The sequence below is a fragment of the Adiantum capillus-veneris genome, chromosome 29, assembly GCF_014529385.1.
Source record: "Adiantum capillus-veneris isolate H3 chromosome 29, ASM1452938v2, whole genome shotgun sequence".
Classification (NCBI taxonomy): domain Eukaryota; kingdom Viridiplantae; phylum Streptophyta; class Polypodiopsida; order Polypodiales; family Pteridaceae; genus Adiantum; species Adiantum capillus-veneris.
Genome location: NC_140959.1, coordinates 97895198 through 97967286, shown reverse-complemented (window position 1 = coordinate 97967286; position 72089 = coordinate 97895198).

The following is a 72089-nucleotide window of genomic DNA, read 5'->3' as shown; positions in this document are numbered from 1 at the left end:
GGGTTTTCATAGATGATTTTTGCATCTATAGCTCACGAGCCCTTCATCTAAGCAAAGTCTATGATGGCTTAACCAAGCTACAAACCCTAGGTGGCCAACTCAACGTGGACAAGTGTCACATTGGTGAGAGCAAGGTCACTCTCCTTGGTCATGTAATTTCAACAAAAGGAATCGAGGCTGACCCTAGCAAAATTCAGGCTCTGGTATCTTTATCATCTCCCACCACCTCCAAGCAGTTGGTTTCTTTCCTTCAGAAGGTAAGATATTTAAGCAGGTTCATTCACCTGCTATCTCAAGTAGTCCTTCCCCTACAACAACTCACCCAAAGGGATGTTTTCTCATGGAGTGAAGAGAATGAGCAGCAGTTCACTGAGGTAAAGCAAGTCCTATCTAAGCTTCCCACTATTTCACCCCCCAAGTGGGACGAGCCATTCTATGTGAACCCTAGTGTGGGAAATGATACTCTGGGAGCAGTACTAATGCAAAAGGATCCCAAAACTTCTTTCATGCATCCTATTTACTTCTCTAGTCAAGTCATGACCCCATCAGAGAAGGGATTCACCGAAGTAGAACACATGGTTCTGGCACTAATGTTTGCTACTACGAAATTCCGCTCCTATCTCTTGCCTAGACCATTTGTAATCCTGACAATGGAAGAAGTTTTCCCTTATGTAATTTGAGTATTTTTAAATGAGTTTCGACAACCAAGAGGTTTCTAAACGAATTACCATGTTTCAGACTCTCTCAAGAACTCCCTAGTTTTAAAAGAATAAAGAAATACCTAAAGGGGCGCCAGTCTTTGGGGCCTATAGGGTGTCACTATCTGCTTGTTGGTAGCACTCTAGCTTCCGAGCCGTGGTTTGTGTGAAGTGTTATTTTAGTTACACGTTCATTTGCGAAGTTTCTCTGTGTCTTGAAGCTCAAGTAAAGTTTATCAAGTGAAGAATCAAGTGAAAGCTAAAGTCTACCGCCCTACGGAGTGGTTTCTTTTTCAATTTTCAGCTCGTCATCGCCGATGTGGTGTGAGATCTACGAGCATTAGTCCACGATAGATGCGGTCTAGTTCTTCATCAACCCTCACCTCGGCCATTACCTCGCCGTCATTGAGTGCTCCATTCTTGTCCATCATCGACATCGCCGAGATATGTTTTTCAGCCCTTCATTCCTCTCATATCAAGAGTGAAAATCAGCGCGTGGTGGCCATCCCCAATCCCACATCGAGAAGGATCCAAGGTGCATCAAATCAGCCCTGGACGTGCCTCTTCTTGAAGAGTTACCACAGTGATTGTCGTCAATTGAGTCAGTAGAGTCTGCATTGAGGTATTGCGTTGTGTGTACATCATAGGTAATAGGGTGTCCGTGAGCCGTGAGGGTTAATATGCCCCCCTTCCTGATGTAGATTCCGTCCTCAGAAGCTATTGAGTTGAAGCACGTTCGTCGAGGTGGAAGAGCTTTTTAGATGAATGTCCTTAGCCTCTTTCAGTCACTGCAAAATCAAACAACATTGGCACAGTAATTGCATTTTCATAAGCAATTAAAAAGAATATGCAGTTGTAGGCAGATAATTTGATTGGTAACAGAATTTTAAACCATTTGTCAGCAATAAACATTAAATTGCAATATTGTCAAATGCATAAACAGCTGAAGGTAAAAAATTAAACAAGTCTAGGGTCGCTAATTTAATGGTCGAAAGGCACTAAAGATCAACTATTAATACCATGGGTAAGCTTCTTAATTTTCTCTGGTCAATTAAGTTGTTTAATCGCGAGAGCCAAGTATTTCATGTTCGAGGGCTAACTAGAGGCTATACGTAGAAGACCTTGTAGTTAAGCTACGATAAAATGAATTTCTCATGAAATCATCACCACACTAATTACCTTTTCTTTGACCCCCCAAAGTCTTTTCACAGTGATTCAATTTTGATGTGTGTGCTTGTTTTGTATGCCTTGGGTTTTTTGCTTTTCAAGGAAAAGCGACCACATTGGGAACCTCTAGGAATCTAGTACCATAGGCGATACATGTGAGTGGAGTACCAAATCAAGCCGAGGTTTCTCTTCCAGCTTAAGATTTTACATTGTGGCACTTTGATTTTTTGTTTGTTCGTTTTCAGCATTTTAATTTTGTAACTTTGGGGGGTCATATAACCTCCCCAGGCTCATCACACTAGTAAACTCCCTTTATAATACTTAAGCTAAAGGTCAATAGGGACTAAGCCCACTAGAAAGCCCTAGTACATTTCACACAATGCTGCCTAAATCGGATTAAGAACCTAAGTAACCATTGATTATTAGGAAGGCATTCCCCATGGTATTAAGAGAAGATCTCTAACACCTAACTTGGTCAAACCAGCTTAGTTAGACTGCTTGGTTTTTAAACCTAGACAAGTGATTATGACAAAAAATTGCATTGAATTTAATGTTTGATGCTAAACAAAGGCACTGAATATTATGCTACCGATCACAATCAAAGCAGACAAACATGGATTCAAAAAAGATAAGGGGCAATGCTAATGGACAAGAAACACCTGTTTGTGTTGATGGTCGCGCTTGATTTGAAGTGTGAACGAGAGAAAGATCCCATGAAGATCCAAATCCTAACCACAGCAACACGATCCTGTACACACTAGGAAACACAAAGAATACCTCTAGGAGGCATATCAGTGGGAAAAGGTACCAACACTTATTGAACACAACAAAAAAACATAAGGAACCCTAACCTAATTATTTGCACTCCCCCTAGAGAGTCAAGGGAATAGGATATTCTAGAGATTGGGGGGAAACCCTAAGGCTAAACCCCTATCCTCGTCGTCCATGAGACCATATGTGCCATCCATGTAGTCATGTAAATCTTCTTCTTCATCATAGGTATCCATGTTTACTAAGAAGGTCGCTAGATGCCTATAGTCATCTTGGTCAAAAGGGTAGGCTTGTGCAATGGGAGAAATGCTCTCTACTAAGTATGGATCAGTCATGGTCAAGAGACGTATCAGCCACTCTAACTCCTCAAAATTCCTCTCACATGCTAGCGTACCTACCAAATCCCATTCACATGCAAGCACCAGAAAGACCATGTGAAACATTTGTGAAAAGTAACGAGGGTACCTCTCACCCAAGGCAGGAATGGATGACTCTAGACTACTAGCCATATCTGTACACGCAAATAGATGATGGTTAGAGTGCAAATATTACAAGGGTTATGTTCTTGTGCATAATTTGTTTTTATGATTTTGTGTTATGGCTCTTGCTCTTTTAATTTTTTATCTTGTTTTTGTGAGTATAAGGATTTATATATACATTCCCTAAGATTGGAGATTGAGAGGTCAGGGAGAAAGGTTGAGAGGGAAGCAAGTGAATGATGGATGTCAGCAAACACTCCCCCCTTCCTTGGGTAGATCATACCTTTTGGAATGATGTCGTCACCCTTTGAAACCAGTTTTTCCAAGTTGTTATAGGTGAAGGCTTTAACCAATAGTTTTCGACCACCCTATGCGTTTCATCTAGTTGCAAGGGTGGTAAGGTACTCTCCCATGATTTTATTTGCAACATTGTTGTAGGTGGTGAACTTACAATGGGAGATGCAAACTCTTTCTTGCTTGTATGGATATGTACAATGGTAGGTGGACGTTGTGTTGAATCTTCTCTTTCCGTATAGGAACTAATTGAAGAGCAAGAAGCTTCATTTCCGGGGGGTTCACTATGTGTAAAACTACCATATCACGTACGTTCAAGACATGTTTGTAGAACCCCTTATATGTGAATTTTGTTAAGAATATAATGTACCCTTTTATTTCAAAGTCTGTAAGTTTTTTTCAAATTTGAAAAATTAATGCCCTTCTGTATATATATTTTTGTAAGTTTCAAGAACTTTAAATACCCTTCTGTTGAACTCACCTGATAGGTTACATTTTTATTAGGTGACCTCCCCGGGCTTCATTTGATTTCCCTGTTCCTGAGCTAGGTGGAACACATCGTTCTTTCTTTGGTACCCAAACTAGCTCTGGAGCAAATGTGTAGCATTCCGTTATTTTTTTCTTTCCACGATCTTGAATTTGTTTTGGAGCGACAGGATTGAACTCACATGGGCCCGATGACAAGTAAGAGCACAATTTACGTTTTGGCACCCAGATTTGATCATTTCCTTTATAGTAGCCTTGGGCTTCCAATATTTTTTAAGGAATCCAATGCAACGTTTCTTTACATTTCTTGGGGTGAATGGGACGTCTCTTACCAGGCTCCTATCTTTTAGCACTGGCTATGGTCGCTAAAGAAGCTTTAGGGACCCACTTGTATGTTTTCTTTGTTATATTGGGATGGGTCTTGTGTGTCTCAAGCTTTATTTCAACTACATCAGTTAAAACTCTAGAGAGTTGGCCTATGGAGAGATAGGGTTCAACCTCTTGGACATGCAATGTTTTGGGTTTTATTTCCTTAAAAGGAAATATCTCAGGGACTATGGCTTGAGTGGCAAGGCTAAGAGTTGGTTTCTATGTTATGACACCCCCTGTTCCCCAATCAATAGTGCATTGGTGGCTATCATCCACGTGCGACCTAGATTTATATTACCCTCCATAGTTCCAACAGGCATGACCAAAAAGTCTTGAGCTACAACCCCATTGTCATAACTGACAAAAGTGTGCCAAATTCCAAAACCCGAAGTTTTTTTCTTGTTGACACCCTTGACTTGGATAATACTCTCAGATGGAGGTGGCTTCCCTAACTGACACCACACCCCATATGATAGCAGATTATATTTAGCACTCGTGTCCAATAAGGCGTTATATAGCACTTTTTCATAGGTGCTGTTTAGCTCAATAGGGTATCATAGAGGTGTGTCAGAGTCCAACCAATCCTCGTCGGTTTCAACGTGGAATGCATGTGTGACTCCAAGGTTAGCCTCTCGTTTTCGTCTTATGAGTTGTTGTCGCTCCTTAGCCTCATCTTGAGCTTGTATCTTTTTCAATTCTATTTGTGCCTTGGCTGCCTTTTTTGTATGGAGGCACGTAGCTCCTATTGGCTTAAAGGATCATAGTATCTTTTAAATTTGCTCCCATTGAGGAATCCAATGGTTTCAACTCCATCAAGAGTCTCCACACAAATGGTTCCTTGTGGGGTGATCTCACATACTCTATATGGTCCTTTTCCCGCATATTTCAACTTTTTCTTTTCGTTACACACTCCATATATAAGGACTTTATCACCAACATTGATATCTTTGTTCTTTAGATGACGGTCAAACCATTTCTTCCTCCTATCTTTCTCCACAAGTGCATTTTGCACAGCTAATTGCCTCTCTTCATCTAGCCTTTCAATGATATATAATCGCTCAACTAAGGGGTTACCATCCCAACCTTCTTGAGAAGCTACTCGAAGACTAGGAACGAAAAACTCCCATGGCATAACCGCTTCTTGGCTATACACCATCTTGAATGGTGTGCAGTTAATGGCAACTTTGTATGCAGTACAATAAGCCCATAGAGCTGATGTAAGCTTTAAATCCCAATCTTTGCGATGAGCTTCCACCGTTTTGGTTAAGATAGAGATTAAGGTCTTATTGGTGCTCTCAGCTTGGCCATTTGCTTGTGGATAATAAGGTGTAGACTTATGGTGAGCTATCATAAAGTTGGTAGTGAGTTCTTTTATTACTCCATTTATAAAATGAGTACCATTGTCATTCACAATCTGAAAGGGACAACCAAATCTTGTAATAATGTTCTCAAAGAGAAACTTGGTAGTTGACCTCGCATCAGCCTTATGTGTCCCCCGGCTTCCGCCCACTTTTTCACATAGTCAGCGGCAATGATAATATATCGAGATTGAGTTCTACGAGCTACCGGACTCATTGGGCCTACAAAGTCCAAATCCCATTTTTCAAATGGTTGAGTCACTTTAACAGGGTGTAAGGGCATCATATCCTTTTGTTGTGTGATCTTGTAACGTTGGCATTCATCACATCCTTTTGCAAAAAGTGATGCATCCTTAAATAAGGTTGGCCACCAATAACCTGATTGCAACACCTTTCTAGTTGTTAGTTCCCCTGAGAAATGTCCTCCGGCTATACCCATGTGGGCTTCTTGCAGTATGTGTAAATACTCATCCTCACGGGCACAACCTCTAAGATTATCATCCTTCCCTAGCCCGTAGAGAGTTCCTGCAATGAGAGAGTAAGGTTCACATTCTTTTAACAGTTTTTGAGCTATGTCTTTACGAGGCTCTTGGGTGGAAAACCATTAACTAGAAAGTTCACAATATTCTCACTCCATTCAGGTATGGTTTCGACTAGGAATAGAGAAGTATTGGGCAACTCATCATCGACTCCAGTAGGGGCTTCACCATTGGGTATGCGAGACAAATATTCCTCCATGACATGTCTTTTACCAGGTCTCACCACAACGGTAAAATCAAACTCAAGGAGAATTAACAACCATCGTGTAATTCTTTCCGTGGAACAAGGTTTGTTTACTAGATACAACAAGGCTTGATGATCAACATAGAAAAAAAACTTGTTTGGCCAGAAGTAGTAGCGAAATTTCTTCACTGTGTAAATCATACCTAAACCTTCTCGCTATGTAGTGGTGTAGTTTCTCTCGACATCATTCAATTGACGACTTGCAAAACTAATGGAATAGTCTAGTTTATGTTCTCCTGGTTGAGCTAGAACACACCCAATAGCAAAGTTTGATGCATCAATATGCACATGAAAAATTACATTCCAATCGGGCACTCATAGAATAGGAGCGCTAGTCAAGGTCTTTTTCAATGACTCATAAGCATGGTCACACTCCGAAGTCCATTGGAACTCAATAAGAAGCTTGTACAAAGGACGAGCTATCTCGGCAAAGTTTAAAATAAACCGTCGGTAAATTTAACCAACATGGCCCATGAACCTTTGAACTCCTTTATAGTTTGTAGGTGGTGGCAATTCAGCAATGGCTTTAATTTTGCTCTCATCTGTGGAAATCCCATTTTTGGACACTATATGCCCTAAAATGACTCCATGTTTAACCCAAAATTGGCCGCTTTGAAAGGGTTTAAGGAGATGCGATACAATCTACACGTCTCAAACACTTTTCGTAAGCATGGTAGATGTTCTTTTCAAGAGGAATAAACACAAAGGTCATCTAAGAAAGCTTCACAAAACTCCCTCAGATATTCGCTAAAGGCAGTGTTTATTAATCTTTGAAAGGTAGCAATGGCATTGGTTAAACCAAAAGCCATAACACGAAATGCGAACACTCCAAATTCGGTTATAAAGGCTGTTTTAGCTTGGTCCTCCAGCGCAATTGTGATTTGATTGTAGCTAGAGTACCCATCTTAAAAGCTATAAGCTTCCTTCCCTGCAACTCTTTCAAGCACATGTTTTGAATATGGCAAGAGGTAATGATCCCTCATAGTGGCGGCATTGAACTTCTTGAGATCCACGCACACTCTGAGTTTCCCATTCTTTTTTGGCACAATCACTATTGGAGACACCAATTCTGAGTGCTCATAGGGTATATGAATCCGCATTCCACAAGCTTTTCAATCTCTTCTTGAACAATTTTTGCATATTTAGGATTCATTGGGTAGGGTCGTTGTTGAACTGGTTTAGCCATGCTATTCATGGGGATTGTATGTTGCACCACGGAAGGTGGAACACCTTTCATATCATGATAAGTCCATACAAATATATCCCTGAATTCCTTGAGAAGTTCTTTAAGTACACACTCCTCAGTCTCTATCAGATTTTGGGAAATGAAAACATGTTTGGACTCTTCTCCTAGGTCTGCTAACTTTATTTCCTTAACTATCGTTGGACCGTCATAGACTCCATTGCTCCCATCGATAGGTTTTCTTTGAGCCTTTGTATACACAACGTTACGTTCCTCTGTGGTATAGGATTTGAAATGTTCAGATCGCATTGGTGGTGAATGCTTCCCAAGTGGTGATACCTCTAATGACTAGGCCATTGTAGATATCCTCATGTTGTAATCCCTTAATGAATCTATCAAGCATTTGATTATTATTGAAGCGCTCATTTGGATTACAACGAGAATTCAAATGCTTGAAGTGACTAATAAAGTCTCTCACCGACTCTCCTTCCTCTCGTTGGGCTTTCTGGAACTGAGAGGCTACACCCCAAAGCACTCCCTCTTGTATGTATTCTTTCAAGAATAGTCTCCTAAGAGTAGGGTAAATAATTTTTTCTTCCACCCTTAGGGTTCTATACCAATCCCCTGCCTTCCCACTTAAGGTTAGGCTTAAAGCATTACTCTTATGTAGATCATTGTGTTCTCCTAGAGAATCGCATATTTGTTCAAACACTTCGATATGCTTTCTCACATCCCCGTCTCCACTAAATTTTTGTGTGAGCTTGGCTATTTGTATTGCCTTACTTCTAGGCTCTCTATCAGGCGTGTTATGCATATCTCAACAATAGATCGACAAATAGCTTGAGCAAATGTTGCCAAGTCACCTAAGTGAGCAGGCACCATGGGTGGAGGTGCTCCAGAGACTACATGTGGAGTAGGTATTGGCATTGGGCTTGGCGCATAGGAAGCCCTTGGGTTCCACGTTGGGTACGATGTTGTGCCATGTGGTGGCCCAAAGTTCATATGTGTGGCCCTAGGAATAGCAGACGTCGGATGTGACATGCTAATGCTAGCCGGTATAGTCCCATGGAAATAAGAACTTGGGTGTTGTGGTTGTGGAGGATAGGTAGTTGAAACAATGGGAGGAGTAGGGACTACATGAGTACGAGGACCCATAGGTGTATACGATTGGTACACACTTGTAGGTACTGTTGCATGCATTGAGCTACCATGTAACAGTGCTTTACTAACAAATGAGGTCCATGGCATGTTTCTTGGCATGCCCATCATTGGGGTAGGCATGGTAGCCGTGGTGTCATCAAGGGAAAGATGAGCTAGACTTGGAAAGGTGAAGCTATCACTTGTGGGCTCAGATTGCACTGAGACCCCTGGAGAAACAACATAAGGACCCATCAGACTTACCGAGGGAGTCTCCATTTGCGATAAGGTCGGTTGTTTAGCCTTTCCTATATCCAAGAATCTCATGAGACAAGTTGAAGGCATGTTGATCCCCTTGTTCTATCTCTCAACTCTTTTTTGTTGATCCTCCACACTAGTAGCACCCATTGTGGATTGTAGGACATCTAACCAACCCACATGATAGGTGTGACCTGTGTATAGGTCGGTTAGAGTTTTCGTTTGTAGCTCTTACTCCCAGTTTTCATTTAAGAACGCTCCATCTAGGATTGAGGTGCTAGGGGTGTCCTTTGAACTAGATGCAATGTTGCTTTCTAGGGGTTGGCCCTTAGCGGTTGCTAAGTCAGAAGCACTCGATTGCTCTCTTAGCAAGGATATTGACATAAGGGCTTTTGCTTTTAACTCTCTTCGTTGCTCCGCCTTGCTTAAGCTCTCGACTTCCTTTTCCCTAGCCGCAATGATATATTGCTCAACCTTTTGTACTTCGGCAAGGCTTCTACCATCGGGTAATATGACCTCGGAGGGGAATAACTCTGAAGAATCAGGAGGTGCAGTGAATGAAGTATTCACATACACATTCTCTAAGGGCATAGGGTCTATGTTGGTCATGAATGGAGAATTTACTTCCCCAACCCCCCTCATTTACATTGATAGCTGTTTTTCAGCTCTCCATAATTGCCATAGTAAGTTACTCCACCCTACCAAATTCACCCAAACGCTATGGCTATCCCTACCATTTCACTGTACATAGGCGTGTGTGAGTAGGGGACTTTTCCCATATCTCCTTACTGAAATAAAAAACCCTCAATTAGCTAGTCATTGGGCTAGTTGAGCCAAAAAAATAAAAAAATAAAATAAAAAATATAAGTGTATTATGGCCCATGCGTATGTAAATATTTCTTTGTATATAGGGCCTAAATAAAATATTTTTTCATAATTATTTTGGTATTTATTTAAATATTTCTACCTAGGTGTGTGTTATTTATGCTCTGTACATTGCCTCACCATTACCACAATTTTTCTTACCATTTTTCATACTTTTTATTCCATATAGAAATATTTTCATGTAAGCTTCTCTTATATTTGGTGTAACTCCACCCCAACAAAAATCCAAAAAAACTAGTTTTATTTATGTGTATATTTTTTCACTATTGTGATTTTTTCCTTCCTACATCTATTTTGTTTTTTTTCTAAAAAATTAGAACACCAAAAATATTTATCTTTTTATGATAGCCTCATAATGAGAGAGATTTCTTTTGACCCCTTTATATTTTTTCCACTTATATTATTTATATTTGACATGTACATATTTTTTAGACCCCTCAATATTTGATTTTCTTAGTTGTACTATTCACTTATATCATGATCTCAACAATATCTTTAATTATAGACCTACCAAATAAGGTCAAGGGTAGGTGGCATGCATACATGTACTATGGAGGGCTCACTCTTGGAGGTATTCAAAAGAATCATCCAAAGAAGGACCCCACAAGGACCTTGTGCAGTGGAAAAAAACGGTCGGTTTTGTTGAATTTTTAAAGTTCACTTGCTCTCCAAATTTGAAAAGGTGATAGAAACAAAAGTTGTAGCTCGTGGGCTGAACTTTTGCCTCAAATTTTTTCATATTTTTTTGAGCTACGAGATGTGAGCTATGATTTTATTAGTGGACCCCCAGTTTTCCCATGCTATGCAGCCACACTCTCTCTTCCACTTTATCATTTTCCTCTTTCACACACACTTCTCCACTCATCATCCCCACCTCTCTCACCACTCCTCTCTGCACCCTACTCACCTTCTCCTCAACCTTGAAGAATAAGAGAAACCATGGTGAACTCATACCTCCCACACACAATTCCATTCCAAAATTGACCACTTAGTCTCATTTTTCCTCCTCCCAATTACCCATATCTATAAAAAAAACCACAAAATTCAGCCTCTTCTCTTAAAAGACAGCATCATGGTGGTTGATTACTCAGCTTCAATTACCTTGTCTCTCAAGGAAGGTCAAGAGTGGAGAAAAAATGTACCGTCAAAGCTAGTGGACCGTCAACAAGCATCAAAATTGGCCCTACTCAAGACACTTGGAGCATCAACCTTGTAAGAAATCCACCTTTTCTTACCTCTTAAGAGTTTTTCTTCCTTATTTGTATCCTACATGGATACTCCCATTGTAAATATCCAATTCCATTTGTAAATTAATACTAACTCTACTAACACTAACCCACTATGAAAAGTCCTATCACCTCCATTTCTCTCCTCTCTCTTTCCCCACCAACTTCTTGATAATTCCAAGCAAAAGAAATTAGATAAATTGCTGAAAATCTAACCCAACCATGGTTAGAGGAGTAACCCTAGCCTTCAAAATTGCTATAAAAGGAGGGTGTAGCTAGCACAAAAAGTGGGGGAGAAGAAAGAGCACTATGCTATAGCTTGAGAAGCCAAGCTCAACCTCTTGAGAAGGAGCTCTTGAGTGGAATCTCATTGGCATTAGGCATATGTATGTGTTGTATTAGGGGTGATTAGCAAGGGAACTCTATGCCATTGTAAGAGAGAGTGATCATTAAGTTGAGAGTAGGAAATCTAAAATTTCTCCTACTAGAGTAAGCCCAACATTTGCTGAATCAAGGAGGGTGAATTTGGACTAAGCATGGATACCTTGTCTCCCTTCCAACGTGAAGTCATGGACAATAATGATGTGTAAGTGTCTTGGTGTTTTATTTAAGTTCTTGATAGCTTGTCTCCGGGTATTGTTATCAATTTAGCCATAAATCCCACATGCTGTAAGAGGGCGACAGGGTGGAGAGGACTCCCCTAGCCTTAAGAAAGTGATTGGGGTGGCTTTTTTCTTGTGATGTGTTGTGGTGTAATTTACTCAGGCTATGTTGAACAAATACTAATCTCACTTTGATTGGTCGTGACAGATTTGTAAGGAGGCATTAGTGCAACAAGCACCCCCTTCCCCCTTCTCTCTCTGTCTTACATATATATATTTATGTTTGCTTGATCATTAACGATACACTTCAAAGCAGCCCGAGCACCATCTCTCTCTCTCTCTCTCTCTCTCTCGCGTTTTAGTGTGTGAGAGTGTTCCATTGGTGTTAGGGTTAGTGTAAATTCCTTGCTTGTTTGTGGGTTGCTCTAACGATTCTCCTCTTTTGCGTCCTAGTTTGCTCTTAAACTAGGTGGTGCCCCTTGTGTAGTTGGGATTTGGCTGGGGGTTTGTTGTTTTGGTTTGTGTTGTGTTGTGCCCCAGCCCCATTGAGCAGCACGGGAGCCTTGAAGGGTGTCTAGAGGTTGCTCTTCTTGTTGCCCGCCCCGGACCGCTTCAAATTGGTGCCCCCACTGAGGAAAACAACTCGTGTATGTTTTCGTGTAGGATCAACTTTTAGCATATTCAAGTAGTTTGCATGAATCACGAGAGTTTGTATGATCCTTTCATTCCCATTGCAAGGCAAAAGATACACATAATTGTTAGTACTAAGTTGCAATTTCAACGGGTAATTCGTAGGATTTTAGGTCCTCTTAGGTTAGCCGAGATAAACACTTCGGTAAATCCTTTTATTTTGCCTCTCATTAGGTACGATATTAGCTTGGATGTCTATATTTTTGTGTTATTTTAAGCATTAGGACATGCATAGGCCATGTATAATGGCCCAGGAATCGAGGTTTTTCCCTTTCATTTTACTCCATACATTAGAATAAACGTTGCAATTAGTAGAAAGATCCATTTTCAACAACGAATGGTGTTCATGTTTGGTGCCCAAAGAGTAGGAGAAATTCTTGCATCACCAAACCCTGTCATTCTACCTCTCATCAACTACCACACTTCTTTTGATGTACATGTGTTCATTTTATTTTAAAATGAAGTGTAGCCCGGAAAAATAGTGTGTATGTTTGTTTTTTCTTTGTCCAAGTTGTTACAAGAAACAAAAAAAGATCATTTGTTCTAATAGGGAATGTGTGTGCAGTGAAAGTTCAATCCTTAGAGATCTAACTCTATTACCAATTGAGTTGCAGGAGCAAGTAGTAAGGCGTCTCCCTCATAACAAGAGGGTGGTGAAGTTAAGACGAAAGGTCCTACGCGTGGATTCCATTTTCCTCTTGTTGTTGGGCACTAAGGAAGACCGCGCATTCATCCAACTAGTGTGTGCCCTAAGATTGGTAAATAGAGTGAAATTTGGCGTTTGGCGAGTGCATTTCACCATTGAGGAAGACTCTTCAGGAAACTTGCGGCCAGAGTTCATGCTTCATAGACTCATATTTGGTGAATTTTTCCCTCATTTGCGTCTTATTAATAGTCTTCCTTTCGCTTTCAACAAAGGCAATAGGGAGCTATTCAGAGCTTGTCTTAATAAAGAGAGCATAGAGAAGATTGCAAATTTGTATAAATTCTCATCCTTCTCTACTTTCTATGACACTTTGTTCATAGAGACATTGTAAATCTCTTTATGCTTTTGAATGATTTAACCATAATCCTAAGGAGTTTTTGTCCAGGAATTTTGTAGCACAAGTGGAGTATTTAAATCTTGCAAACTTGATTGGACTTGATGAGGATGTTCTTTATGAAATTGTGAGAAGGTTGCCTCACTCCGACTGTGTGGAACTCGAAGGAAAGGAGCTCCTAGTCAATTGCTACTTTCTCACGGGCTTCGACGAGCATGAAGATCTAGTTTTTATACAAACCGCTTGTGCGTTGGGAATTGTAGAGCAAGTGCAATTTATCACTTGGGACGTGGTTGCTCTTTTGGATCCAGAAAATGAAGTTCTAGAGATTTCTGTTTATCGCCTTAGCTTTGAAGAATTTCAACCCTTCTTGGAGCTCATCAATAGTCTACCTTTTTGTTTTGATCAAACAAATCGAGACCTCATTGAAGCTTGGATAGCTGAAGAAGAAAATCTAGAGTGGTATTTTCTTACTTCTTCATTTGCAGGCGAGTGGTTCTAAATCTCTATTGTATCCCTTATTGTAACTCATGTTGTAATCTTTCATAATAATGGAGAGCCAACGCCAAATGTCTGGATATCCTCTTTTCTTTGGAGAGCCTGGAGAGGATGCAGAATTATTTTTAGCAAATTTCAAGATGTCTTGCCGTATCAAGAGGATAGTAACCGATCAAGAACGTGTAGAAATGTTTGAGGTGGTCCTTAGGAAAGATGCTAGTACTTGGTTTGACTCTTTGCCTGAGGAAGTTAAGGGGAATTACACAGAAGTTTTGAATCGTTTTAAGAGATATTTCTTTGATCCCCAAAACACTCAAAAACTATGGCAAGACATTGTTTCTCATAAGCAAAAAGACTTAGATGACTACTACTTGTACAAGCAAGAGTTTCTACGTCTTTGGGCTCTATGGATACGAAATGTTGCTAACCCTGGTGATGGTGCAGAATTTTTAAAGAAGGAGAGGTTCATAGCCGGACTCTTTCCTGACCTTAAGGTAAAAGTTGAGGCGGGTGCACCTGCTACTTTTGATGCAGCTGAAACTAGGGCTGCTGAGAAGTATAGGAAACTCAAGTGCTTAAGGGGAGAGGTTCCAATAGAAGGTCTTAGATCCAAAGGTAAGTCATAAGCATCAACATCTAGGGAGCTTCCTGAGGTAACGGCTGAAGTGATTGAGAAGTTAAATGAATATTTAAGCAGCCTGTCAATTCACCTTGCACAAGCTGTAGGTCCAAAGGGACAAGCAAAGAAGTCAGAAGAGAGAGAGCCACGAACTAGGAGAGTCTTGCAATGTTGGAATTGCGGAGAGTCTGGACATGGGATGTATAATTGTCCTTGGCCCCGTGGAGAGCCAGGGAGACCTAACTTGAATTACCCAGTGATGAATGCAGGAGAAGGAGCTGGTCAACAACCAAGGCTTCTACAAAGGCCAAATGGACCAAGACCACCTCCACAAGGGGTAGAAGGAGTTCCACCTTTGCTAGATCCAAATGTGCATGTGGTACAGGTGACAAATTCAAATGAGGTTGACATGTTAGCCAATGGCATTAAGCGTGGCCGAGGAAAAGGTAAAGAGAAAGAAGGAGTCACATTTCAGAGTGACCATGGACAAGGAAAGAAGGCAAAGGAAACCAAGGAAACCAAGAGGACTCGACGTCGGATCAACCTCCAAGACTTCCCTCTTGGACATGGTATGGCTCCGTACAACTTGTTGGAAGACATTAGAGGTAAGGGTCCTGATATTTCATGGCCTCAATTTCTTGCATTCTGTCCACAAGTTAGGAAGGATTTAACAAGGGCAGTTAGCACTAGGAGAAAGGTAAAAGAGAGTGTGCCTGTTGTAAAAATTGCACAAGCTGAAATGAATGAGGACATTACACCGGTGCTACATTGTTACATCAAAGGAAGATTGGTTAGGAAAGGTCTAGTGGATGGGGGTGCACAAATTTGCATCATGACAGAGGGACTCATGTGAAAACTAGGCATGCACATCCATGAGACACCTGAAATTAAGGTCAATATGGCAAACAATAGCAAGGCTAGGTGCGTAGGCATTTGTAAAAATGTTTTTGTGGAGGCCTTTGGCATTAAGAAGGCAGTGGATTTCTATGCATGTCTACCAAAGGAAATGGTTACCCATTTATCCTACGGAGACCATGGCTAATGAAAATGCGAGCTTTGCAGGATTGGGAGAGTGGAAAGCTAATTTGCAGAAACGACAATCATAAGAAGATTGTCTTTGACATGAAGGAGCAACGCCAGGAGGAGCTCCATGAAGAATCATCTCAAAGTGAGACGGAAGAAGGTTGGACCGATAACACTTCAGAAGAAGAAAGTAGCGGCAGCATTACTGAAGAGGAGTCTTCCATCGAAGTCATGGGGGTAAGGTTTAAGCCAACCAACCAAGAGACCTCTTGTCAAGGTTTGGAGGAGGTAGGTTCCCAAGAGAACCAAAAAGTGGAATATGAAAGAATGCTAGAAGGTATGCTATCTACAACACTTACAAAGGATGAAATAGAGGAGTTCAAATGTGTGCTAAGGAAATTTCCTAGGCTTTTTGCTAAAGACTACACCGATGTGCGTGGAGTAGATGCTGTTCAACACAAAATTGAGTTGAAGCCAGAGGCCACACCTAAGGCTCAGAAGCTACGAAGGCTAGGAGTCATCAAGGAGCAGGCTTTACTCAAGGAGGTAAGAAAGCTTCTAGCAGCAGGTTTCATTTATCCAGTGGAGAATTCAGAGTGGGTCTCTCCCGTTGTTGTCACTCCTAAGAAAAACGGAAAGTGGAGGGTGTGTGTGGATTACCGTCCACTCAATGAGGCAACAAAAAGAGATCACGTTCCCCTCCCATTTGAGGATGAGATACTAAATGAGGTAGCTGGTCATCAGAAGTACACTGTGTGTGATGGCTACTCGGGCTACTTTCAAATAGGTATCGCATTGGAAGATCAATTGAAAACAACCTTTATCACTCCTTGGGGTTGTTATGCTTTTAGAGTCATGCCATTTGGTCTGACAAATGCTCCTGCAACATTCCAACGTTTCATGAACATGGTGTTTCAAGCATTCTTTGGAAAGTCAATCAGGGTGTTCATTGATGATTTCTGCATTTATAGCTCAAAATCATTGCATCTACAAAGGGTAGAAGAAGGTTTAAAGAAGCTCTACGACATGGGAGGTCAACTCAACCCCGAAAAGTGCCACATAGGTGAGGATGAAGTGATCTTGCTCGGTCACAAGGTTTCCTATAAAGGCATTGAGGTGGATCCTTCAAAGGCAAAGGCTCTTATTGAGCTCCCATCACCGAATAGTCTTAAGGAGGTCATCTCTTTCATTCAGAAGGTGAAGTATATGTCACGCTTCATTCACTTAGCCTCGGAGTTGCTTCATCCTTTGCAAAAGTTGACACAACAATTAGAATTTTCATGGTCTGATGAGTTTGAAGAGTATTTTTGTAACATTAAAGTCATTTTGTCAGAGCTACCAACACTCATGCCTCCTTGTTGGGAGTACACATTCTTTGTTAGCTCTAGTGTTGGAAGGGAAACAATTGGTGCTGTGTTGCTACAACAAGATCCCCATAGTACAAGGATGCGACCCATCTACTTTGCTAGTAGGGTCATGAATGCTTTGGAGAGAGACTACACAGAAGCAGAACTCATGATGCTTTCTCTCATGTTTGCGGTGAGAAAGTTTAGATCCTACCTGCTACCAAAACCTTTTGTAATCCTCACTACAGAAAATTTGTTCCCTTGGGTGTCATCTCAAATGAATCTTAGTACTAGGATCTCAAAGTGGATTATGGAGTTGCAAGAGTTCCAATACTCTTTCAAGGTAGAAGATAGTGTGCGTGCACAATTGGCAGGGATTCTCACTTATAGGGTACATGAGAAGGAAATTAAGGTGCCTCAAGTAAAGACCTTACCATTGCCACCACCAAAAAGTATTCCCAATGCTTTTACCTTGTTCTTTGATGGAGCTTTTCGACGAGCCACAGGGAAAGCACGGGGAGGGCTAGTGTTGCTCAACCCAAGTGGAGAGGTGGTCATGAAAGAGAAGGTCAATCTACCAAGTTCAACTAGCAACAATGAAGCAGAATACGACACACTACTTCATGGTTTGAAGATGTGCATTGGCCAAGGGATAAAACGTCTCATGGTAAAGGGAGATGCACTTCTCATTGTTAAACAGATTTTAGGCATTTGGGCATGCAAGAATGAAAGCTTAAGGACAAAAGTTCATGCCATTCGTAGGATGTTTAATCAGTTTGAAGTAGTGCAACTATATCATATTCCGAGGAAACAAAATGAAGATGCCGATTTACTCTCACAACAAGCAGTTACATGTGTTGAGAGAGAAGTGCAGGTCATCATGGTGGCAGAAGCTGTCAAGCAACCGAGATACCAGGGATTGGAGTCATTGGCTCCCATTATTGGCTACATTTTGGAGGGTGAGTTTCCACAAGACTTCACGAAGGCTCAGAAGAGGAGACTCATGAAGAAGGCAAGTTTCTATCTCTTCCTAGAAGGCTCCCTCTATCAAAGAGGGAAGGATCAAGTGTGCAGAAGAGTACCAACTATCGAGGAAATTCCAGCCATTCTAAAAGGTTTGCATGAAGAGGCATGTGGTGGTCATTTTGCCCAAGAATCAACTGTGAAGAAGATTTTGCTTGCGGGGTATGTTTGGCCAAGCTTGCATGTGGATGTTCAACATTGGTGTAAAAGCTGTCACAATTGTCAGATAAATGGAAATCGAAGGTTGGTGCATGGCCCGAGGCAAATAGTGCTTGCAAATGGACCCTTTGAAAAGTGGGGCATTGATGCTATGGGTCCTCTGCCTAGGACAAAAAATGGTAAACTCTATGTTCTAGTGGCTGTAGACTATATGACTAGGTGGGTGGAAGCTCAAAGTGTGGCAAGAGTGAATGAGAGGACAGTTAGCAAGTTTGTGTACAATCACATTTGTTGCAGATTTGGCACACCTTTGGAGATTGTTTCTGATAATGGTCCAGGGTTTAGAAAGGGCTTGCTCACAGAAGTTTGTGAAGAGCTTCACATTCTACATCGTCATAACACACCATACTACCCACAGTCAAATGGTTTGGTGGAGAAGGCTATTGGTGTCATTGCAGGAATCATTAGAAAGATGGTGCAAAACAAAACAAAATTATGGGATGACTTCTTGGATGGTGCCTTGTGGGCATATCGAACCACATATAGGGAAGCCACGGACTTCACACCATTTCACTTGGTCTATGGTCAAGAGGCTTTGCAGCCTATCGAGCTCAACATTCCAACAATGCGACTTCATGGCAAAGGAGCACAAGATGATCAAGAGGTATGGATGGATCGACTTCTTACGTTAGTGGATCTTGAGTGGAAAAGAGAAGCAGCATATGAGTGCTACAAGAGGAAAGCCACACAAGCGAAAAAAACGCACGGCAAGAAACTTAAGGACAAAGGCATCAAGGAAGGAGAGCTTGTGCTAAGGTATGACAATCGAATTGACAATCGTTTTGATGCCAAATTTGAAACTAGATGGCAAGAGCCATACATAGTCAAGATGGCAATTCTAGTTACTATCAGCTTATGGACTTGAATGGTAAAGAGCACTCCAGGAAGGTAAACGGGTATCGCTTGAAGCCCTATTTGAGTCGCCTTCTACCAAAGGATCTACCAAAGATCTGTCCAAAGGCCGTTGTCTCATGTAAGTATTGTTACATGAAGCATGAGTGTAACTTCAGCCAAAATTCTGAGGGGCCAAACAATGAAGATCTCGTTAAGGACTCTAAAGCACTCTCTTTGGAAAAGATGCTCTATGATGGTACATGAATATACCATCATCCTGGGGGAGGGCTAATGATAGCTGTTTTTCAGCTCTCCATAATTGCCATAGTAAGTTACTCCACCCTACCAAATTCACCCAAACGCTATGGCTATCCCTACCATTTCACTGTACATAGGCGTGTGTGAGTAGGGGACTTTTCCCATATCTCCTTACTGAAATAAAAAACCCTCAATTAGCTAGTCATTGGGCTAGTTGAGCCAAAAAAATAAAAAAATAAAATAAAAAATATAAGTGTATTATGGCCCATGCGTATGTAAATATTTCTTTGTATATAGGGCCTAAATAAAATATTTTTTCATAATTATTTTGGTATTTATTTAAATATTTCTACCTAGGTGTGTGTTATTTATGCTCTGTACATTGCCTCACCATTACCACAATTTTTCTTACCATTTTTTATACTTTTTATTCCATATAGAAATATTTTCATGTAAGCTTCTCTTATATTTGGTGTAACTCCACCCCAACAAAAATCCAAAAAAACTAGTTTTATTTATGTGTATATTTTTTCACTATTGTGATTTTTCCCTTCCTACATCTATTTTGTTTTTTTTCTAAAAAATTAGAACACCAAAAATATTTATCTTTTTATGATAGCCTCATAATGAGAGAGATTTCTTTTGACCCCTTTATATTTTTTCCACTTATATTATTTATATTTGACATGTACATATTTTTTAGACCCCTCAATATTTGATTTTCTTAGTTGTACTATTCACTTATATCATGATCTCAACAATATCTTTAATTATAGACCTACCAAATAAGGTCAAGGGTAGGTGGCATGCATACATGTACTATGGAGGGCTCACTCTTGGAGGTATTCAAAAGAATCATCCAAAGAAGGACCCCACAAGGACCTTGTGCAGTGGAAAAAAACGGTCGGTTTTGTTGAATTTTTAAAGTTCACTTGCTCTCCAAATTTGAAAAGGTGATAGAAACAAAAGTTGTAGCTCGTGGGCTGAACTTTTGCCTCAAATTTTTTCATATTTTTTTGAGCTACGAGATGTGAGCTATGATTTTATTAGTGGACCCCCAGTTTTCCCATGCTATGCAGCCACACTCTCTCTTCCACTTTATCATTTTCCTCTTTCACACACACTTCTCCACTCATCATCCCCACCTCTCTCACCACTCCTCTCTGCACCCTACTCACCTTCTCCTCAACCTTGAAGAATAAGAGAAACCATGGTGAACTCATACCTCCCACACACAATTCCATTCCAAAATTGACCACCTAGTCTCATTTTTCCTCCTCCAAATTACCCATATCTATAAAAAAAACCACAAAATTCAGCCTCTTCTCTTAAAAGACAGCATCATGGTGGTTGATTACTCAGCTTCAATTACCTTGTCTCTCAAGGAAGGTCAAGAGTGGAGAAAAAATGTACCGTCAAAGCTAGTGGACCGTCAACAAGCATCAAAATTGGCCCTACTCAAGACACTTGGAGCATCAACCTTGTAAGAAATCCACCTTTTCTTACCTCTTAAGAGTTTTTCTTCCTTATTTGTATCCTACATGGATATTCCCATTGTAAATATCCAATTCCATTTGTAAATTAATACTAACTCTACTAACACTAACCCACTATGAAAAGTCCTATCACCTCCATTTCTCTCCTCTCTCTTTCCCCACCAACTTCTTGATAATTCCAAGCAAAAGAAATTAGATAAATTGCTGAAAATCTAACCCAACCATGGTTAGAGGAGTAACCCTAGCCTTCAAAATTGCTATAAAAGGAGGGTGTAGCTAGCACAAAAAGTGGGGGAGAAGAAAGAGCACTATGCTATAGCTTGAGAAGCCAAGCTCAACCTCTTGAGAAGGAGCTCTTGAGTGGAATCTCATTGACATTAGGCATATGTATGTGTTGTATTAGGGGTGATTAGCAAGGGAACTCTATGCCATTGTAAGAGAGAGTGATCATTAAGTTGAGAGTAGGAAATCTATCATTTCTCCTACTAGAGTAAGCCCAACATTTGCTGAATCAAGGAGGGTGAATTTGGACTAAGCATGGATACCTTGTCTCCCTTCCAACGTGAAGTCATGGACAATAATGATGTGTAAGTGTCTTGGTGTTTTATTTAAGTTCTTGATAGCTTGTCTCCGGATATTGTTATCAATTTAGCCATAAATCCCACATGCTGTAAGAGGGCGACAGGGTGGAGAGGACTTCCCTGGCCTTAAGACAATGATTGGGGTGGCTTTTTTCTTGTGATGTGTTGTGGTGTAATTTACTCACGCTATGTTGAACAAATACTAATCTCACTTTGATTGGTCATGACAGATTTGTAAGGAGGCATTAGTGCAACAAACACCCCCTTCCCCCTTCTCTCTCTTTCTTACATATATGTATTTATGTTTGCTTGATCATTAACGATACACTTCAAAGCATCCCGAGCACCATCTCTCTCACTCTTTCTCTCTCTCTCTCTCTCTCTCTCTCTCTCGTGTTTTAGTGTGTGAGAGTGTTCCATTGGTGTTAGGGTTAGTGTAAATTCTTTGCTTGTTTGTGGGTTGCTCTAACGATTCTCCTCTTTTGCGTCCTAGTTCGCTCTTAAACTAGGTGGTGCCCCTTGTGTAGTTGGGATTTGGCTGGGGGTTTGTTGTTTTGGTTTGTGTTGTGTTGTGCCCCAGCCCCATTGAGTAGCACGGGAGCCTTGAAGGGTGTCTAGAGGTTGCTCTTCTTGTTGCCTGCCCCGGACCGCTTCAACATTATTAGCTCCATGTTCGGAGCGAGTGGCTCTACTAAAGGTTTCCTTCAAGGGGCTCAGCACGCTCTGCCTGGACCGTGGGCCAATGGCATGCATGTCTTGGCTTGAGCTATCGGGATTAGGCATTGAAAAACCCTCCATGACGTCGTAGTCAGGAAAGGTCACTAGCCGCTGAGGCGGTCCGGGGCGGGCAACAAGAAGAGCAACCTCTAGACACCCTTCAAGGCTCCCGTGCTGCTCAATGGGGCTAGGACACAACACAACACAAACCAAAAAAACAAACCCACAGCCAAATCCCAACTACACAAGGGGCACCACCTAGTTTAAGAGCGAACTAGGACGCAAAAGAGGAGAATCGTTAGAGCAGCCCACAAACAAGCGAGGAATTTACACTAACCCTAACACCAATGGAACACTCTCACACACTAAAACACGAGCGAGAGAGAGAGAGAGAGAGAGAGAGAGAGAGAGAGAGAGAGAGAGAGAGAGAGAGAGAGAGAGAGAGAGAGAGAGAGAGAGATAGTGTACAACTTAGCTTCAACTTTATATTTTGCACAAAAAAGGAACTTAGAGCTTGCGGAATCAAGTGACAAGATTTGGTTATAGCATCACTAGCACATTGTCTTAGGGTGATGGGAGCCCTCTCACCATCCACCCTCTTACAATGGTAGCCAAACAATAGCCAATGAATCACAAGCAACAAAACAACATCCTTCAATGAAACAAGTCACCTTATGAAGTTGAATGAGTTTGCCAAGCCAAATTGGAGGAGAAGCGTGAGCCTTTGGACATGAATTGCACCCAAAACTACCAATTCATTGATAGTGGGGTAGATACAACAATGGTAGGAAGAATATCTTCTACTCGCACTCACTCAAACTAGCTCAAGCTTTTCTATGCACCAAGGTGATGGTGTATAGAAAGCTTACTCTCTCTTTACAACCAAGATAGAACTGGCGTGTGGTATGCTCAATCTAGTGTGCAATGGTATAGTGATTCTTTACAACGAGGAATGGGTTCTATTTATAGGTTTTAGAAGCCTTGATTAGGATTAAGCCTAATCAATTTTATTAGGAAAGATCAAGGATTATGAATTTCAAATGAGAATGGGGTCTCTCTTTTCTCTTGAGTCACATGGATGTGGGCTCAAGTAAGAGAATTATTGATGTGGTGAAAGGAGAGAAACTTCCATGGGAGTGAGTGAATTTGGTTTACTTGTGCGGTTGCCTACTCCATATGTTGATAGTGTGGGTGCATTTTTACAAGAGAAGTTAGTTGTTAGTGGTAATAATCACTAGAATTGTTAGTGATACATTTACAATGGGTAGGATGAGTTGATTGTGGAAAAAATGACCGCTGGTCTTCTTCTTCTTCTTCGCTTCTTTACGCCGCCGCCACGGTTGACCACCACGATGAAAAGAGGATTTGTTGATGAAAAATCCTCAATTTGCAGAAGTTATCATGGATAAGATGCTGAATTTTAGATATTTTTAGGAGAGGTAAATGAAATTGTAACATAGAAGCAATAGAGAGAGACATGAAGAGGGTGTATGTATGTAGAGGTTCATAAAAGAACTATAGGGATGAGAGAGAAGGGTAATGGTGAAGAGGGTGGGAGAAGCCATGGAAATTGCAGGTTTGAGTGAGGGAAGGAGAGGGAGGGATGTGTAAGAGTGAGTAGGTGTGTGGAAGGGTGAGAGAAAGAGTAAGGGCTACTTGTGAGAAAAGTAGGCAGACTGGGGTCCACTCAAAAAATCATAGCTCACCGCTGGTAGCTCCAAAAATCATGAAAAACTTTGAGGTGATTATTCACAGTGTGGGCTACATTTTCTCTTTTGACCACTGCTCCAAATTCGAAGTGGAGATAGGTGCCAAAATTCTCACCAAAAAGCCTGTTTTTATGCCTGCAAAAGTCTTTTGGTGGCCCCCTCCTTTGTTGAATTTGTACAATGCATCCAAGAGTGAGACCCTCCTTTGTCATATTATAATACAAAGCATCCAAGTTGCCCTTGACCCATGCATGGAGGAGGATTATTGGTGAATAAAGAAATATATACATGGTGGGACTAGTGTATGGACTATTCATGGACTTTAGCTCAATGAGCACATGGTGTTAGAATAATGAGTAACAATAATAATAAAAATATGGAGGAGTTATGGATATGGAAAGATATTGGAATCATATGATATGGTCCCTCCTTGAATTATTTTGGGTGAAAGAGGAAAAGGTATGCAAGTAAATAATATAATAAACGTAACCAATGAGTAGAAATCAATTTTTTGTTTTCACGAGGGTGAGGGTGAAAATGTGGGAGTGATTTGTATAAAGGAAAAATATGAGGTTAGAGTATGTACATATTGGCAAAAAATATAATTATGGTGTAAGAGGATGAAAGAAGGTGTACATAGGTTTAATAAAACACACACCTAAGTAGAAATATTTAAATAAAATACCAACATAATTATAAAAAATCCCTATATTGAGGCCATATATACAATGAAATATTTACACACAAAGAGGCCGTACTATACTTTTATTTTTTATTATTTTTTATTTTTTTGGCTCAACTAGCCCAGTCACTAGCTAGCTGAGGGTTTTTAAGTAGATATGGGAAAAGCCCCCTAACTCAAACACGCCTATGTACAGTGAAATGGTAGGGATAGCCATAGCGTTTGGGTGAATTTGGTAGGGTGGAGTAACTTACTATGGCAATTATGGAGAGCTGAAAAACGGCTATCATTAGCCCTCCCCGCAGGATGATGGTATATTCATGTACCATCATAGAGCATCTTTTCCAAAGAGAGTGCTTCAGAGTCCTTGACGAGATGTTCATTGTTTGGCCCCTCAGAATTTTGGCTGGAGTTACACTCATGCTTCATGTAACAATACTTACATGAGACAACGGCCTTTGGACAGATCTTTGGTAGATCCTTTGGTAGAAGGCGACTCAAATAGGGCTTCAAGCGATACCCGTTTACCTTCCTGGAGTGCTCTTTACCATTCAAGTCCATAAGCTGATAGTAATTAGAATTGAAAGCCTTCTTGACTATGTATGGCCCTTGCCATCTAGTTTCAAACTTGGCATCAAAACGATTGTCAAGTCGATTGTCATACCTTAGCACAAGCTCTCCTTCCTTGATGCCTTTGTCCTTAAGTTTATTGCCGTGCGTTTTTTTCGCTTGTGTGGCTTTCCTCTTGTAGCACTCATATGCTGCTTCTCTTTTCCACTCAAGATCCACTAACGTAAGAAGTCGATCCATCCATACCTCTTGATCATCTTGTGCTCCTTTGCCATGAAGTCGCATTGTTGGAATGTTGAGCTCGATAGGCTGCAAAGCCTCTTGACCATAGACCAAGTGAAATGGTGTGAAGTCCGTGGCTTCCCTATATGTGGTTCGATATGCCCACAAGGCACCATCCAAGAAGTCATCCCATAATTTTGTCTTGTTTTGCACCATCTTTCTAATGATTCCTGCAATGACACCATTAGCCTTCTCCACCAAACCATTTGACTGTGGGTAGTATGGTGTGCTATGACGATGTAGAATGTGAAGCTCTTCACAAACTTCTGTGAGCAAGCCCTTTCTAAACCCTGGACCATTATCAGAAACAATCTCCAAAGGTGTGCCAAATCTGCAACAAATGTGACTGTACACAAACTTGCTAACTGTCCTCTCATTCACTCTTGCCACACTTTGAGCTTCCACCCACCTAGTCGTATAGTCTACAGCCACTAGAATGTAGAGTTTACCATTTTTTGTCCTAGGCAGAGGACCCATAGCATCAATGCCCCACTTTTCAAAGGGTCCATTTGCAAGCACTATTTGCCTCGGGCTATGCACCAACCTTCTATTTCCATTTATCTGACAATTGTGACAGCTTTTACACCAATGTTGAACATCCACATGCAAGCTTGGCCAAACATACCCCGCAAGCAAAATCTTCTTCACGGTTGATTCTTGGGCAAAATGACCACCACATGCCTCTTCATGCAAACCTTTTAAAATGGCTGGAATTTCCTCGATAGTTGGTACTCTTCTGCACACTTGATCCTTCCCTTTTTGATAGAGGGAGCCTTCTAAGAAGAGATAGAAACTTGCCTTCTTCATGAGTCTCCTCTTCTGAGCCTTCGTGAAGTCTTGTGGAAACTCACCCTCCAAAATGTAGCCAATAATGGGAGCCAATGACTCCAATCCCTGGTATCTCGGTTGCTTGACAGCTTCTGCCACCATGATGACCTGCACTTCTCTCTCAACACATGTAACTGCTTGTTGTGCGAGTAAATCGGCATCTTCATTTTGTTTCCTCGGAATATGATATAGTTGCACTACTTCAAACTGATTAAACATCCTACGAATGGCATGAACTTTTGTCCTTAAGCTTTCATTCTTGCATGCCCAAATGCCTAAAATCTGTTTAACAATGAGAAGTGCATCTCCCTTTACCATGAGACGTTTTATCCCTTGGCCAATGCACATCTTCAAACCATGAAGTAGTGTGTCGTATTCTGCTTCATTGTTGCTAGTTGAACTTGGTAGATTGACCTTCTCTTTCATGACCACCTCTCCACTTGGGTTGAGCAACACTAGCCCTCCCCATGCTTTCCCTGTGGCTCGTCGAAAAGCTCCATCAAAGAACAAGGTAAAAGCATTGGGAATACTTTTTGGTGGTGGCAATGGTAGGGTCTTTACTTGAGGCACTTTAATTTCCTTCTCATGTACCCTATAAGTGAGAATCCCTGCCAATTGTGCACGCACACTATCTTCTACCTTGAAAGAGTATTGGAACTCTTGCAACTCCATAATCCACTTTGAGATCCTAGTACTAAGATTCATTTGAGATGAACCCAAGGGAACAAATTTTCTGTAGTGAGGATTACAAAAGGTTTTGGTAGCAGGTAGGATCTAAACTTTCTCACCGCAAACATGAGAGAAAGCATCATGAGTTCTGCTTCTGTGTAGTCTCTCTCCAAAGCATTCATGACCCTACTAGCAAAGTAGATGGGTCGCATCCTTGTACTATGGGGATCTTGTTGTAGCAACACAGCACCAATTGTTTCCCTTCCAACACTAGAGCTAACAAAGAATGTGTACTCCCAACAAGGAGGCATGACTGTTGGTAGCTCTGACAAAATGACTTTAATGTTACAAAAATACTCTTCAAACTCATCAGACCATGAAAATTCTAATTGTTGTGTCAACTTTTGCAAAGGATGAAGCAACTCCGAGGCTAAGTGAATGAAGCGTGACATATACTTCACCTTCTGAATGAAAGAGATGACCTCCTTAAGACTCTTCGGTGATGGGAGCTCAATAAGAGCCTTTGCCTATGAAGGATCCACCTCAATGCCTTTATAGGAAACCTTTTGACCGAGCAAGATCACTTCATCCTCACCTATGTGGCACTTTTCGGGGTTGAGTTGACCTCCCATGTCGTAGAGCTTCTTTATACCTTCTTCTACCCTTTGTAGATGCAATGATTTTGAGCTATAAATGCAGAAATCATCAATGAACACCCTAATTGACTTTCCAAAGAATGCTTGAAACACCATGTTCATGAAACGTTGGAATGTTGCAGGAGCATTTGCCAGACCAAATGGCATGACTCTAAAAGCATAACAACCCCAAGGAGTGATAAAGGTTGTTTTCAATTGATCTTCCAATGCGATACCTATTTGAAAGTAGCCTGAGTAGCCATCACACACAGTGTACTTCTCATGACCAGCTACCTCATTGAGTATCTCATCCTGAAATGGGAGGGGAAAGTGATCTCTTTTTGTTGCCTCATTGAGTGGACGGTAATCCACACACACCCTCCACTTTCCGTTTTTCTTAGGAGTGACAACAACGGGAGAGACCCACTCTGAATTCTCCACTGGATAAATGAAACCTGCTGCTAGAAGCTTTCTTACCTCCTTGAGTAAAGCCTGCTCCTTGATGACTCCTAGCCTTCGTAGCTTCTTAGCCTTAGGTGTGGCCTCTTGCTTCAACTCAATTTTGTGTTGAACAGTATCTACTCCACGCACATCGGTGTAGTCTTTAGCAAAAAGCCTAGGAAATTTCCTTAGCACACATTTGAAATCCTCTCTTTCATCCTTTGTAAGTGTTGTAGATAGCATACCTTCTAGCATTCTTTCATATTCCACTTTTTGGTTCTCTTGGGAACCTACCTCCTCCAAACCTTGACAAGAGGTCTCTTGGTTGGTTGGCTTAAACCTTACCCCCATGACTTCGATGGAAGACTCCTCTTCAGTAATGCTGCCGCTACTTTCTTCTTCTGAAGTGTTATCGGTCCAACCTTCTTCCGTCTCACTTTGAGATGATTCTTCATGGAGCTCCTCCTGGCGTTGCTCCTTCATGTCAAAGACAACCTTCTTATGATTGTCGTTTCTGCAAATTAGCTTTCCACTCTCCCAATCCTGCAAAGCTCGCATTTTCATTAGCCATGGTCTCCGTAGGATAAATGGGTAACCATTTCCTTTGGTAGACATGCATAGAAATCCACTGCCTTCTTAATGCCAAAGGCCTCCACAAAAACATTTTTACAAATGCCTACGCACCTAGCCTTGCTATTGTTTGCCATCTTGACCTTAATTTCAGGTGTCTCATGGATGTGCATGCCTAGTTTTCACATGAGTCCCTCTGTCATGATGCAAATTTGTGCACCCCCATCCACTAGACCTTTCCTAACCAATCTTCCTTTGATGTAACAGTGTAGCACCGGTGTAATGTCCTCATTCATTTCAGCTTGTGCAATTTTTACAACAGGCACCCTCTCTTTTACCTTTCTCCTAGTGCTAACTGCCCTTGTTAAATCCTTCCTAACTTGTGGACATAATGCAAGAAATTGAGGCCATGAAATATCAGGACCCTTACCTCTCATGTCTTCCAACAAGTTGTACGGAGCCATACCATGTCCAAGAGGAAAGTCTTGGAGGTTGATATGACGTCGAGTCCTCTTAGCTTCCTTGGTCTCCTTTGCCTTCTTTTCTCATCCATGGTCACTTTGTGATGTAACTCCTTCTTTCTCCTTACCTTTCCCTTGGCCACGCTTAATGCCATTTGCTTCCGTGTCAACCTCTTTTGAATTTGTCACCTCTACCACATGCACGTTTGGGTCTGGCAAAGGTGGAACTCCTTCCACTCCTTGTGGAGGTGGTCTTGCTCCATTTGGCCTTTGTATAAGACGTGGTTGCTGACTAGTTCCTTCACCTGCATTCATCACTGGGTAATTCAAGTTAGGTCTCCCTGGCTCCCCACAGGGCCAAGGACAATTATACATCCCATGTCCAGACTCACCGCAATTCCCACATTGCAAGACTCTCCTAGGTCGTGGGTCTCGCTCTTCAAACTTCTTTGGTTGTCCCTTTGGACCTACGGCTTGTGCAAGGTGAATTGACAAGTTGCTTAAAGATTCATTTAACTTCTCAATCACTTCCGCCGTTACCTCAGGAAGCTCCTTAGATGTTGATGCTTGTGACTTACCTTTGGGTCTAAGACCTTCTATTGGAACCTCCCCCCTTAAGCACTTGAGTTTCCTATATTTCTCAGCAGCCCTAGTGTCAGCTGCATCAAAGGTAGCAAGTGCACCCGCCTCAACTTTTACCTTAAGGTCAGGAAAGAGTCCGGCTATGAACCTCTCCTTCTTTAGAAATTCTGCACCATCACCAGGGTTAGCAACATTTCGTATCCATAGAGCCCAAAGACGTAGGAACTCTTGCTTGTACAAGTAGTAGTCATCTAAGTCTTTTTGCTTATGAGAAACAATGTCTTGCCATAATTTCTGAGTGTTTTGGGGATCAAAGAAGTATTTCTTGAAACGATTCAAAACTTCCGTGTAATTCCCTTTAACTTCCTCAGGCAAAGAGTCAAACCAAGTGCTAGCGTCTTTCCTAAGGACCACCTCAAACATTTCTACACGTTCTTGATCAGTTACTATCCTCTTGATACGGCAAGACATCTTGAAATTTGCTAGAAATAATTCTGCATCCTCTCCAGGCTCTCCAAAGAAAAGAGGATATCCAGACATTTGGCGTTGGCTCTCCATTGAATTGATTTCAAAGTGACGCGTTTTTGTTTTTTCTTTTTTTAAAAGATTTACACAATAATATTTTCTAAATTGCAATCTATTCTACAACAAAATAAAAATATTCACATCAAATGACCTATGATAATCAATAAGAGGTAAAATGACAGGGTTTGGTGACGCGAGAATTTCTCCTACTCTTTGGGCACCAAACATGAATACCATACGTTGTTGAAAATGGATTTTTCTACTAATTGCAATGTTTACTCTAATGTGTGGAGTGAGATGAAAGGGAAAAACCTGTATTCCTGGGCCATTATCCATGGTCTATGCATGACCTAATTCTTAAAACAAAACAAAAACATAGACGTCCAAACTAAGGTCGTACCTAATGAGAGGCAAAATAAAAGGATTTACTGATGCGTTTATCTCTACCAACCTAAGAGGACCTAAAATTCTACGAATTACTCGCTGAAATTGTAACTTAGTACTAACAATTATGTGTACCTTTTGCCTTGCAATGGGAATGAAGGGATCATACAAATTCTCGTGATTCATGCAAGCTACTTGATTATGCTAAAGGTTGAGCCTTCACAAAACATACACAAGCCTGTTCCTCAATGGGGGCACCAAAATTGAGGCGGTCCGGGGCGGGCAACAAGAAGAGCAACCTGTAAACACCCTTCAAGGCTCCCGTGCTGCTCAATGGGGCTGGGGCACAACACAACACAAACCAAAACAACAAACCCACAGCCAAATCCCAACTACACAAGGGGCACCACCTAGTTTAAGAGCGAACTAGGACGCAAAAGAGGAAAATCGTTAGAGCAACCCACAAACAAGCGAGGAATTTACACTAACCCTAACACCAATGGAACACTCTCACACACTAAAACACGAGAGAGAGAGAGAGAGAGAGAGAGAGAGAGAGAGAGAGAGAGAGAGAGAGAGAGAAGAGAGAGAGAGAGAGAGAGAGAGAGTGTACAACTTAGCTTTAACTTTATATTTTGCACAAAAAAGGAACTTAGAGCTTGCGGAATCAAGTGACAAGATTTGGTTATAGCATCACTAGCACATTGTCTTAGGGTGATGGGAGCCCTCTCACCATCCACCCTCTTTCAATGGTAGCCAAACAATAGCCAATGAATCACAAGCAACAAAACAACATCCTTCAATGAAACAAGTCACCTTATGAAGTTGAATGAGTTTGCCAAGCCAAATTGGAGGAGAAGCGTGAGCCTTTGGACATGAATTGCACCCAAAACTACCAATTCATTGATGTTGGGGTAGATACAACAATGGTAGGAAGAATATCTTCTACTCGCACTCACTCAAACTAGCTCAAGCTTTTCTATGCACCAAGGTGATGGTGTATAGAAAGCTTACTCTCTCTTTACAACCAAGATAGAACTGGCGTGTGGTACGCTCAATCTAGTGTGCAATGGTATAGTGATTCTTTACAACGAGGAATGGGTTCTATTTATAGGTTTTAGAAGACTTGATTAGGATTAAGCCTAATCAATTTTATTAGGAAAGATCAAGGATTATGAATTTCAAATGAGAATGGGGTCTCTCTTTTCTCTTGAGTCACATGGATGTGGGCTCAAGTAAGAGAATTATTGATGTGGTGAAAGGAGAGAAACTTCCATGGGAGTGAGTGAATTTGGTTTACTTGTGCGGTTGCCTACTCCATATGTTGATAGTGTGGGTGCATTTTTACAAGAGAAGTTAGTTGTTAGTGGTAATAATCACTAGAATTGTTAGTGATACATTTACAATGGGTAGGATGAGTTGATTTGATGAAGGAAGAGGGGTGAATTAAAAGAGAATCATTGAAATGGTGAAGCTTTGAAGAAGCTTGAACTGACCCTTGTGTAGATTGTGGAAAAAATGACCGCTGGTCTTCTTCTTCTTCTTCGCTTCTTTACGCCGCCGCCACGGTTGACCACCACGATGAAAAGAGGATTTGTTGATGAAAAATCCTCAATTTGCAGAAGTTATCATGGTTAAGATGCTGAATTTTAGATATTTTTAGGAGAGGTAAATGAAATTGTAACATAGAAGCAATAGAGAGAGACATGGAGAGGGTGTATGTATGTAGAGGTTCATAAAAGAACTATAGGGATGAGAGAGAAGGGTAATGGTGAAGAGGGTGGGAGAAGCCATGGAAATTGCAGGTTTGAGTGAGGGAAGGAGAGGGAGGGATGTGTAAGAGTGAGTAGGTGTGTGGAAGGGTGAGAGAAGAGTAAGGGCTACTTGTGAGAAAAGTGGGCAGACTGGGGTCCACTCAAAAAATCGTAGCTCACCGCTAGTAGCTCCAAAAATCACGAAAAACTTTGAGGTGATTATTCACAGTGTGGGCTACATTTTCTCTTTTGACCACTGCTCCAAATTCGAAGTGGAGATAGGTGCCAAAATTCTCACCAAAAAGCCTGTTTTTATGCCTGCAAAAGTCTTTTAGTGGCCCCCTCCTTTGTTGAATTTGTACAATGCATCCAAGAGTGAGCCCCTCCTTTGTCATATTATAATACAAAGCATCCAAGTTGCCCTTGACCCATGCATGGAGGAGGATTATTGGTGAATAAAGAAATATATACATGGTGGGACTAGTGTATGGACTATTCATGGACTTTAGCTCAATGAGCACATGGTGTTAGAATAATGAGTAACAATAATAATAAAAATATGGAGGAGTTATGGATATGGAAAGATATTGGAATCATATGATATGGTCCCTCCTTGAATTATTTTGGGTGAAAGAGAAAAAGGTATGCAAGTAAATAATATAAACGTAACCAATGAGTAGAAATCAATTTTTTGTTTTCACGAGGGTGAGGGTGAAAATGTGGGAGTGATTTGTATAAAGGAAAAATATGAGGTTAGAGTATGTACATATTGGCAAAAAATATAATTGTGGTGTAAGAGGATGAAAGAAGGTGTACATAGGTTTAATAAAACACACACTTAAGTAGAAATATTTAAATAAAATACCAAAATAATTATAAAAAATCCCTATATTTAGGGCATATATACAATGAAATATTTACACACAAAGAGGCCATAATATACTTTTATTTTTTATTATTTTTTATTTTTTTGGCTCAACTAGCCCAGTGACTAGCTAGCTGAGGGTTTTTAAGAAGATATGTGAAAAGCCCCCTAACTCACACACGCCTATGTACAGTGAAATGGTAGGGATAGCCATAGCGTTTGGGTGAATTTGGTAGGGTGGAGTAACTTACTATGGCAATTATGGAGAGCTGAAAAACGGCTATCACCTCTATGCTCGGGTCTTTGTTTGTACTACCTTGGATCCCCGTCTAGGGCCCGGAACCTAAGGTAGGTGGATAACGAGAATTCGCGTAAGTCGAAATTCTCTCTAGTTGCTCTGTCTCTAGCACACGACTAGAGCGCAAATGCATGTGCCTTTGGTACCGTATAAGCGTCAGTGAATAACTTCGAAGGTTAACCGCTTACGTTTTTAGGCGTCCGTTTTCACTCGTTTTTTTTAAATAAAAAAACATTTTTAATGTTTTTTAATGTTCGATTTGTTTGATTAAAGTGTGTGATAGTTCAAAACGTGCGTATCACTCAAAGGGTCGCAGTGTGCTTTACAGCACAACGTTCGGTCACCTGAAGCTCCGTTGGTCCTCAAAGAAGTCGATTTTTAGCTACGTGTGAAGCTAAAATTCGTAATTTTAAATGGCGATAGATGCCTAAGCCTGAGCGTGAGCTTGGGCTTGGTTCTGGGAGATATTCTCGATCCCAATCCTACCTTAAAATATTTTTAATAAATTTCGTTTTATTTAAAGGATAAGGTCGCCGCGGCCTGCGTGAGAGCACACACACACACTCTACGTACCTACTTCCAACTAATATACCTAATGTTACACATTAACACACTCTATTAGCTGTCAGAGATCTACTTCCTACTTACTGTACATTACATTACACAAAACTAACAACCTTAATACTAATACCTTACACATAGAAAAAACACAGTACCTTTGAAAACTCCATTAACAAAAAAAATACACAGTAGTAACACAAAATCCTTCTTCTCAACACACACACCCTCCTTCCTTACCTTTCCTACAATTGAAATTGCACCACAAAGGAAGCATAGAGTGCCATTCAAGCTTAGTGTATGGCATTACCCGGAAGCGGCACCAAAAATGTGTGCGTATATCGCACGTGTCAATGCAAGGAACTTGCCGATACACTGTGTGCGAGCCACAAATGGCTCCAAGCACACAACAAGCCTAAACTAGTAAGCTCAAAGATGGTGTTGGTGTGTCACTCATCGTTCTACGTTTCCTGTCGTGGAGGATTCCTCACCGCGAAGAAGAGGGAGACGCCGCTACGCCGCGCTCAACCGCCTCGCCGCCGTGTCGCCGCAATGCTCGATCGCACTCTCTCTCTCTCTCACGCATACACACACACACACACACACACACACACACACACACACACACACACACACACACACACACACACACACACACACACACACACAAGGAGAAGAAGATGGAGATGGAGCAAGAGTACTCTTCAATTGCACAAATGAGAGAATGAGTGAATTTTAGGTTTAGTTGACTTTTATATGAGCTCGCCCCATTCACACTTGGGCGCCCATGCTTAGCCAACTAATCTCTTGAATGTTCCAATTAGAGTGCGCCTCTCATCGACGATCACTCTTACCCTTTTCCTATTGGTCCGACAAGCCCGGTACCTGACTCTACCAAGTAAATAATACAACGTCGGTCGTAGTTGATAGGGTGTCCGTGAGCCGTGAGGGTTAACACGTGGACTCGAAGTAAGTCCACCAAAGGTGTAGTAGCATTGTAAGTGCCGTTCACTATCTCGGCTTCAATAGAGTTTCCCTTTGCGTATTCATCAATGCCAAGGTGGGGGGCCATGTAAGTGGAAATGAAGTTTTTGGCTGACCCAAGGTCTAAGAAGATAAGGGCATCTTTGTTCGGACTTGTTCCAAGGCACTACATGGCTCTCCAGATGTATCGTGTGTACGTCGCAGTTTTACAGGGAATGGCCATTTTCGGCTCTCCTTCTCGGTTTCCACTCCCAACTTCCCGTTCTATCCATAATAGGGAATGGCATTTCATGCCCATTGTTGTTGCCCTTTCCTCGTTCTGATTTCCCGTTCCGGGTAACTATGATCCAAGCTCTTATAAATCCTTGGTGGTGGTGTTGTCTTGGATGTTTTATCATTCGACCGAAATATTATTGGGTGGGGTAGGGTGGGTGGTTTGGTTACATTCCCTAAAGGTGTGTCCTATGTGACTACACTTATAGCATCTGCCTTGAGCCCTGTACTCGGCCATCTGTTGAGGAGTTAGTTGGAAACGCTCCCTAAAGCTAGAAAAAGTGTCAAAAATTTATTACTTGCCCACCCTCCTTAAAGTCTTTGGGTTTCTTCTTCATATCCTCAAGAGAATCATACTAGTTGACTCAGGTTTTTTTTTGCTTCCAAGATCTGACATCTTTGAGTAGGCAAGACACTTTCATCTCGTGGTGGAAGTCAACATCATCATCCTCTAATCGAACTCGCTTCATGGCCTTCTTAGCGTTTTCAAAAGTAGATATCCAACCCTAGTAGCCTGGATGCTGATCGACTCTGCTTCTCGGGCCATGTCTTGGGCTTCATGAGTCTGCTGACTCGTCACTCTATTGCTTCTTCAAACTCATCGTCTGAATACACCTTCTGGGCCATAGAGCTAGGTGTAGTGGGCTTTTTCATTGCCGACTTCAGAGGTGATCTGATGACGGAACGCCATTTCGAATGCATCTCGTCAAGCGGGTGCTTGGCCAAAAATTTTGCATACTGTGGATCTTTGGAGTACCAAAGCATCTGCTAGGCATAATGTCAACCTATTGTTGCCGCTGCATCTCCATCCTTTCATACTCTGTAGGAGGGGATGGTCCATACTACTCTGAATCTTCAAAAGATGGAGGATGTTCCTTGGAATCTTCATTGTTCTTGCCCGCGCAGGGTTGGTCCGACATCACCATTCCCTCCTGGCGGGAGTCGTTGACTGAATCCATAAGTGTTGTGAGTAAAGGGATCATATCCTTTGTAGAAGAAGAATCAATTGAGCTCTAATACTATTGTAACAGACTTGGACACTGCAAGTCAAGAATCTACCACAACACACGTGAGAAAACTGAACGAACTGAACAAAATTGAGAAAGAGACTACACGGCACGACGAAGTTCCGCGCCCAGAGAGATTGGCCCCAAAGATTGGTGCCCGTTTTGGTATTTCTTTATTATTAATGCTTCATAAGTATGTTCGAGGGTCCTCGTCTAAATAGTGCTCCCAAGATAATTTGCCTAAGAGTGAGGTCCTGGCATCTTATTTATAGGCCCTGGGCCTTCCAAAAGGAGTGTGCATGAAGAGCTTCAAGTCTACAAGCATCTGGTTCCAAAAGCTGGCTAGTGCAAATCATGAAAATTCCAGACAAGTGCCACGTCAAAAACACAAATTGTGGAAATGCATATGATAGCCACATCAACAGCACAAACGCGGAGGTCTGTCCAACTGCCATGTCATTAGTCTTTTGTGCCAATCTTTATAGCCTTTTTTCCTCTTGGGACCCATCGGATAGTACCCCATAAGTTGGTACAACTTATGAAATTGGGTGTCCTTTCACAGTTGGCCTCTCGGATTGGTTCTACAATAGCAGGGCTCTGACCTCTTTCCGTCCGGAGTTTTTTCTTTAGGTCATGCCACGTCATCACTTTGTGACACCTTTCCCTGATGTTCGCTTTCTTCATGACACTGCTCCAGAAGCATACCCATTTTCTCTTTGTAGAGTACCCTTCGTAGCACTCCATCTCGACCATATGTCATCCGATCCTCCCTAGTCAAAGTGATCTTGCAAACAATCCTCCTCCTTTGCAACTTGGATAAACCCTCCAACCATTGACCTGTACTCTAAAAAAATCATCAATCTCCCTCAAAGACTCTCTACTTGTATAGGTGGAAGGTGCCACATATAAACTGCTACATATGTTTGCACACAACTACTATAGCCAATTGATCAACTTCCACATTTTGCTTCCTTTTGATGTGCTTGAACTGCACCATTTCGAAAAACTTCAAGAGCTTTCTTTATAGAAAAAAACCAACTTTTAAGAGAACCTCTCTTTACTTGCCATTGCCCCAACATTTGCTTAATGATCAAGAGTGCATCACCCTTTACCACAAGCCTGGATATAGCAAACCCCACACGTTGCTTCAGGCCTAGATGGAGAGTCAAATACTCTATCTCATTGTTCATGTGAACATCCTCTAGATCATAAGCCTTGGAGAAGATCACTTTACCTCGTGGATCTTGTATCACCACTCCTCTTGCTGATTTTTGTATCATCCTTCTGTAAGCTCCGTTGAACCACATCACAAAATTTCCTTTCAAATAAGACTCTTCCCAAACTTGGTCTCTTACTAGTCGGCTTCCTTACTGACCACAATGTCGGCGAGATGTGACCTACTTGTGTGATCAATCTTGAACTCGATTTTGAATTCAAACTCATGCAGCTCTAGCACCAATTCATGATACATCTTCTTATCTTTAGATGAAGCACTACCTCAGGCAACAGATTCTTAGATATGAGCGCATAGAACTTGCAAATGATCAAATATACTTTAAACTTCCTACATGCGAACACTAGAGTCATCACTCACTCTTTAGCTCTTTCTCCCGGGCTAAACACTCAATTATCAAGGTAGACATGCTTGTAGCATCTCCCTACCTTGGTGCATCAAAATAGCACCTATAGCAACTTGCCTTCCGTCATAGCAACATAGAAATCATCCTCATTGTTGAGAGGACAAACCATTGGCAATTGACACCTTCACCCTGTCAAAGGCTACCTACGCATCTTCAATCCATTGGAAACCATGAACTTCCCGACTCATCTTTTAAGAGGATATACATATTGCAAAAGTATCCAAAAGAACCGAGGTAAATTTATGGCAGATTTTGAGCTAGTTGCTTTTGGGGATTATTTCTTTTGAGTTTGAAGCTTTTGGGGCTCTGCTTTTGGCATCCCTTGTAATGTTTGTAAGTGACCCAAGGGGGGCTCACTTCTTAGAGCATCTCGACACGGAGTTTGAGAGCACCCGCGGGTGCCAATCTTTGGGGCCAATACCTTTGGGCACAGAACTACGCCGAGGCGTGTCGACTGTTAAATTTGTGAAGTTTTTTGAAGTAAACCTCTGTTGTGTCGCAATAGAATCTTGACTTGGGGTGTCCAAGTTTGTTACATTGTGAGACCACATGACCTAGCAAATGAGCCCGCGATTGAGCCAATTTGCACTTCTTGGGATTCAATTGACCGCCCTCTTCGTCTAGCCTTTGAAAGCATAGATTTAGCCTGGACGAATGATCAACCTTGAACTACAACACCCAATATCATCCATAAAAACTTAGATAATCTTACCCAAATACGACCTAAACACCCTGTTCATCCAATCCTGGAAAGTCGCATAGGTATTCACCAATCCAAAGGGCATCATGCGGTAAGCAAAGCAACCCCATGGAAAAATGAAAGTAGTCTTCAACTGGTCCTCCAGAGCAATACCAATCTGGAAGTACCTTGAGAAGCCATCCATAAACGAATATCTCTTATGCCAGCTACATGGAAGTACCTTGAGAAGCCATCCATAAATGAATATCTCTTATGCCAGCTACTTGATTCAAAATCTCATCCTAGAATGGCAAGGGGTAATGGTTTTGCTTTGTAGAAACATTTAATGGTTAATAATCTACACACACTCTCCACTTTCCATTCTTCTTTGGTGTGATAACAGGAGGAACCCACTAAGACTCTTGCACACGATAGATGATACCTACTTCGAGTAGCTTATTGATTTCCTGCCACAAAGACTCCTTTTGAATCTCCCCCAACCTTCTCGACTTCTGTGCAATCGGCTTGTAACCCTTTTAGAGTAACATTCAATGCTCCACCCCTTTGACCACCCTGTAGGTATTTGTACTCTATAGAAAATAGGCTGGGGTACGATGCACATAGCTCCACACAACCCTTATTTCCTACTTGGTCAAATCTTCACCCAATATTCCCTCTATCTCTATTGCATCCAAACCACAAATTGGAGATTGCATATCTTTCTTAGATAGGGGAGTCTACGGAGACTCCAAACAAGTCGGTGTCAAGCTTCAATAGGTTCTCATCACTTTCTTCCTCTTCTATACTGATAGAGCCCTCATCATATGTTGAATCTTGACTCGTACTTTTAGCTGGTACTCTAATCTCCTCTATAACCTCATGCCACATGATGAAAACCGCTTTCCATGGACATCAACTCAAGCACCACCTGCCCACCATTCTCTTTGTCTAACAGAGTGAAAACTCTTCTTTCCCAATCTTGCTTAGCTCCAATTGCAAGCACACATTGCCTCCCTAGAATGACAGGGTAAATCACAAAAAAAATCAATGAGACATTCAATTCCCATTATGTTTACCTTCACATCCTGAGCCACACCCCTAAACACCTCCCCTTAGTATGATTGGCCATCCTCATTCGCACATTGGACGACCACAGATTTGATACCTATGTCCTTCATAGCAGCCTCGGTTAGGACGCAAATCTGTGCCCCACTATCAATGTATGCATGCACCTACATTTTCTTCTCAATCAAGACATCAACAATCGAAAGCACATCCATTGGATTCCCTACCCTTAGAGCCAAATTTTGTATTGCATGCACATCACCTCAAACCCGTGGAAGCCTCGTGCTGACACTAGTAGACTTCAATGCTAATAATTGCCCAAACGTAACTTTAGCCTTTTTATTTTAGAGCCTTAAGCCTTCAATTTTGCATCCATGTCTACGGTGATACCTCCTTGCAGAAACCTTGCAAAAAGCAAGCCCACATGTTCGGCCATGCTTGCCTTGGTTCACCCTCTAAAGCATCAAAACATACCTTTCATTTACCGCACATCAACCATGGAATTGTCTGCATCTTACTATCTTCATTCGGCATACGCAATGACAAAATATTTAGCTCAAAATCAGCAAAGCATATTCATGAGACAACATATTCAGCATGCTCAAGGTTCCTTTACTTCATGAGAGAGTTACTTTTATTTCATGAGAGATGTGCAAAGACTCGAGAGAGGAGAGAATGATACTGTGATTGAAGGTTCTGAGAGTTATAGAGAAAGAGAGGAGGCTAACACCAGCTGATAGGTATCAAGAGAGGAGAGAAAGATATTGTGATTGAAGGTTCTGTGAGTTATCTATGGAAAAGTATTTGCTTTAGATTGCACAAATGTTGATACAATGGTCATAGATGATGAGATGTTGATGAAATCTTGTTGTAGCTACTTGGATCTGCGAGGCTAAAGGCTGAAAACTGAAAACGCTAAGGCTGATATGGCTTGGGGCTGCGATCTAACGATGAGGCTAGGGCTAGAATCTGAAAAGGCTGGGTTGATTCTTGTAATGAGGATGGCAATGGTTTGATGGCTAAAAAACGTTGAAGGTGCTTGTGTTGCGGGTACTTGTATTGGATGTCTGGAGGGGTGACCCCTAGGGTCTCCTGAAAAGTCTACGTGGAGCAGTGTCAATTGAGCCCCCACACTTTATAAAATGATGCTAATATGTCACTTATTAATAAGTTGATGAACTACTACAAAGAGGTCCTCCGTATGCAATCATTACCTGGGCTCGGTAGTAATGGTGTTGTATGGCGCTGTTACCAAGGAACACCATCTCATAGGTAGGGAATGCCAGAACGACATTCCCGATAGTGCTCATGACCAAGAACAAAATGGCACGTGATACCAAAACGGCCAGAACGGCCAGATTTGATCGAGTTTTTGTGAGTATTAGAGTCAAAGGACTCTAATACTAGTTCTATTCAATCACACAAAGCTAAAAATTGCATTATTTGTGTGTTTTTAATACGTCCTGCTTCGTGGAATTTTTATTATAAATCTCTCTACCGTTCCCCTATTCCACGGGCATACGATCATCGTTCCATATTCCGGGTAACTCTATTGTATGGGAACACTCCCCAGTGCCAACACGTGGAAAACACTCGTTGTGTCCATGTGCAATCAAAGGGTATGCAGCTACCCTAGAGTACCTGAACATACGCGTCCTGTGCACTTTGTAGGCTATCCTAAACCCTACAAATAGGAGTTTCAACTTGTCCACATGCACATAGGGTTAGATGTGCAACCATGCTCCTAACGTCGGACACTTCCCACGTGTTAAACCATGGCCCAACATCAGACACCCCAACATGCACTCAAATTCGTAATATAAGAAATAGCTACTCGAGCAGCACAATGTGCATGAAAGTCTTGACATTGGGCACTTCCTACATCTGTTGAACCGTACTCATCAAAGGCATTACCCAATGAACACTCCTACATGCACTCAATATCATACTACAAGGAATGGCTACTGGATCAGCACAATGTGCATGGAAGTCCAGACATTGAATAGGCTTACATGTGCTAGACCATGCTCATCACAAAGACCCAACATTGGACATTCCTACATGCATCCTATCCTAAAATACATGCAAGGGCTACTCAAGCTAGCTACTCAAAGCTTATCTAGGTCCCAACTCCTCCTGACCCTTCCACCTCTCTTCAAAACATATTGCCCTCACTGTCCCTTGTTCGTTAGGTAGCTCATAGCTCTTTTCCAATAAAGAGCTGCTTGTAGTTGTTTGACTCAACCCAATATGTGCCAGCTTTGATGACCTTGCAGGGGTGTTGACAAGCATGCATGCACTTCTATTGCAATTGGGCTGTCAAGCGCTATCACTATTTTTCCTTAAAGTGGAATCATCCCATGACATTGCAATTAGTAACATTGATTTTACTCAACAATAGCGTTGAAGGGGCTAAAGTTGTAGAGAATGTGTTAGGCGGCTGAGCTTTGGCCCCCAAAGGCAGCCATTTATGGTGGCTTCAATGTCTTCACACTCGCATGTATCAAGTCTGCATTAAAATTGTCTTTTGCTACCTTGTTATGTAACCTATCCAATTTAGCTAGGACTGCAACTATCACATTGATCAAGAAAAGCTCTCGTCACACTACAATGGAGTGAAAATACAATATTGGGCACCAATTCCAAAGGAAAGGGTTACGATCGATAAGGATATACGGAGATTGATTGAATAATTATTTACAGCAAAACAAAAATTGATTGAATCCAGAATCATATAGCCTATTGTTCTCGATTGTAAACTGTAGGGGTCTTAGAGGGTACTCAGTGGGAGCACCAATGAAATGACGCAAGGAAATCGTAGACAAGTAGAGGTGCCAATTTTAAACCATCTCAAAGGTAACCTTGTCACTAAAAGAAAAAGAAGAAGGGGTACAAACTAGGACACTTACATAGCTCTAAAAGACACCTGAAATGACACCCAAAACAATGAGTGGTAGTCCCTAATTTGCAGCATAAGACGGAACCAGCCAAGGATTCCATATATTTTCAAAATGGTAAATTAACCAAAGACAAAGTTGCAACAAGCTAGAAAGCTGAATGTAGGGATGCAAAAGATCTCTCTCAAATCCCTGCAAACGAGACTTTTTCTATCAAAAAGGTATAACAAACAAGCCTTTCCTATCAACCAAGCCAAAAGCACTCATAAAGAACAATAGACTTTCTTAAGAAAGAAAATTGTTTCTCAAGATGAGAAGATTGGATAAAATCTCTTTGGCCAATAACCCGAGTAGAACACAAGCATCCCACAAATCTATGATAGATAAGAAGACACTACGAGATAAGACAAGCATGCTACTATTAGAGATGCATGCCATCAATAAAGAAGACTTTACCAGGAGAACTTTAAGTAAACAAGTTAAAACATCAAAGTTACATATCCAAAGCATTGTGAAATATCCAACCTGGACGTAAAAAAAGCTATTAGGAAGAGCTATACGTTTAAAACTTGCCATTCCAAGTTCGAAAAAATGTCAAAAGGAAACAAGGGTATAAGTCCTTAAACGTAGACCACCAAAAAGATACTTTTGCCACATACCCATGACAACAGATAACCCTTTTTCATCCTTGCAAGTGCATCGGTTCAGAACGGGGACTATCAATCATTTAACCACAAAGCCTCCACACCAGATGAGCTCTGAGCTCCTTTGTACTTATCGAAGTGAAACCCATGATTAACCACTATCTGGACTCTATGTGTCTGTTTTCCCAGCATGCGCTCTTCGTCGTTGTTGGTCCACTTTCCGTTCTTCATGCTTGACTGGAATATTTTTTGAGGTTTGTTGTACTCAACTAGCAATTCGATAACTCAAAAGTGTAATCCTCAAAAGTTGATCAGTAAAGAAGACACTTGCTCTGGAATGATACACTAGTGCTACAACATAGAGATGTTGTGCACACCATAGAAGGGAGCAAAGGGACTCTTGTAGCCTCAATGCAATCAATTGATCTGAGTGGAGGACAATGGACAACAATCAATGACAAACTGTCATTTGGAAATGATGTATGCAATCTATCAGTGACATTGATAGCCGAAAAGGACATGCCATATGGGGTGGCCTCTACACCACACATAGCCTGAACATCCCCGAGCATCATCTCAAGGTAGGAGTAATCCTATAAGTAGAGGGGGCACCACCTAGCATAAGTGCGGCTAGGAAGCAGACATACATGATCTAGGGTAGCAAAAGTGAGATGCCCTCTAGGTAACCAACATGAAATGGTGATACAGAAAACGTCCACATGTAGAAAATTCCTAGTCAACAGTCAGGAGTGTGTGTACGAGAGAGGTATGTGACAAGGTCGGAATGGAGCATACTGACTGATTGGAGAGGCCGCACATGATGGAGCACAAGCAGAGTGATATACAAGAGACGAAACATCTAGCGAATGTGGGAAGACAAAACTAAGGAGAACAGAGAATGGACATCAAAGATCAAGACAACATTACACACTTTTATTGATGATAATGATACTTCCAAATGGTGGCCTTCACTGTTACAAACCTTGATCTTGGCACTAGGGATGCATGATGGAATGCGAGCACCATATGGTGCATGGCCAAATTGGAGTTAGCTGGGAGGTTAGTTGAGGGAAGACATCAAGACGATGTAGCGACCAACGACGTCAATCACCAACATCGAGAGAGGCCCAAGGTAGCATGGTGTTGCTGCATTAAATCCTAGCGTGCTCATGTTGCTTTGCGGGGAAGTAGTGACTGCCTTATGTGCATGGAGTGGTCGTGACTAGCAACTCAACCGTGATGTGGTGGATAAATGGGGAATAATGGTGATGTTTCCAATGCTAAAAAAAATGCCCAAGCTTGCAACCAAACATGATGCCAGGAGCTCTCTAGCTTGGGGGGGTGCATTTTGTGCTTAGTGGTGCTTAAAATGTAGAGTGCATGGAGCTACTATGTTCCTCTCCCACTTGTGCCCCTTTGTGCTTAGCGGAGGCCTCTTTATACAGGCTTGAGAGGTGGTCCTTACCTAATGGTCCTTGCAAATATCGACTGGTTGTGTAGAAGGTCTAGATGCCTCTCTAGTAAGAGAGATAGAGGGGGAGAGAAGGTAGAGATAGAGAGAGAGAGGAAAGAGTGGGGTGGGGAGAGTGTTTTTACAATCCACTAGCCATTGGCTAGGTTATTAGGGAAGACTGGAGTTCGGGGCATTTACAAGGGGTTTTGTTGATGGTTCGGGTGGTCGGTGTGAGGTTTAAGGCTGCCAAAATTTGGTATTTGTTGCGGGAAGCCGAGATGCTACGTGTCACTTCCTCTCGGTGCCGGCCGAGGCGTGCCTTCGACGTCTTTTCTTATTTTGGTATAGGCGGCGCGCGACTTGACTGCCTTTATCGATGGTGTCGATGTCGTATTTCTTTCGCCTCTTTTTCCATTGTGGGTGCATATATGCGTGCGTGCACTATGTGTGTGTATTTAGGCGTGCTTGTATATACATGAGTGCGTTTTATGCGTGTTGGTGCTCGTAAGTGCGTATGCATGTTTGTGTATGTGTTTATATATGTGCGTGTTGGCGTTCTTGTGAGTGGGTGTGTGTATGCATATAATTTGGGTGTGGGTGTGTAAGTGTGTGTGTGTGTGTGTGTGTGTATCGAGAGTGTGTGTGTGTGGGAACGAGAGAGAGAGAGAGTGATTATATATATATATATATATATATATATATATATATAACACTCTTTCCTGGCTTGCCCATGGCTCGCCATCTGTGCAAAACGAGGGAGAGGGTGACTGAGAGAGAGAGTGTGAGTATGTGGACGAGGGTGGGTGTGTGTGTTTGTGTATGTTTGTGTGTGTTTAGGCGTAGGTAAACGAGAGAGAGGGGTAGAAACCCCGGCTTGTGCTGCTACGCAGAGAACAAGAGGAATAAGGTGGTGAGAGTGGAGAGAGCGCGGCGTGCTGTATGGATGAGAGAGAGAGAGAGAGAGAGAGAGAGAGAGAGAGAGAGAGAGAGAGAGAGAGAGAGAGAGAGAGAGAGAGAGAGAGAGAGAGAGAGAGGTGGTTGTGGAAAATAATGAAAGAGAGAGAGAGAGACTTTAAAAAAAAAAAAATGACGGCCCACCATGGAAGGAAAAAGAAGGTAGTTGTTTTATGTGCCCTGCAGGGTTAGCCGGAAGAGATAGAGAGTAAATAAGAGATGAGAGGGAGTGTGTGGTGCCGAAAGGAGACACGACAACCTACTTCACGCGCGTGAGTTGGTGGCAATACAAAAATAACCATCTTTTTGTTGGTTTGTTTACCTCCGGTTCCCCGAATGGGTTTATTCTTGTGGTCTTCGCTTTGAAAACTGAGAACTGAAAACTCTCAGGCCAGGCTAGAGGGTGGTGCGGTTAACCTGGTATCATTAGCCCTCCCCCTTAAGGTTAGGGGCATTAATGCCTCTAACTCACCTGTTTGATCATTGTCGTTGGAGTTGGTGGTTGATGGTGTGTCCTCATCAGGAACGTCGCTAGGTGGAGTCTCATCAAATCGAAGGAAATAAGATTTGAGCCGCCAACCATTTACTCTGGTTTTATGAAGCTTACCACCAACTTCCATAAGCTGGTAACTCCCATTGGCATACTTCTTCTTGATGATGAAAGGGCCTTCCCATCGGAGTGGGAGCTTCTTATCTTTGCGTGTGTCGAAGCGATTGTCATAGCGGAGCACCAACATGCCCTTCTTTAAATCTTTGCGCCGAAGATGTTGGTTGAAACTAAGCCGTCTGTGCTCTACCTGTATCGCATAATAATTGATTGCTTCTTCTCTGTCCAGCTGTAGTCTTTCCAAGTCGAGGATGTGATCTCTCAAATGCATGTTGGGCCGTTGAAGCTGACTTGCCATCACTCTGAGACTTGCTAGTTGTACCTCAATAGGCAAGATTTCCTCCTTGCCAAATACCAAATGATATAGGGTGAACCCCAAAGACGGAATGAGGTTTTGTAGGCCCACAAAGCTGGGAGTAGATACTTATCCCAATCTCCAGGATGATTGTCAACCTGCTTGGTGATAATTTTACAAACCATTCCATTCACTTTCTCAACTAGGCCATTATTGAGGGTAATATGGTGAGGAGTGCCTCCTTGTAATGCCAAGTTTTTGTATTAACTCTCCTGCCAAGTCTGCTCTGAAACCTGGCCCTCTATCAGAGATGATTTCTAATAGTGTGCCAAACCTGCAACATATGTGCTCATAGACAAACTTAGCTACCTTTACAGCTGTGATCCTAGTTGTGGCTATAGCTTCCGCCCATCTAGTCATATAGTCGACTCCCATGATAATGTAGATCTTCCCCGAGTTGGCCCTAGGCAATGGTACTATGGCGTCTATACCCCACTTTTCAAATGGTCCATAAGAAAGGACAAGTGTCTGTGGTTCAGGTATGAGTGACCTGGTGCCGGCCTTTTGACACATATTACATGTCTTACACCAGTGGTGTACATCACACTTGAGGCTAGGCCATACAAAACTAGCCTGCAAGATGTTTTTGCTTGTTATGACCACCACAAACACCATCATGACAACTGGAAATTACCCCCGTAATTTCATTAGAGAGAGGGACCTTCCTGAGTATTTGGTCTTTACCCTTACAATACAAACCATCATTGGTAAGCTGATACCTTGTTGCCTTCCAGGTAAGCCATTGCTTATGTCCTTTTGTTAAATCTAGTGGACATTCCCTTGTTTCCAAGAAATGCATGATGTCAGGTAAGGCGTCACTACCTTGAAATAGAGGGAGCTTTAGCTTTATAGCCCCAACCACCACTTCCTGCAGTCTTTCGCTTGCTAGGGCATCAGCTTCATGGTTTTGAGCCCTTGGGATGTGGTGTAGTTGAACTGCTTCAAACTTACCCAACACAGTTTTTACACAGCTTAAGTGAGTCCTCAAGCTAGGATTCTTGCATGTCCATACTCCATTTACTTGCCTTACCAAAAGTAGGGCATCCGCAATATGTTAAGGCACTTTACCCCTTGCGAGACGCACCATTGTAAACCCTTGGTTAGTGCTGCATACTCAGCTTCATTATTAGAATGTGATTCCAACAAATGGCCAAGCAAAAATACCTTGATACCTTTGTCATCAAAGACCACTATGCCTGTGATGGGGGCTTTTCACAAGCCAAGCTCCCATACCCCTCTTCTCTCGTCCCCACCCCATGAAAACCCCCTCTTAGGGAGGGAGTGATAAAAGGCATTGGAAAAAGTAAGAAAAAAATAAAGTATGATTATGTAAATATATAAGAAAGGTAAAATAGGCCACCTCATGCCTGCGGGGTAGCCCATCCCCACCTTGCCTCCTTTTTCTTCACTGTTGCCCAGCCGGGTGTCCCTTTTCCTCTCCTCCACTCAAAAGGTCAACTCCCCTCTCTCTTCCCCTTGTCCTTTCTCCTTTCTCTCTCCCCTCAAGCTACCCCACCTCTCACCAATAATGCATTATAACTCACCAATAATGCACCCTAACTCACATGCAACTTACCCTATCTTCCAAAATAGTATACCCCACCCCCTCTTTCTCTCTCCTATCATATCCCATGACCCAAATACTGCCATCTCTCTCTCTAAAGGGTGCCATGTCTCTTGTCTTGTAGCTAAATAACCTCCCCCATACTCACACACACTCAGTTTCACTGAAAAAGGTGCCCACATACCCATCCCCACGCAGTGGTTACCTGATTTTTCTTGTGTTCACACACATCTGCACACAGATTCACCTCTGAACACACTCCCCTCTCTCCCCTCTTGTAATTACTTTATTCTCCATGTCACCTCTTACTTTTTTTCATCAACCTATCTCTCTCTTTTAGTCTCTCTCTCATGAGACTGCTGTTCTGGCACATATACACACATCCAGACAAGTGGGGCCCTCAGTCACATGGCCTATGTAGATACTGATTTCTTCATTTCTAAATTCTAGAATTTCTCCCCCCTCCTCCCCTATATAAAGAGGGGTCACCATCACACTAAGGACACACACCATCACCAAAGAGTACATTATGCACTGTGTGTGCCTAGTGCACACACACACACACACACCCACACCATCACCATCACCGCAATCACCATGCTCGTCTTGAGCATGACCTCTACACCCTTGGGCTATGGAAGATGAAGGGAAACTAAATGAAGGATGATGGCCATAACCCTCGTGCGAGTCTTCGCCATCAACTCCCACCTATCCGCCATGTGCTCTACCACGCTCTCCCTTCTCATTCCCCTACCCTATGCTCCCCATTTCATCGCCTTATTCTCTAAATAAAGCTTGAGGTTTTGTGAGTATGTTTTCTTGCAATGTTTTGCCCATGTGAGGTGTGCGGAATCGCCACCTAGTCTTGTGTTTGGAGTGAGCTTGTGTATGTGTGAAGGGTGTGCGGATTCGCCATCCTTTTGTGGTGCCTAAGTACTAAGCCGCTATACCCCCTCCCTCACTCTCTGTCTCTCTCTCTCTCTCTCTCACTTGATCTCATTCCCTTTCCTCTTCATCATTACTCCCAAGAATCCATCTCTCTTGGATGAAAAATTTGTTATGGTGGTGTGTTGTTTGCGTCCTAGCCGCTGAAGCTAGGTGGTGCCCCCTGTTTGCTTTACCATGACAGGCTCGAGGCGCGCCATTCGGTCCCCGGTGTTTTAGAGGCCGTCGGGGTTCGGGGTTCGCTTTGCTTCCGTCACCTGCAACAGCTGCTTTGTCGGATGCTTGCTTGTAGGCTCCATCAAAGTAGAGAGAGTGTACTCTTTCTACCACCGGTGGCTCTGGAAGTGATTGAATTCCTTCCCCTTTAGATTGCTTCACCTTCTTCTCAAAGTTTTTGTAGGTCATGAGTCCCCCCAAGATTGCCCTTGTCGTGCTTTCCACCTGTACCGTGAAGTCAAATTCTTGTAGACGAACTAGCCATTTAGTAATCCAAGCAAAAACATCCATGTGTTGTACAACATAGAGAAACATCTCATCCATGGTTAAAATCACAAATTGCCTAGGCAGCAAATATGACCTGAACTTTGTTGTTGCAAATCTAAGGGCTAGGATTAGGTGTTCCACATGGGAAAACTTTCTCTGCTGTCATCATTCGACTGGAGAAGTAGATTGACCTCATAAAAGATGTTGTATCCTTCTGGAGTAGCACAACCCCCAAGGAGTCATCACCCACACTTGAGGTGACATAGAAATTTTCATCCCACTTAGGTGGTGAGATAGTTGGTTGGGTGGCTAAGACCTCCTTTACCTTGTTGTAGTGATGCTCACTCTCGTTCCAGGTGAAAGTTGATCTTTGAGTGAGCTGTTGCAGTGGTGGAACAAGTTGTGATAGTAGATGTATGAATCTACTCAGGTACCTTACCTTTTGTAAAAAAGAGATCAGTTTGACGTGCGGTTGTTGGTGGAGGTAGGGCTATGAGTGTAGACACCGTACTTGGAACGGCATTGATACCTCTCGCTGAAACTTCATGCCTGAAAAGAATGACTCTACTTTCCCCAATGTGGCACTTGTCTACATTTAATTGCCCACCTAGGCTTTGCAACCTTTCCAAACCCTTAGTTACCTTTTCTAAGTGTGAAATACGACGGCTATATATACAAAAATCATCATTGAACACTCTTATGGATGTTCCAAAGAACGGTTGAAAGACATATATGACATATCTTTTGAATGTGGCAGTGCATTTGTAAGACCAAATGGCATAACTCTGTATGCAAAACAACCCCATGGCGTAATGAAAGTGGTTTTTAGCTGATCTTCCAAGGCTATGCGTATTTGAAAATACCCAGAATAACCATCACACACGGTGTAGCATTAAGAACCCGCTACTTCATTCAGAATTTCATCCAAGAAAGGGAGAGGAAAGTGGTCTCTCTTTGTAGCTGCATTTAGTGGTTTGTAGTCAACACAGACCCTCCACTTACCATTCTTCTTGGGCGTCACTACTACCGGTGACACCATAGGGGTTCTCTCAATTAACAAGCAATGAAAAACGAGCGAGGGACAAAAGATGAGCAAACAACAACAATGGATAAGCAGGCTAGCCATATTTTTATGTGATTTGTGAGATGTTTTTCATTACCTATACATGGTCACTATGTGCAAATTTTATCCTTATACATGAACCACCAGTGAAAATTTGAAGAAACTCATACTGCATGGAATTTAATGTTTGTGTATGTATTACATGGGGTTGTTATCTTTGGTACCATACTCATAACCAAACTTGCTCATGCATATTCACTATCATAAACAAAATGAAACTTTGGTAGAATCATGTTTGCTCTGACACACTTAGGATTATAGTAACTAAAAGCAAGGCCAAGAATCCTAAATCTTTATAGTAACTATTGATAGCCGACTTTCGGAAATCAAAGAAAGAAAAAAAAAAACTCATTTCACCCCCCCTCCACTCTCGGTACCCCCCCACCGTAACCTATTTTTCCCCCCTCCCGCCCCATGGGCATCGGATAAAACCCTCTAACTCTCTTCCCCCCATTTTCCTTACATAGCCCCTTTTCCTAATATCTCTCTCCCCACGATTTACCCTCCCCGGCCAGGAAGAAACTCAAAAATTAAGAAGAAACCCCCCAAACCCTCTCTCGTGCTCCCTCGGTGTAAGCCGCGTGGGAACCCCCCCCCCCCCCCCCCCCCCCCCCCCCCCCCCCGTCCCCTCACTCTTACACTCACCCCTCTCCCATTACCTTCTACCCTCTATCCTTACCCCCCCCCCCTCTCCCCCCCTCCCCCCCCCCCCCCTCCCTTCCCACCCGCTCGCCTCACCCTCCTTCGGCCATTCCCCCCCCCCCTTTGGCCTCATCCCCCCCCCCCCCCCGGATATATTCCCCCCCCCATTGACTTAGTTGTCATTCGTCCTTAAGCCCATGCAGGACACACCACCTTCCCCCTCTCCCTCTCACCCACACAAACCCATGCCTCGCCTTACCCCCTCTCTCCCTCACTCTCCCTCACACACTCCCTCTATCCCTTATCCCCTCACCCCTCACCCTCCCCCTCTCCCTCTCACGGCACGGTAGCACGCCAAACTCTCTCTGTCTCTTTCTCATCCGAATTCCGCCATCGCTCAAATCTCTCTCTCTCTCTCTCTCTCTCTCTCTCTCTCGCCTTGCGGCAGCAGCGCTGTACACACACACACACACACACACACACACACACACACACACACACACACACACACACACACACACACACACACCCCACCACACACCTCCCCCCCTCTCCTTCTGCCATGCGCAACAGTCTGCTACCCGCCACAGGAAAAAAAAGAAAAAAAGAAAAAAATTATATATATATATATACATTATATAACTCCCCCCCCTTTCCCGTGTTCCCACGCATGCATGCACATAAACATATACATATACGCACTCACCCGCAAAAAAAACACACACACATGCTCCCACACTCACATACATACATACGCACATGCATAAACGCTTACGACATCGACAAACGAAAGAAGAAGGATCCAAAGCACGCGTCGCCAACGACAAAAACAAAAAATGCATTGAAGGCATGCCCCGGCCAACTCCGGAAAGAAGTACGCTGGACACCAACGCACCGGCAGCTCGCCATTCGCCGGCAACACGCAACCTCGATGCCATCTCAATAATTTTAGGTTATTTTACCATTGTCTTCAGTTTTCACCCAAGCCATTGTAAATTTCCCTTTTGTAAATATCCTCTCTCTAGGTGAGGGTAACAAAGGCCCACCTAGAGATTCCCATCTTTTAATAACCTCCCCAAAAAACAAAGCAAGGGTCAACCACACCGGGCCCACCACTTGCTTTGTCTCCCCGATTAAGATTACCCTAACCACACTGGGATTACCATAATCCAAGCAGCCAACACCTATAAATTGGCACTGAGAGGTCACTATCGGGGGGGGGGGGGGGGGGCAACTTATGTGGAACCAAGCATTGGGTAGAGTGTAGTAGGAGGGATTGACACCATCACTATCATGAGGAGGAGGTCTTGTGTGTTGGGTTTGCCTTGGAAATTGCACCATGCGAAGGGACTCACACCCATCTCTCGACTCCAATGGTCGATGCACACACACACACGTATGCACGCTCTTGGAAATGAGTATTCCCAGTCATTGAGTCGCCCTAGAGAACGCACCAAGTAGGTTGCACCATCTCCTCTCCCTACCTCTCTACCACCACGGCATGCCACCTTGTAAATATTGCAGAAATAATTCACCCTCACACCCCCGAGGTTGTTTTCATCAATTGCGAGTGTTTTCTCTCTGTGTGTGTGTGTGTGTGTGTGTGTGTGTGTGTGTGTGTGTGTGTGTAGGCTTGCAGTGTTCATATCATCATGGGCTTTGCATCCTAGCCGCTCAAAGCGAGGTTGTTCCCCTTGTTCGCTTTACCATGGCAGGCTCGAGGTGAGCCATTCAGCCTTCGGCGTTTTAGAAGCCGTCGGGGTCCGAGGTCCGCTTTGCGTTCGTCATGTGGTGCCCCCACGGAGGAGGGCTTTTCTAAGACCCCTTCAGTTTACAATGCTGAAAGTGACGCCCACTATCATTCATGGACAATGTTAGGAAATAAGACGTAGCTAAATAGATAATTGAGTAGATTACTTAATGGAGAGAGACAGATTTATATACACTAGATTATAGAGTAGAGAGAGAGAGAGAGAGAGAGAGAGAGAGAGAGAGAGAGTACACACGATATACGTGGTTCACCCAATGTGGGCTACGTCCACAGGAAAGCAGCCACTCAATGGCTTTGGTACTTCAAAACAAGAAGTAGTTTACAAAGGGATTATACCCTTAATGGAGCTCCCGCCTTGCTTCACTCTCACCACCTCACACTCACCTTGTTGCATCAACTTCACACTATGAAATGTGTGTAGAAATGGCCTCCTTTTATAGGCCAAAAGGGCTGCCCTCTCTTATGAGAGACAGCCATGTGTAGCCGCCCTTGTGCGAATAAGTCCAAATCGGACCCTCCAATCCGCCCATATGGGGCCGCCCTTGAGAAGACAAGTCCGCTTTTGAATTCGGCCACCGGCCATTGAATTCGGCCATCGGCCATCGGCCATTGACTTCCGACCACCGGCCACCGGCCATTGACTTCCGACCACCGGCCATCGGCCATTGACTACCAGCCACCGGCCAACAGACCGGTTGTTTTCCGACCACTTTCCGGCCGCCGTCCGGCCATAATATTCCGGCGAAAAGAAAAGTCTCGGGGGCCTCTGGCCCCGAGGCCTTTAAAGTTGCCCCTGATTCTTGTCCGTGAAAATTTTGGTTTCCGGTGAGTGATTTTCCTTCACACACGATGGCTTCTCCTCATAATGGGGGCCTTACAAATGTGCGCTTTTACCACAGAAAATTACAAGGGTAAATCAGGCTCCATACTTAACAATCTCCCACTTGGAGACTGATCTCCAAACCAAACCTGTGACTGCTTTCCATTCTGGCTTCTTATCCTTGAATGCCGATTGAAGATGAGCAAAAGCTCAACTTCTCCTTGTTGACCACCTTTGTAAACATGTCTGCAGGATTTTCACTTGTATGCACTTTTCCTAGCTTTAGTTGTCCCTCTTCCAAAAGAGTGCGTATGAAGTGATATCTCACCTCAATGTGCTTTGTCCTTGAATGAAAGGCTGAGTTCTTCGCAAGATGGATAGCGCTTTGGCTATCATTGTACAAGACACAATTGTCTTGTTTGAATCCAAGCTCTTCTAAGAATCTGTGAAGCCACATAATTTCTTTGCTTGCCTCCGTCATTGCTACATACTCTGCTTCCGTAGTAGAAAGTGAAACCACTTTCTGCAGCTTTGAAGCCCAGCTTACTGCTGTGCCTCCAACCGTGAACACATAGCCAGTAGTGCTCCTTCGAGTATCTTTGTCACCTGCCATATCTGCATCAGCATACCCTTCTAGAAAAATATCAGTTCCTCCAAAATACAAAGCATTTGTTGTTGTCCCTTTTAGATACCTAAGTATCCACTTCACATCTTGCCAATGCTCTTTACCTGGGTTGTCCACGAACCTACTCACAACTCCCACTGCATGTGCAATGTCTGGCCTTGTCCAGACCATAGCATACATTAGAGAACCTACCGCTGCAGCATATGGAACTTTAGACATATAGGCTATCTCCTCTTGTGTCTTTGGACACATATCCTTCGTTAGTTTAAAATGACCAGCCAAAGGTGTAGAAACTGGTTTTGCATTTTGCATTGCAAACCTTTCTAGTACCTTCTTGATGTAATCTTCTTGAGATAGCTTTATTGTCTTCTTCGTCCTGTCCCTTGATATTTTCATACCAAGTATCTTCTTTGCAGCACCTAAATCTTTCATTGAAAAAGATTTGGACAGCTCCTCTTTTAGGTCTTTGATGTCCTGCATGTTAGTACTTGCAATCAACATGTCATCAACATACAACATTAGGATGATGAATTTCCCATCTCCCAAATTCTCCGTGTAGACGCAATGATCCGAGTTGCATCTTGTGAATCCATGATCCAACATCCATCGATCAAACTTCAAGTACCATTGTTTTGATGCTTGCTTTAAACCATACAAGCTCTTCTTTAATCTGCAAACCATTTTCTCCTTACCTTTTACTTCATACCCCTTTGGTTGAAGCATGTAGATTTCCTCCTCTAAGTCACCGTGAGGGAATGCCGTATTTACATCCATTTGCTCGAGATTTAGATCATGAGCAGCCACAAGGCTTAAGACAAGCTTAATTGAGTTCATTTTTACAACAGGAGAAAATATTTCATTGAAGTCAATACCTTTTTTTTGAGAAAAACCTTTTACCACAAGCCTAGACTTGTACCTTTTCTTCCCACCTTCTTCTTCCTTTAGCTTGTACACCCATTTGTTTTGAAGTGTCCGCTTACCTTTAGGCAACTCAATCAACTCCCATGTTTGGTTGCGATGTAGTGAGTCCATCTCCACTTGCATGCTCTTCGTCCATTCTTCTTTGGATTCATGTTGCATAGCTTCTTCATATGATTCCGGCTCTCCAGAATCTGAGATCAAGAGATGGTTGAAGGAAGGAACAAACCTTTCTGGAGGTCTACTTGCTCTTGTAGATCTTCGGGGAATAGGTTGAGGCTCCTCATTTGGTTGACGTTGTTGCACATTGTCACCGTTTGCAGTCCTTGAGTCTTCACCGTCCTCAAGATCCATGTACTCATCACCTGTTTCTTTTGTTTGTTTTCTTTCCAAGTAATCTTTGTACATATTTTGTTCGCTAAAAATTACATCCCTACTCCTTAAGATTTTACCATCTTCAGGATTCCATAGGCGATACCCAAAGTCTCCTTCTCCATAGCCAATGAAGAAACACTTTTTGGACTTTGCATCTAACATTGATCTTAGGCTTCTATCTATGTGCATGAAAGCCTCACACCCAAACACTTTGAGAAATGCATAATTCACCGGTTTACCTGTCCATGCCTCTTCTGGAACTCCCCCATCCAATGCCGTTGAGGGTGACCGATTGATTAAGTACACAGACGTACTTACAGCTTCTGCCCAAAGCTCAAGCGGTAGGCCTGCATGTAGCCGCATGCTTCGTGCTCGTTCCATGATTGTTCTGTTCATCCTTTCCGAAATCCCATTTTGTTGAGGTGTCCTTGGGGTTGTCCTTTGCCTCCGAATGCCATTGCTAGCACAAAAGCTTTCAAAAGCTTGGCTGCAATATTCGCCTCCATTGTCGGATCTGAGGCATTTAACCTTGGTACCTGTTTCATTCTCCACAAAGGCTTTCCACCTTTGAAATATGGAAAATACATCGGATTTATTCTTCATGACATAAACCCATGTTTTTCTAGTCGCATCGTCTATGAATGTTACATAGTACAATGAGCCACCAAGTGATGGTGTACTTGCAGGACCCCAAACATCAGAATGAACCAACTCAAGTTTTTAATTTTTTCTTTCATTTCCTGATTTTTGAAATTTTACCCTCTTTTGTTTACCATAAACACAATCTTCACAGAACTCTAAGTCCACTTCTTTCAAACCTGGTAGAAGCTTCTTTGTTTGAAGGATTTGCATTCCTTTGGCACTCATATGCCCAAGTCGGTAGTGCCACACCGCACTGTCAACTTCTGTCGTTGCTGCACAAGCTGAAGGTTGCGTGCTAACAGTACACAAGTAAAGTGTACCGACTTTTTCACCCTTGGCAACCACCAAAGATCCCTTTGAGATCTTCCACCGTTTGTTTCCGAATGCAATGTTGTGACCTTCATCGTCCAATTGTCCTGTAGAGATCAAATTTTTGCAAAGAGAAGGAACATGCCTAACATCTTTAAGCTTCCATTCATTTCCGTTAGCAGTTTTGACAGAAACTCTACCTTTGCCGACAATCTCACAAGCTTCATCATCTCCCAAGTATACATACCCAAAATTACCTTTGGTGTAGTCTTGGAAATGTTGCTTGTGTGGTGTCGCATGGAATGAAGCTCCGGAATCTACTATCCAAGAATTAGACACATTGTCTAATGAGAGAATTAGAGCATCTTGCTCTACTTTACCTGCCACATTGGCCTCCGATGTTGGCTTGTTGTCTTGAGACTCTGTCTCCTTCTTCTTCTTGGACCAGCAATCCTTCTTGACGTGGCCCTTCTTGCCGCAGTTCCAACATTCAAGAACTGACTTTGTGCGTGACTTGCTTCGCCTTGAGCGATCACGACCCTTTTGGTTTTTGAACCTCTCCTTAAGCCTTCCTCTTGTTTCCACTGATAGTGCAGCACTTGATGATTCTCCTGTGCTTCTCCTTCGCATTTCCTCGCTTAGGAGAACACCCACAACATCATCAAACTTAAGAGTATTTGTGCCAGAGATAGAATTACTTACAACCATCACAAGGCTGTCCCAACTATCCGGTAGAGATGATAGTATAAGGAGAGCTCGCACTTCGTCATCGAAATTGATTTTCACTGATCGAAGTTGACTTATGTTTGTGTTAAAGTCATTTAGGTGTTCTGCAACTGAACCATTCTCTGCCATCTTTAGATTGAACAAGCGCTTCATAAGAAATACCTTATTGGATGCCGATGGTTTCTCGTAGAAGTCGTCAAGTGACTTCATCAAGTCCTCCGTGGTCTTCATCTCCGAAACATTGAAGGCCACCGTTGACGCCAAGCTTAACCGGATTGTTCCCGGTGCCTTTCGATCAAGGACAATCCATGCTTCAATTGCCATTGTTGCGGGCTTCTTCGCAAGACCGCCTAGTGGCAAATAGAGGTCCTTCTGGTAGAGATAGTCTTCAATCTGCATCTTCCAATGTTGGTAGTTTTTGCCGTTGAACTTCTCAATCTTGAGCTTCCCTTCCTCCGCCATAACTCCCACTCAATTCAAGGAATCCTTTCCTTGAGATAATTTAGCTACGAGCAAACCTTGCTCTGATACTAGTTGTTAGGAAATAAGACGTAGCTAAATAGATAATTGAGTAGATTACTTAATGGAGAGAGACAGATTTATATACATGAGATTATAGAGTAGAGAGAGAGAGAGAGAGAGAGAGAGAGAGAGAGAGAGTACACACGATATACGTGGTTCACCCAATGTGGGCTACGTCCACGGGAAAGCAGCCACTCAATGGCTTTAGTACTTCAAAACAAGAAGTAGTTTACAAAGGGATTATACCCTTAATGGAGCTCTCGCCTTGCTTCACTCTCACCACCTCACACTCACCTTGTTGCATCAACTTCACACTATGAAATGTGTGTAGAAATGGCCTCCTTTTATAGGCCAAAAGGGCTGCCCTCTCTTATGAGAGACAGCCATGTGTAGCCACCCTTGTGCGAATAAGTCCAAATCGGACCCTCCAATCCGCCCATGTGTGGCCGCCCTTGAGAAGACAAGTCCGCTTTTGAATTCGGCCACCGGCCACCAGCCATTGACTTCCGACCACCGGTCGCCGGCCATTGACTTCCGACCACCGGCCATCGGCCATTGACTACCGGCCACCAGCCAACCGACCGGTTGTTTTCCGACTACTTTCCGGCCGCCGCCGGCCATAATATTCCGGCGAAAAAAAAAGTCTCGGGGACCTCTGCCCCCGAGGCCTTTAAAGTTGCCCCTGATTCTTGTCCGTGAAAATTTTGGTTTCCGGTGAGTGATTTTCCTTCACGCACGATGGCTTCTCCTCATAATGGGGGCCTTACAAATGTGCGCTTTTACTACAGAAAATTACAAGGGTAAATCAGGCTCCATACTTAACAGACGAGTGGCTAAAGGAATTTTCTAACTGGAGGACGGAAGAAGAAGAGGCGAAGGAGGCCCTAGCCGCTTTCATTGAGGTGCTGCTGCCAGGTTGCAGTGTCATCAACATTCAAGAGGTAAATTCTCCATATCGTATCTCTCATTCTAACTATAAATCGAAAGCATCAGGCAAGAGATTGGTGAGGTGCCATCACTGTTGTCAACCAAGGCACACGTTCAATGAGTGCCAGCAACGAAGGCAGCGGAAGGGCTGAAGTCTTCTACATTGACATTCATCGCAAGGAGGTCATTCACGTCAAAGAAGGAGAGCAGACGATAAGGCATGTTTTCCCTAAAGAAACAATAGTCAAAGATAAAACCCCGAAGTGGCCTAAAGGGGCTGCTCAAGCCAAGGGCAAGGAGAAGATAGGCTAGCCTGGAAACACATGACCTCAAAGGGAGAAGCATCTGGCCAAGCAAGTGCTTCAAGCTCAAAGAGCCGGGTTGTACCCACTTTGTCAAAGAAGAAGTCATCCGAAGGAAAGCGGCGGAAGGTCGCCTACCGATTTGCACGACGCATGCGAGTGCTACCAATCCACTTCAACAATCCAGAAGAAGAAGTCGTGAGAAGATTCCCATGTCCTAGAGAGGAGTGGTTTGGCTACTGCTCTCGCTATTTTGGGAAGCGAGTGGAGGACCTTCCTCCCCTCCCTGTACAACTTATCCTGAAGAAGCTCTCTACCACGGGAGAGACCCAGTGGGCTGGAGATGAGCTGCAGCTGAATGGAGTAGAGTTCATGCAACACGCCGATTACGGAAATTACCTACAATTGCTGTTAGCCAACAGATTGGGAGTGGTCAGACGCGTCGCCATCACCCCGTACGTGGTGAGCAACGAAGGAAGGGTAGAGGCCATGAAAGGTGACGACCTCTTGTGGATGTGTCGACTCATCAACACTGGCACGGTAAGAGTATAAGTAGGTATTTCACCCTTTGTGCATAATGGAAAACGGGCCGACGGCATTCCCGTTCAGATTCCTGCAGCATATGCATGTGAACATCTATGTGGATAGGAAAGTCTTCTAACAGCAGAAGATCGTCTACCTATTTGGTGCGGCAGTACTAGGAGAAATTCTCAATTCCCCGAACCCTATCATTCTCCCCATAATAGATTACCATCATTCCTTTAATGTCTCTATTTTTATCCTGTTTTAGCCTATCCATTCGTCCCTGTAAGAAACCCCTATGAGCAGTTGCTGTTGATGTTAAAAAAAAAAAAAAGGTTTGTAATTTCCCAAGTCACCACCATGGCAAGTGTTTCTTTCCCCACGTTCTGTGGAAACAAGGGTGAGGATCTCAACAGTGATTTTTTGGATAATTTTGACATTGCGTGTGTCGTCTCCAACAAAGATGATGACGCTTCACGACTCAGAATTTTTCCTCTACTGATGAAAGTAGAGGCCAAGTCCTGGTACAATGCATTGCCCCAGGCTACCAAGAATGCATGGGATGTGTTAAGGGCTGCTTTTGTAAAGAGGTTTGGTGGAGGCACAACCTCGGAGAAGCTATGGCAGCTATTGACAGAATTAAAGCAGGTAGGCCTGCTGGAGTACGCCACCTATGAATCAAAGTTTGTGGACCTATGGGAGAGATGGGTTGCCACACTGGAGGAAGGCGAAGGAGCGCCTAATATCTTGAAGAAGGACCGTTTCATTGTTGGTCTATGGTCGTCGTTTAGAGAGAAGGTGAAGGGAAGGTTTCCTGCAACATATGAGTTGGCAGTCGAAGTAGCCCGCCTTAAAGACAAGAAGCTGCGCATGCAAGCAAGAGTAAACGAGTCAGAGGAAACAAGCTCGGTCCGACCAACCCCAGTGGCTGCAACAACCAACCATAGAGTCCAACCACAGGAGACAGCAGAGGAACAGCAAGACCTGCTGAGTCGCATCACCACCCAACTAGAGAGTTTATCTGTGCATCTGGTGCAGCAAGGGCATGCATCTGACAGAAATCCAGAACAAGGAAGAGGACAACGAAGGCCGAACCCAGAATACCACTATTACAACTGGGGGGAAGACGGCCATGGAATGTACTACTGCCCACACCCAAGAAGGCATAATTTCAATAGAGAAGGGAGACAGAATCAGATCTCTCCGCCAAGAGTAAGACCACCACCAAGGCAGCCACCAATCCCAGCAATCCAAATCCTGCAACCACCTATACAATAGAAACCACCACCCCAACCTCTCATTCCACCACTACCCCCACCACCTGCGGTGAACCAAGTGGTGAGTGTCATTAGCTTAGAGGCTAAAGGAAAGGCGAAGGTAGAAGAGTCAGCTCGAGAGAAGCACAAAGGAAAAGCGAAGGTAGAGGAAGTGGATGCTATGGGAGTGAAACGTGCGAGGCACGAGGAGGCATCTCAAAAGGAAGAGAAGATGAAAGGGAAAGCCGAGTCTAGCAAGCAAGCAGCTAAACCGCGGCGGAAGATAGACATAGTGGACTTCTCACTAGGTGAGGGAGCACATCCCTATGACTTAGTCCAAGATGTGTTAATGCAGGACCCGAAGATAACTTGGCCCCAATTACTCCAACGTCAATATTCTACGACATGAGGACTGGAAAGCAGTGCAATATGATCTTGGAGGCTTCAGAAGACGAGTCCACCAGCGACTCCTCGTCTACCTCAGGAGAAGACACAACCACCACTGATGGGAGTGACAGTAGCATCCAAGTAATGGGAGTCATTCTTAAAGACCCAAAAAACTTAACACAATCTGAAGCAACCTCAGCAAACCAAGAGGGACCATCAGGTAAGCAGTCATTGGAGGATGCAGATAAGCTACAGAAAATGCTCTCAAATGAGTTAACCAATGAAGAGAGGAAGGAGTATGTCTCTATGTTAGGCAACTTCACTACTTTGTTCATTGATGGCTATGATAAGATCACAGGAATTACAGTAGTGCAGCACCACATAAAGCTCAAGGAAGGCAGTAAACCCGTAGTACAGAAGCTCAAAAGACTTGGAGTGATTCAACAAGAGGCATTGCTTAAAGAAGTAAGGAGTTTGCTACAAGCAGGTTTCATCTACCCTGTTGAAGACTCAGAATGGGTCTCCCCAGTAGTAGTGACACCAAAAAAAAAGGTAAATGTAGAGTCTGTGTGGATTATAAACCTCTCAATGCAGCCACGAAGAGGGACCATCTTCCCCTCCCATTCCAGGATGAAATACTCAATGAAGTGGCAGGTCACGAACGCTACACAGTATGCGACGGCTACTCGGGATACTTCCAGATTAGCATTGCGGAGGAGGATCAGAAGAAAACAACCTTCATCACACCTTGGGGATGTTTTGCCTACAGAGTAATGCCATTTGGCCTCACCAACGCCCCAGCCACATTTCAACGCTATGTGACATTTGTTTTCCAACCCTACTTTGGAACATCAATACGGGTTTTCATAGATGATTTTTGCATCTATAGCTCACGAGCCCTTCATCTAAGCAAAGTCTATGATGGCTTAACCAGGCTACAAACCCTAGGTGGCCAACTCAATGTGGACAATTGTCACATTGGTGAGAGAAAGGTCACTCTCCTTGGTCATGTAATTTCAGCAAAAGGAATCGAGGCTGACCCCAACCAAATTCAGGCTTTGGTATCTTTATCATCTCCCACCACCGCCAAGCAGTTGGTTTCTTTCCTTCAGAATGTAAGATATTTAAGCAGGTTCATTCACTTGCTATCTCAAGTAGTCCTTCCCCTACAACAACTCACCCAAAGGGATGTTTTCTCATGGAGTGAAGAGAATGAACAACAGATCACTGAGGTAAAGCAAGTCCTATCTAAGCTTCCCACTATTTCACCCCCCAAGTGGGACGAGGCATTCTATGTGAACCCTAGTGTGGGAAATGATACTCTGGGAGCAGTACTAATGCAAAAGGATCCCAAAACTTCTTTCATGCGTCCTATTTACTTCTCTAGTCGAGTCATGACCCCATCAGAAAAGGGATTCACCGAAGTAGAACACATGGTTGTGGCACTAATGTTTGCTACTACAAAATTCCGTTCCTATCTCTTGCCTATACCATTTGTAATCCTGACAATGGAAGAGGTTTTTCCTTATGTAATGCGACACATGGATGTCTCATCTAGGATCTCAAAGTGGTTAATTATACTACAAGAGTTTGATTACACCATGCAAGTAGAAAATTCCACCAGGGCTAGTCTAGCAGGAATTCTCACTCATCGCCACTACGAGAAGAAGCTGAAGGTCAACACGGAAGCAAAGGAAGGAATACCAAATAAAGAGAGCCCTAAGCTAGAGAGAGCTCACTCTCTCTTCTTTGACAGAGCATACAAGAGAACAATGGATGAGTCTACAACAGGCATGGTCATTTTCAATGAATAGCAGGAAAGAGTATTCTCCATAGGGCAGTTATCACACTCCCACTCTAACAATGAGGCAAAATATGCAGCCCTAATCCTTGGGCTGGAACAATGTATTTCACAAAAAATTCAGCGCTTAAATGTGTTCGGCGATGCTTTGCTTTTGATTAGGCAGATAAATGGTATCTGGGAGTGCAAAAATCAGGTTTTACTTGGTCAACTTCGCCAAGTTAAGGACCTTCTGAAGAAGTTTGAAGCAGTAAAGATCTTCCATATTCCCAGAGCAGAAAATCAAGAGGCAGATGCACTAGCTAAAGAAAGAATACAAGATGTTCCCATAGGAGCAATCAAATTAAAGCTACCTCTCTTCCAAGGCAGTGACGCTATGCCTGATATCATCAGCTTTCTGAATACAGGGGAATGTCCAACAGGACACACTAAAGGCCAAAAACAATGTCTGGTAAGGAAGGCTACTAGGTACCGCCTTATAGACGACCACTTGTATTGTAAGGGCAAGGATCAAATTCTCAGGCGGGTGCCAACCTCCAGTGCAATCATAGAGGTAATTTCAAGCTGCCATGACGGCGTCTGCGGTGGTCATTTTGCTCTAGATATCACTAGTAGGAAGATTCTACAAGCAAGATACTTTTGGCCTAGTTTGAACAGAGATGTGCACCATTGGTGTAAAACATGTAAGGCCTTTCAAGTGGCCAGTGATCGCACGCTAACCTACGAGCCCCAAACCCTTATCATTTCATATGGTCCATTTGAGAAATGGGGAATAGATGCAATTGGTCCCTTACCAAGGGCCCAATCAGGTAAACTGTACATCATAGTGGGTGTAGACTACATGACACGATGGGCAAAAGCAACGGCCACCACCTGCATTATAGCCCAAGAGGTGGCAAAGTTCATTTTTGAGCATATCGTTTCCCGTTTTGGCACTCCTCTTGAGATAATATCACATAGAGGACCAGGATTCAGAGGTGATGTGGTAGGGGAATTGATGAAGAAGTTAGGCATCACACGTCGGCATTCCACACCATACTATCCACAATGCAATGGTCTGGTAGAGAAGGTAAATGGAATGATTTGCAAGATCATAACAAAACAGGTGAACAACCATACAGGAGATTGGGATAAACATCTCATGGCAGCTCTTTGGGTCTACAGAACAATGTTCCGAACATCACTAGGTTTCACCCCTTTCCATCTAGTTTATGGGAAGGAGGCAATTCTACCCATTGAGGTACAAATAGCCAGCTTACGAGTCTTGGCCAGCTAGACCCACCGTCCAATCATAAACCTTAGAAACCACATCTTGGATCTCGAGAGACTCCAACTGGATAGGGAAGAAGCAATCAATCACTATGCAGCACAGGCAGAACGACGCCGACTCACTTTCAATCAAGGGCTTAAAGAGAAAGGACTGGAAAAAGGCATGTTAGTGCTGCGATACGACAACAGATTTGATACCAGGAAGGATAAGAAATTTCAGCCCAGATGGGAAGGACCATTCATCATCAAGAAACGCTACGACAACGGCAACTATAAGTTGATGGAAGCAGATGGGAGAATTCACAAGACTAGAGTCAATGGATGGAGACTGAAGAGGTATTTCCTTAGGTTTGACTCAGAATTCGTGCTAGACATTCCAGAAGAGGGAGAACCCTCTAACTCTACAGCTGAAGAAAATGAAGAAGGGCTAGAAGCAGGAATGCCTCTAGCCAAAAGAGAGACGGCTAATGATAGCCGACTTTCGGAAATCAAAGAAAAAAAAAAAAAAACTCATTTCAACCCCCCCCCCCCCCCCCCCCCCCCCCCCCCCCCCCCACTCTCGGTACCCCCCCACCGTAACCTATTTTTCCCCCTCCCGCCCCACGGTCACTCTCGCACTCTCTTCCCCCCATTTTCCTTATATACCCCCTTTTCCTAATATCTCTCTCTCCCCGATTTACCCTCCCCGGCCAGGCAGAAACTCAGAAATTAAGAAGAAACCCCCCAACCCCTCTCTCGTGCTCCCTCGGTGTAAGCCGCGTGGGAGCCCTCCCCTCCCCTCACTCTTACACTCACCCCTCTCCCATTACCCTCTACCCTATCCTACCCCCCCCCCCCCCCCCCCCCCCCCCCCCCCCCCCTCCCCCGAGCCCCCTCCCTCTTCCCCACCCGCTCGCCTCACCCTCCTTCGATTCATCCCCCCCCCCCCCCCCCCCCCGGCCCGCGGATATATTCCCCTCCCCATTGACATAGTTGTCATTCGTCCTTAAGCCCATGCAAGACACACCACCCTCCCCCTCTCCCTCTCACCCACACAAACCCATGCCCCGCCTTACCCCCTCTCTCCCTCACTCTCCCTAACACTCTCCCTCTATCCCTTATCCCCTCACCCATCACCCTCTGCCTCTCCCTCTCACGGCACGGAAGCACACCAAACTCTCTCTCTCTCTCTCTCTCTCTCTCTCTCTCTCTCTCTCTCTCTCTCTCTCTCTCTCTCTCTCTCTCTCATCCGGATGCCGCCATCGCGTAAATCTCTCTCTCTCTCTTGCCTTGCGGCAGCAGCGCTGTACACACACACACACACACACACACCGCACCACACACCTCCCCCCCCTCTCCTTCTGCCATGCGCAACAGTCCGCCATCCACCACAGGAAAAAAAAGAAAAAAAAATATATAAATTATATATATATATAATATATACATTATATAACTCCCCCCCCCTTTTCCATGCTCCCACGCACGCATGCGCACATACATATACATATACGCACTCACCCGCAAAAAACACACACACACATGCTCCCACACTCACATACATACATACGCACATGCATAAACGCTTACGACATCGACAAACGAAAGAAGAAGGATCCAAAGCACGTGCCGCCAACGACAAAAACAGAAAATGCGCCGAAGGCATGCTTCGGCCTACTCCGGAAAGAAGTACGCTCGACACCAACGCACCGGCAGCTCGCCATTTGTCGGCAACACGCAACCTCGATGCCATCTCAATAATTCTAGGTTATTTTACCATTATCTTCAGTTTTCACCCAAGCCATTGTAAATTTTCTTTTTGTAAATATCCTCTCTCTAGGTGAGGGTAACAAAGGACCACCTAGAGATTCCCATCTTTTAATAACCTCCCCCAAAAACAAAGCAAGGGTCAACCACACCGGGCCCACCACTTGCTTTGTCTCCCCGATTAAGATTACCCTAACCACATTGGGATTACCATAATCCAAGCAGCCAACACCTATAAATTGGCACTGAGAGGTCACTATCGGGGGGGGGGGGGCACAACTTATGTGGAACCAAGCATTGGGTAGAGTGTAGTAGGAGGGATTGACACCATCCCTATCACGAGAAGGAGGTCTTGTGTGTTGGGTTTGCCTTGGAAATTGCACCATGTGAAGGGACTCACACCCATCTCTCGACTCCAATGGTCGATGCACACACACATATGCACGCTCTTGGCAATGAGTATTCTCAGTCATTGAGTCGCCCTAGAGAACGTACCAAGTAGGTTTCACCATCTCCTCTCCCTACCTCTCTACCACCACGGCATGCCACCTTGTAAATATTACAGAAATAATTCACCCTCACACCCCCGAGGTTGATTTCATCAATTGCGAGTGTTCTCTCTCTCTCTCTCTCTCTCTCTCTCTCTCTCTCTCTCTCTCTCTCTCTCTGCTTGCGGTGTTCATATCATCTTGGGCTTTGCGTCCTAATCGCTCAAAGCTAAGTGGTGCCCCTTGTTTGCTTTATCGTGGCAGGCTCGAGGCGAGCCATTCGGCCCCCGGCGTTTTAGAAGCCATCGGGGTCCGGGGTCCACTTTGCATCTGTCACTATATTTCTTAGATGGAATGCCAAGTCTACCAATCAATGATAAATGTATTGAAGTTTCTAAGTATGTAAATTTATTCAAGATTATAAAATTATGTATTAGAGGTCACTTATGGTCATAACAAAGACTAGACAAACCCATGGTAAAGGCATTCACTACAATGTAATACAATAGCAAAGTAAAACAAGAAATGCAATGACAAACCAAGAGTTTGTAACCAGGTTCACTTCATCACAAACATTCATTGTAGGTTTAGAGAGTTCACACCAATTCCTTGGTAAAGGGAGCTAAAGAGATGAAGAAAGCAAATGTTAAGCACTTCCTACATACAAAACCATACATATATTTACTTTCTCTCATTTAAAGCTATCTAGAAATGAAAAACCCTCTCTGATAGATAAGGAAGGATAGAGAACTCTGATAAGGTTTTGTTAAAATTGCTCCTTTACAAGATAATGGGGTGCTCATAAGTATACTGGCTATTGGCTTATACTTAAATTTTATGAAATGATTGATAAACCACTCTATTATGAGGTTTTTCTAGTAAGCAAAAATGGATGGTGAGTAAGCTATCTATTTCTTGAGCATCCCAACACACCCGCAACTCTTTAGCAATGCATGATGGGAAATGGATCCGCTTCGAGGTGTAGCATGTGTCTAGAATTACATGAAATTATTCAAACTTTTATTAAAAAATGGCTCATGGTATCAACATGATGAGGACATTCAACTCGCTAGTAGCTCATTCAATTGGTCTTATGAGCTTGTTGTTCATAGAGTTAATCATTTTGAGGTCATCTCTGTACATCTAAGGAATTTTGAAGTGTCTCTCCATAGATCTCTATATGTGCAACAAGATCATGGGCACCAAACTAGTAGCATATGTGACATATTCTATTGATCTAATACCATACAAAAGCTTTTATCAATATGCAAATGCATCAAGCACTCAAGAATTATCGTAAAAAAATCAGGTTGTCCTTGGTTAGCCTTGCTTAACCTCTACACAAAGTTTTTGTAACCTTTATAATTCTCTCTCTCTCTCTCTCTCTCTCTCTCTCTCCAACATAGAGGGAACTAGAAGGGTTCTTTATGTGCCAGATTAAGTATCCCCTTCCCCTATACCAAGTTTTGTTTCAAATGCGGTACATTAATCATCCCAGTTTACTTGAGTATACTTAGGTCTTGAGTCTAGCTAGATTGGTTGGAACGAGCTTTAGGGTCTCTTGACATTGTTCCTACCATGTTAAAAATTATTTTCTTTTTCTTAATCTATGTGATTTAGCTCTCCCCCCCCCCCGGCCTTCGATGCATATTTCAATTTAAAAAGAGGCTTGCGACACAATAATACACCATTAGATAGAGCCACCCCTGTCCTCTGAGTATCGTAATAACTCATGAGGGTGCTCATCAGGGTGGTGCTTTTCCCCTTCTTTCACCATTTATGGTTTTCACCGTTTACCCCGCATCGTTGTCGCAACTAGCAATCAAGATTATAGGGCGGTTCTTGTGAGGGTCTCGTCCTTTCACCATTCATGTCTTTCATAGTTTACCGTGAACCATTGTCGCAACCAGGTGCAGTCGAGATCATGTTATATAGATTATTTACTTGGAGAAGGTTTATCAAGGGCATTGCATGGAGCTTGTGATGGGTCCCTAGGCTCACCTACCTGCAGCTGCAAGAGGAAGCCATCAGCTTGCACACGTGGTCACAAACACTGCAAAAGGCCTAGGACAAGCTGGCATTGCGGATGGGGGTAGCTCAAACAACATCAATGAGTCGGAAGGCACCTAAAAAAAACTATTAAGCTCGTCAAAGGCACCTAAAAAACCCTATTAAAGCTAGTCCTCCTCCATTCTTTAACAATTTGGTGACTGCACACACGTACGTCTCATGACTGTTCATCTTGTATACAAATATGGAGGTGCAGGAGCTATTGATAATCATCATCACTTTGCACGTTGCCTGTCTGCTCTATCTCCCCCATGCCTCTGTATGCATTTCTCAAAACTACCTTCTCTCTCTCTCTCTCTCTCTCGTGGGCTCTCTTCTCTCACAGGTAGCTTCCTCTCTCTCACAGGGTATCATCGCAGCACCCTACTGATCCTGGCTAATCCCCTGTGAGGAGTCAACCATGCCTCCTACGCATCACATGCGCATAGATTAGAATTATTGTTGGCTCTCCTCGATGCCCTTATGCAGGCCCACCATGCCTCCTACACTGCAATCCCTGTTGTGGCAAAGCAACCAACATCAGGGAGACTTCTCTCACAGAGGCCTGGCATGCATGCCTTGAGGGACTTGGAGGTGGTGAAGGAGAGGCCAAGCATGTAGCTACTGAAGCAAAGTCAGCTCAGCCACAAGGGAGATAGCCCTATATACGTTGGCTTGGATGATCCCTTGTCAGACCACACCAAATTGTAATTGCCTCGTTTGCTGCAACCAAATTTTCAACCCACTGGCAAAACCTATTGTTGTCACTAGGCATTTTCAACTTGCATTTCCAAACGCAAGTTCAAAGGGCCTGGTGACTGCTTCTACCTGCTGCTCCCTCCGCCACCCTTATATATAGCCCTTTATACCTTGGCTTGGATGATCTCTTGCAAGCTGCTGATTTTCCCTTGTTAGACCACACCAAATTGTAACTGCCTCGGGTGTGCTGCAACCAAATTTTCAACCCACTGGCAAAACCTATTGTCATCACTAGGCATTTTTAACTTGCGTTCCAAACGCATGTTCAAAGGGCCTGGTGAGTGCTTCTACCTTCTGCTCCCTCCGTTGTTCTTATAAAAGCTATCTCAGTTTCCTTCGCAGAGTATGAGCTGACCATGCCCACCTTGATCGCCACTCCAGGTGCTCTAATATTCTCACATCAATTATGTATAGCAAGCACAATCTAGTACCGCTCCTTCACACACCATCAAGTTCATCACTCAGTCAAGCTCTTCGCTCTTCCTCTCCAATAGCAAGCACAAGCAGCCTCATGCAGATGAGATGCAGCTACCGCATCTTGTGATTGAGTCGGGAACAAGCCCTTGACGCTCATTCTTTGAGAAGAACTAAGAGCATCCAAGAAAATTGCAAACAATTCTAATAGGGATTCAAATGCTCACTTTGACAAGTCTTATATCCCTGCAAACAAAATCTTCCTATGTCGCGCTTGCATTTGGATAACATAGCTACTAGATAAGATGTGGTTCCTCTCTGTTTTGTTCTTGTTATCAGCAATGGAATCCCCTCCAAGTTCTACAATGATCCAGTACGTTTGTAGCCTACAAAAATCACCTTTTTCCATTTATCTTCACTATCCCCATCTAGGTTGTGTTTTAAAACGCAAGTTGGATGGTCCCTGTGTTGACAACATCCTCTTTGTGTTCATCAGTCCCTTTTAGGTTGCGTTTAGAAATGCAAGCTGGAAGGACCCCGTTTTGAACTTGATGTGGTAGTGTGGTTGTTGAACCAATGAGAGGGGACACATAGGAATTTTTCCCAGTCTATGTAAAGTACCTATTAGTCTTCACACTATATGATATAAAATCTACCTTGTTTTCTCAATATGAATGTGAAATCTATCCAATAATCTTTTTTGGGTGAGCTAATTGGAATAAAATTCTTTGCTTGTGAGTTTTGTTTTAAACTCAATAGAACCCAAGGGTCATGAAATCTCGCATGAAAAGTACTTGACTTGCTAACATCCTCATGAAGTGCGGAAGTGTTTATACTTCAAGTTGAGAAAATGTGAGGAAGTACCTAGCCTAACCAATTTGCAAAGGATTGAGTTCATGTTTGGTCGGCATATGGCATTTGGCATATGACAAGCAACTACCATTCATCTAGGCCTTTCCAACTTCCATCCTTAAAACTATCAAACAAGGCCATGTCCAACTACTACCATTCATCTAGGCCTTTCCAACTTCCATCCTTAAAACTATCAAACAAGGCCATGTCCAACTAAACACAAAATTAATATCCACCCTCTTCATGTCATGACACATTGTAAGAAAGTTGGATGAGTCATCAAGAAAAAAGACATTTTCAAAAAAGTCATTTTTTGGCACTCAAATCATAAATAATAGCAGTATGTACAAGCAAGCCTTCACTCCAATAGAGACTTATTTATAGCCATATTCAAATTTTGTCATGCTGTTTTTAGTCTTAACCATCTTGCCATTTAAAAAAAAAAACATGCCCGGATATTCACAACTAGATATCGACATTCCCTCTGCAATAAAATATTTTAAAATTACCACACTTAAACGTTCCATTCATAGATTTTTACAAGTTTCAACCATCTTTTCCTTATCTTTATCCTTTCCACTTGCCTTATTGCAACTTGAGAACTTAAGACAAAATTTTCAAGGATGGTGCCAATAGGGGGTCTCAAAACTCTCAACCTTCGGTAGAAGTCTTTTTAATGTTCTTAATATCCACTCAAAATTTTAAAAATATAAAACTCCAAGAATTACAAAAGGCATCCATGTAAACAATGATGGACCTTTTCGTTAAGGAATTTGAAGACCGTGATCAATATGGTGCAAAGGAGAATGGCTCTACAAGACAAACTTTACACCAAACTAGGAGAGACTTTACATTAATATTGATGAAAAAGTGGGCTCAAATAGATTTCTTGTTGGGTATATATAGTCTTCCAACCAACAAAACATAGGATAATGGCCAAGCCATGGTTTATGAGTTTTGTGTTTTTTGTCCAACGTGTATCTTTCCATGAACTCCTTTCCATGAACTCCTTTGGAATCTTTTTCATGAACCATTTTTTCAATGCATAGTTTGAAAGTTAAACAAACTCAAGCTCACTTGGAAAAATTTATAATGCACACTATAACACTTGCTAAGAAATAGCATGCTACTTAGCTTGTAGTACTTATTGCTAGTGGTTTGGAAGGCCCTCAAGTGCTATTTATGAAGCATCTTATCTAGTGCTAATGATAGTTCTTTGATTAGAAACCCTAGCACCTTGGAAAAGTATTACTACTTTCATTAGTACCATATCTAAACAATCTGGAAATGCTAACTTTCTTTGCGTACAACATTGAGAAGGAAGTGCATATGTGTGTTACACATAAAAGGGTTGTGACACTATTGTGTACATTAAATAGATATCAAAACTGAAAAAAGCTTTGAAGATTTGTATTCTGATTCATTAGCTCTAGATTATCCAATG